Below are 56,919 nucleotides of genomic sequence, written 5' to 3'. Positions count from 1 at the left end.
AAAAAAAAAAAAAAAAAAAAAAGAATAAACAGAGACAAAAGGATAGGGACGGGACCTGCACCAGTGGGAGGGGCTGTGAAGGAGGAAAGGTTTCCACACACTAGGAAGCCCCTTCGTGGGTGGAGACTGCAGGTGGTGGAGGGGGGAGTCTTCGGCGCCATGGAGGAGAGCACAGCCACAGGGGTGCAGAGGGCAAAGTGGAGAGATTCCCACATGGAGGTTTGGTGCTGACCAGCTCTCACCAGCCCCAGAGGCTTGTCTGCTTACCCACCAGGGCAGGCGGGGGCTGGGAGCTGAGGCTCCGGCTTCGGAGGTCAGACCCCAGGGAGAGGACTGGTGGCATGAACACAGCCTGAAGGGGCTAGTGTGCCACAGCCAGCTGGGAGGGAGTCTGGGAAAAAGTCTGGAGCTGCCGAAGAAGCAAGAGATTTTTTCTTCCCTCTTTGTTTCCTGGTGCATGAGGAGAAGGGATTAAGAGCACTGCTTAAAGGAGCTCCAGAGACGGGCGTGAGCCGCGGCTAACAGCGCGGACCCCAGAGACAGGCATGAGACGCTAAGGCTGCTGCCGCTGCCACCAAGAAGCCTGTGAGCAAGCACAGGTCACTCTCCACACCTTGCTGACGGGAGCCTGTGCAGGCCGCCACTGCCAGGGTCCCGGGATCCAGGGACAACTTCCCCGGGAGAACTCACAATGTGCCTCAGGCTGTTGCAACGTCCCACCGGCCTCTTGTGCTGCAGGCTCGCACCGCATCCATACCCCTCCCTCCCATCGGCCTGAGCGAGCCAGAGCCCCCAAATCAGCTGCCGCATTAACCCCGTCCTGTCTGAGCAAATAACAGACGCCCTCAGGAGACCTACACGCAGAGGTGGGGCCAAATAGAAAGCTGAACCCCGGGAGCTGTATGAACAAAGAAGAGAAAGGGAAATTTCTCCCAGCAGCCTCAGGAGCAGCAGATTAAATCTCCACAATCAACTTGATGTACCCTGCATCTGTGGACAACCTGAATAGACAACGAATCATATCAAATTGAGGAGGTGGACATTGGGAGCAATGAGATATATATTTTTTTTTTCCCTTTTTCTCTTCTTGTGAGTGTGTATGTGTATTCTTCTATGTGTGATTGTGTCTGAATAACTTTGCTTTTACCACTTTTGCTAGGGTTCTGTCTGTCCTTTTTTTTGATTTTATTACTTAAAAAAATTTTTTTAATAATTGTTTTTTATTATAATACATGTATTTTATTTTATCTTCTTCTTCCTTTCTTTCTTTCTTTTCTTCCTTCCTTTTATTCTGAGCTGTGTGGAGGACAGGCTCTTGGTGCTCCAGTCAAGCATCAGTGCTGTGACCCTGAGATGGAGAGCCAACTTCAGGTCACTGGTCCACAAGAGACCTCCCAACTCCTCGTAACATCAAACAGTGAAATACTCCCAGAGATCTCCATCTTAACGCCAAGACCCAGCTCCACTCAACGACCAGCAAGCTACAGTGCAGGACACCCTATGCGAAACAACTAGCAAGACAGGAACACAACCCCATCCATTAGCACAGAGGTTGCCTAAAATTCTAATAAGGCCACAGACACCCCAAAACACACCACCAGACGTGGACCTACCCACCACAAAGACAAGATCCAGCCTCATCCACCAGAACACAGGCACTAGTCTCCTCCACCAGGAAGCCTACACAACCCACTGAACCAACCTTAGCCACTGGGGACAGACACCAAAAACAATGGGAACTACGAACCTGCAGCCTGCGAAAAGGGGACCTCAAACACAGTAAGTTAAGCAAAATGAGAAGACAGAGAAACACACAGCAGATGAAGAAGCAAGGCAAAAACCCACCAGACCTAACAAATGAAGAGGAAATAGACAGTCTACCCAAAAAAGAATTCAGAATAGTGATAGTAAAGATGATCCAAAATCTTGGAAATAGAATGGAGAAAATACAAGAAACGTTTAACAAGGACCGAATAGAACTAAAGAGCAAAGAAAACAGTGATGAACAACACAATAAATGAAATTTAAAATTCTCTGGAAAGAATCAGTAGCAGAATAACTGAGGAAGAAAAACGGATAAGTGACCTGGAAGATAAAATAGTGGAAATAACTACTGCAGAGCAGAATAAAGAAAAAAGAATTAATAGAATTGAGGACTGTCTCAGGGACCCGTGGAACAACATTAAACACACCAACATTCGAATTATAGGAGTCCCAGAAGAAGAAGAGAAAAAGAAATGGACTGAGAAAATATTTGAAGAGATTATAGTTGAAAACTTCCCTAATGTGGGAAAAGAAATAGTTAATCAAGTCCAGGAAGCTCAGAGAGTCCCATACAGGATAACTCCAAGGAGAAACATGCCAAGACACATATTAATCAAACTATCAAAAATTAAATACAAAGAACAAATATTAAAAGCAGCAAGGGAAAAACAACAAATAACACATAAGGGAGTCCCCATAAGGTTAACAGCTGATCTTTCAGGAGAAACTCTGCAAGCCACAAGGGAGTGGCAGGATATATTTAAAGTGATGAAGGAGAAAAACCTACAACCCAGATTACTCTACCCAGCAAGGATCTCATTTAGATTCGACATAGAAATTAAAACCTTTAAAGATGAGCAAAAGCTAAGAGAATTGAGCACCACCAAACCAGCTTTAAAACAAATGCTAAAAAAAAAAAAAAAAAAAAAACAAATGCTAAAGGAACTTCTCTAGGCAGGAAACACAGGAGAAGGAAAAGACCTACAATAAAAACCCAAAACAATTAAGAAAATGGTAATAGGAACATACATATCGATAATTACCTTAAATGTAAATGGATTAAATACTCCAACCAAAAGACATAGACTGGCTGAATGGATACAAAAACAAGACCCGTATATAGGCTGTCTACAAGAGACCCACTTCAAATCTAGGGACACATACAGACTGAAAGTGAGGGGATGGAAAAAGATATTCCATGCAAATGGAAATCAAAAGAAAGCTGCAGTAGCCATTCTCATATCAGACAAAATAGACTTTAAAACAAAGACTATTACAAGAGACAAAGAAGGACATTACATAACGATCAAGGGATCCATCCAAGAAGAAGATATAACAGTTGTAAATATTTATGCATCCAACATAGGAGCACCTCAACACATATGGCGAATACTAACAGCTATAAAAGGGGAAATCGACAGTAACACAATCATAGTAGGGGACTTTAACACCCCATTTTCATCAATGGACAGATCATCCAAAATGAAGAAAAATAAGGAAACACAAGCTTTAAATGATACATTAAACAAGATGCACTTAATTGATATTTATAGGACATTCCATCCAAAAACAACAGAATACACATTCTTCTGAAGTGCTCATGGAACATTCTCCAAGATAGATCATATCTTGGGTCACAAATCAAGCCTTGGTAAATTTAAGGAAATTGAAATCTTATCAAGTATCTTTTCCGACCACAATGCCATGAGACTAGATATCAATTACAGGAAAAATCTGTAAGAAATACAAACACATGGAGGCTAAGCAAGACACTACTTAATAACCAGGAGATCACTGAAGAAATCAAAGAGGAAATCAAACAATACCTAGAAACAAATAACAATGAAAACACAATGACCCAAAACCTATGGGATGCAGCAAAAGTAGTTCTAGAGGGAAATTGATAGCAATATACTCCAACCTTAAGAAACAATAAACACCTCAAATAAACAACCTAACCTTGCACCTAAAGCAATTGGAGAAAGAAGAACAAAAAACCTCAACATTAGCAGAAGGAAAAAATCATAAAGATCGGATCAGAAATAAATGAGAAAGAAATGAAGGAACCAATAGCAAAGATCAATAAAACTAAAAGCTGTTTCTTTGATAAGGTAAACAAAATTGATAAACCATTAGCCAGACTCATCAAGAAAAATGGGAGAAGACTCAAATCAGTAGAATTAGAAATGAAAAAGGAGAAGTAACAGCTGACACTGCAGAAATACAAATGATCATGAGAGAATACTACAGGGAACTCTATGCCAATAAAAGGGACAACCTGGGAGAAATGGACAAATTCTTAGAAATGCACAACATGCCGAGACAGAACCAGGAAGAAGTAGAAAATATGAACAGTCCAATCACAAGCACTGAAATTGAAACTGTGATTAAAAATCTTCCAACAAACAAAAGCTCAGGACCAGATGGCTTCACAGGCAAATTCTATCAAATATTTATAGAAGAGCTAACACCTACCCTTCTCAACCTCTTCAAAAATATAACAGAGGGAGGAACACTCCCAAACTCATTCAACGAGGCCACCATCACTCTGATACCAAAACCAGAAAAAGATGTCACAAAGAAAGAAAACGACAGGCCAATATCACTGATGAACATAGATGCCAAAATCCTCAACAAAATACTAGCAAACAGAATCTAACAGCACATTAAAAGGATCATACACTATGATCAAGTGGGGTTTATCCCAGGAATGCAAGGATTCTTCAATATATGCAAATCAATCAATGTGATACACCATATTAACAAATTGAAGGAGAAAAACCATATGGTCATCTCAACAGATGCAGAGAAATCTTTCGACAAAATTCAACACCATTTATGATAAAAACCTTCCAGAAAGTAGACATAGAAGGAACTTTCCTCAACATAATAAAGGCCATATATGACAAACCCACAGCTAACATTGTCCGCGATGGTGAAAAACTGAAACCATTTCCACTAAGATCAAGAACCAGACAAGGTTGCCCACTCTCACCATTATTATTCAACGTAGTTTTGGAAGTTTTAGCCACAGGAATCAGAGAAGAAAAAGTAAGAAAAGGAATCCAAATTGGAAAAGAAGAAGTTTAGCTGTCACTGTTTGCAGATGACATGATACTATACATAGAGAATCCTAAACATGCTACCAGAATACTACTAGAGCTAATCAATGAATTTGGTAAAGTAGCAGAATACAAAATGCACAGAAATCTCTTTCATTGCTACACACTAATGATGAAAAACCTGAAAGTGAAATTAAGAAAACACTCCCATTGACCATTGTAACAAAAAGAATGAAATACCTAGGAACAAACCTACCTAAGGAGACAAAAGACCTGTATGCTTACAATTATAAGACACTGATGAAAGAAATTAAAGATGATACAAATAGATGGAGAGATATACCATGTTCTTGGATTGGAAGAATCAACATTGTGAAAATGATTCTACTGCCCAAAGCAATGTACAGATTCAATGCAATCCCTATCAAACTACCACTGGCATTTTTCACAGAACTAGAACAAAAAAATTCACAATTTGTATGGAAACATAAAAGACCCCGAATAGCCAAAGCAATCTTGAGAGCGAAAAATGGAGCTGGAGGAATCTGGCTCACTGACATCAGGCTATACTACAAAGCTACAGTAATCAAGACAGTATGGTACTGGGACAAAAACAGAAAGATAGATCAATGGAACAGGATAGAAAGCCCAGAGATAAACTGACGCACATATGGTTACCTCATCTTTGATAAAGGAGGCAAGAATATACAATGGAGAAAAGACAGCCTCTTCAATAAATGATGCTGGGAAAACTGGACACGTACATGTAAAAGAATGAAAGTAGAACACTCCTTAACACCATACACAAAAGTAAACTCAAAATGGATTAAAGACCTAAATGTAAGGCCAGACACCATCAAACTCTTAGAGGAAAATTTAGGCAGAACACTCTGTGAAATAAATCACAGCAAGATCCTTTTTCACCCACCTCCTAGAGAAATGGAAATAAAAACAAAAATAAACAAATGGGACCTATTGAAACTTAAAGGCCTTTGCACAGCAAAGGAAAACATAAATAAGATGAAAAGACAACCCTCAGAATGGGAGAAAATATTTGCAAATGAAGCAACTGACAAAGGATTAATCTCCAAAACATATAAGCAACTCATGCAGCTCAATATTAAAAAAACAAACAACCCAATCCAAAAATGGGCAGAAGACCTAAATAGACATTTCTCCAAAGAAGATATACAGATTGCCAACAAACACATGAAAGGATGTTCAACATCACTAATCATTAGAGAATTGCAAATCAAAACTACAATGAGTTATCACCTCACACCGGTCAGAATGGCCATCATCAAAATATCTACAAACAATAAATGCTGGAGAGTGTGTGGAGAAAAGGGAACACTCTTGCACTGTTGGTGGGAATGTAATTTGATACAGCCGCTATGGAGAACAGTATGGAGGTTCCTTAAAAAACTACAAATAGAACTACCATACAACCCAGCAATCCCACTACTGGGCATATACTCTGGGAAAACCATAATTCAAAAAGAGTCATGTACCAAAATGTTCATTGCAGCTCTATTTACAATAGCCAAGACATGGAAGCAACCAAAGTGTACATCAACAGATGAATGGATAAAGAAGATGTGGCACATATATGCAATGGATTATTACTCAGCCATAAAAAGGAACGAAACTGAGTTATTTGCAGTGAGGTGGATGGACCTAGAGACTGTCATACAGAGTGAAGTAAGTCAGAAAGAGAAAAATACCGTATGCTAACACATATATATGGAATCTAAAAAAAAAGAAAAAATAATGGTCAGAAGAACCTAGGGGCAAGACAGGAATAAAGATGCAGTACTGCTAGAGAATGGACTTGAGGATATGGGGAGGGGGAAGGGTAAGCTGGGACAAAGTGAGAGAGTGCCGTGGACATATATACACTACCAAAATAAAGTAGATAGCTAGTGGGAAGCATCCGCATAGCACAGGGAGATCAGCTCGGTGCTTTGTGACCACCTAGAGGGGTGGGATAGGGAGGGTGGGATGGAGAGAGATGCAAGAGGGAAGAGATATTGGGACATATGTACATGTATAACTGATTTACTTTCTTATAAAACAGAGACTAACACACCATTGTAAATCAATTATACTCCAATAAGGATGTTAAAAAAAATTTAAAAAGAGCTGGTTATGTCCTTACTTATCTTGCCATATTCGGACAGTTATATTTCCTAAGTAACAGCTGGTGCTTGTAGGCAATTTAGACTTTTTACACAATCCAAGATCAGAATCCTGGGAGTATGATTAGTTACCATGAAATAGACTTGCCTTCCCTGAAGGAGCGTAGACTTCTTTTTTTTCCTCAGCTCCACAGTCAAAATTGAGCTAGATAACAAAAACTTCAGAAATCTTTTTTGTTAGAACTTCTCAAAATACAGAAAAAGAGAGAAGACAACCCTCAAACCTCCTTGGTAAAAGTAATAGTGGCAAAGTCATTATTTTAGCACCTTTGTCTTTCCAGTTTCGAAGGAGAGAGGGAAATATCTCATGTCACCCTGTTGGTCTCTCTACTTTTATTCTGAAACCATGAAAAGACCCACCAATTACAAGAATGGCAGCCAACTTGGAATTTTTCCCGTAACTGTTATCTTCTTCATCTCATAAATTTAAAGATCAATCTGAGAACAACTTGTGTTGCAGTGTGATCCAAGTAAGTGTGATTATTAGGATGAATCAGGAGAACCTGACAGTGTGATTTCTTGTCACATTAAAGGAAGTACTATCCTTATGGTTCATAGAATGAAGGGCACTTTCAGGCAATTTGGCTCAGGTTCGGAGAATATTTCACTATGAGAATGCATTTTAGTTTAACATGGACAGTAGGCAGACAGATGTGTATCAAATAGCATCTATAAGAGCATGTGAAAATTAATTTTTCACAGCCGGTAAGATATAAATATAGTAATGTTTCTCATTTTAAACTGTCATTTCCATCAAGCAGAAGTGTGATATATTAGGGAAAAATTCACAGTCTATAAATAGTATTGCCTTGGAGTCCTCATCTTTGGGTAAATGGACAAGGGTGGTGGGGATTCCTTTCCCTGAATATAAGCTTTAGTCGAACTTTCCCTGAAACATTTACATTTGGTTGTCTTGAAAGCACATTTTTTAATTGAAGTATAGTTGATTTACAGTGTGGTGTTAATTTCTGTTGTACAGCAAAGTGACTCAGTTATACACAATATATACATTCTTTTTTATATTCTTTTCCATTATGGTTTATCCCAGGATATTGGATATAGTTCCCTATGCTATAGAGTAGGACCTTGTTGTTTGTCCATTCTAAATGTAATAGTTTGCATCTACTAACCCCAACTCCCAGTCCTTCCCTCCCCCACTCCCCTTCCCCTTGGCAACCACAAGTCTGTTCTCTATGTCTGTGAGTCTGTTTCTGTTTTGTAGATAGGTTCATTTGTGTCATATTTTAGATTCCACATATAAGTGATAACATATGGTATTTATCATTCTCTTTCTGACTTACTTCACTTAGTATGATAATCTCTAGTTACATCCATGTTGCTGCAAATGGCATTATTTAGTTCTTTTTTATGGCTGAGTAGTATTCCATTGTATATATTTTATATACCACATCTTCTTTATCCATTCACCTGTTGATGGACATTTAGGTTGTTTTCATGTTTTGGCTATTGTGAATAGAGCTGCTATGAACATAGGGGTGCATGTATCTTTTTGAATTACAGTGTTGTCTGGATATATGCCCAGGTGTGGGATTGCTGGATCATATGGTAATCCTATTTTTAGTTTTTTGAGGAACCTCCATACTGTTTTCCACAGTGGCTGCATTAACTTACATTCCCACTAACAGCATAGGAGGGTTCCCTTTTCTCCACAGCCTCGCCAGCATTTGTTATTTATAGACTTGTTAATGATGGCCATTATGACTGGTGTGGGGTGGTACCTCACTGTAGTTTTGATTTGCATTTCTGTAATAATTAGTGAAGCTGAGAGTCTTTTCATGTGTTTTTTGGCCATCTGTATATCTTATTTTGAGAAATGTCTATTTAGGTCTTCTAAATAGTGCCCATTTTGAAAGCACATTTTACTCATCATCCTCTCTCCCAAACTTGGTCCTTTTCCTGCATTTCCTCTTTTGTACATGGCACCTTCATCTGTTTAATTGAACATAACATAAACCCAGAAATCATCTTAGATACCTCCCTCTTCCTCACCCCCTTATCCAATCCATCTTAACTTTTCTGTAACCGTCCACTTTTCTTTCTCTCCACTGTAATCATCTTAGTTCAAGCCTCCATCAGAAGTCACTTGTCTTGGACTTCCCTTGTGGTGCAGTGGTTAAAAATCTGCCTGCCAATGAGTTTGAGCCCTGGTCCGGGAAGATCCCACATGCCGGGGAGCGACTAAGCCCGTGCACCACAACTACTGAGCCTGCACTCTAGAGCCCACGAGCCACAACTACTGAGCCCACATGCCACAACTGAAGCCCGCAAACCTAGAGCCCATGCTCCACAACCAGAGAAGCCACCGCAATGAGAAGCCCACATACTGCAACAAAGAGTAAGCCCTGCTCACCACAACTAGAGAAAACCCACGCGCAGCAATGAAAACTCAGTGCAGCCAAAAAAATAAAAGAATAATAGGGGAATATATTTTTTTAAAAAAAGAAGTCACTTGTCTTACTGCCCTGGCATTGTGTTTTAAAATGTACCCAGGATTTGTTTTAATCAGGTATGGTAAGACCTACAGACACAGAGATGACTGACATGAAGGAAAAGTCACAGATCTCTAGAAACAGGAAGCATGGCACACCACTCAGTGGGCCCACATGGGGAAGCACCAGGACTGGTCAAGAGGCAGAGGGAGTGAGGGGAAATTGTGGACAAGAGCTTTTATTATGGTTTCCATGGGAAGAAATGGGTGAGGCAGGGTAAACAGGCATAGGATGTGCTACTTTGAATAATTCCAGTGGGGTCTGGGGCACAGGAGCTGTCCCTGGTTGTCTGTTACCTGTCCCTGGGTGATTAGGGCAGGAGGATATTTGCCAGGAGTATAAGAGCTAGTAAAGGTGGTTGGAGGGTTGGGCTTTGGATTGGTTGGTTTGCATATAAAAGGAGTACTTGCAGGGGAGTTCTTTACTATTAGCCCTGGGAGTAGCAGTCTCTTCAGGGTCAGCAAAGTCCAAATATCAAAACCTCAGAAACACCTGTTTAATACACCTTGTAACTAGTCTACTTATATCTCCTCTCCCCCACCAGAGTGAGAGATCCTTTAAAAATACATATATGAAAACATTTGCTCCTTAGTCCCAAATCCATCAGTAGCTCCCCATTGCTCTTCCTAGGAGTCGTGAATGATATGGTCCCTACCTACCTATCAGGCTTCATTTTGCACCTTCTTCCCTTTATGAACCACAGCCATGCTAGCTTGCTTTCAGCTCTTTAAATGTGCCTTATTCCCTCCCTGGACTGTGACATGTACAGTCCTTTCTGAGTGGAACATTCTAACTTACTTCCTCTTCCCTATGTTGCTACCTAAGCACTCTGGAGCTATCAGTTTGAGCATCGCTTCCTAAGTGAAGACTTCCCCTCCATCCCCCGACCAGGTCATGACACATTCCCTGTTTTAGACTCTCACTGCATTTCATGATCCTCCTTCAGCGTACTTGTACTTATCAAAGCTTGTGATTATACGCTGATTTGTTTGATTAATTTCTGATCCCTTGGATCCATGAAGGCAGAACTGTGTCCATTTAATTCACATTATGTTCCTGATTCCTAGCAGAGTGCCTCCATAAATATAGAAGCCTTCAATAAATATGTGTTGAATGACTGAATAAACACCACTTTTGGTTTAGGATATAGATAATATATTCAACTTAAAGACTGAGTTGGAAAAACAGAAATGGTCTTCCTGAGACTGCTTTTTAAAAAGCACTTGAAGCTGATGCATGATTGCTCTGAGTGATGTGTTATTAAAGTGATGGGAGCCATACCGACTGTCTCTACTGGGCATTGTGTGTCATGGCAATAAGATGTCTGACATGATTTGGAACATGAAGAAAATAGATTGTGAAAAGTCATAAATATATGGAAGGTTTTTCCCTTCTCATGAGGATCACCTGAAAATTGCTCTTAGTGGCCAGTGGCATGTTTTATGGCTGACTCTTAAGGGAAGATAAGAAAAGGTGGTCTGTGGGAAGATCTTTTTAGACCGTATATAGAAAGGGAAACTTCGACTTGCTTTTCTTTTACTCATGCTTTATAAAAATTTATAAAAACACTGCATAACTTTAACCACTTCCCAGATGTTTATTATGAGGAAAGAATCCTAAAAAAACAAGCATCTATACACTGGATTAGTTAAAATTAGACTTGAGCTCTGGGTACTCTGAAAAGAGTGATAGAATTTCAAATTTTAAAAAAGATAGAGGTTGTCAAACATGTAAGCTAGAATAACTAAAGTGCCACAGAACAGAGCAGACAATTCCCTGTCACGGTGGCTCTACTGTCCTAATGGGAGATGTCAAAGCTTTTTCTTTTATATCATTTCAGAAGGCACGATGGAGTTTTAAAATCTTTTTTTTTATATAGTACTACTCTCCAGTTCCCCACTTATCCACTTCTTCTTCTCCAGGGCTTATCTTCTCTTTGCATAGAGGAAGTAATATAAAAATTTGATCAGATGAAGCAGAGAATTGATGTAATATACCAGATTGGATGTTGCAACTGGATGGTTATGGTGGCTGTGGTGTATATTTGATCTGCATAATACTTTGGTGTGTCCTGCAAAGGGTGTGAAGTTTTGTGAATATTTTTCAACACTTGAAATTAAGAGACTACACGTTAACATTCATACTTTAACTGAAAAAATGGGACACCCTGGGAGTCCTGAGCCTACATTTCTGCACAACCCTGTTGCCCTTGCTGAGTGGAGTCCTTAACCAGGGCACATGCTCGCCAGTGTGCCAGTATCCCTACATGGCCCGTGTCACATTTTTGTATTAACTGTCTGGCCCCTGCAGGCATTTGACTTTGTGATTCTTAAAATATACGATCCAAGCAATTACATTATTTCTCCATTTGCTCTGATTGCAGAGAGGGTCTTTTCACAGACGAATTCATGTAAAGAGCTCCTTTCTGAAATCCAGAAGATGCACAATTTGCAGTGAGCAGAGTGCAGTGACTTAGCTTGTGGATCACTTCTCTGTGAAACTTTAAATACGTAATTCCCTTAGATCTTACTGTCGTAAAGATTTTAAAAACTTACTTCTTACAAAACTGTCAGATGTTTCTCTTCATATTTATGGCAAAAGAAGAAAAATTACTGGGCTATTTAATTCCTAAGATCTAAAAGATGGCATGCAATGGCTATTTATAATGTTAGTGGATCATTACCTTATTTTTTGAATACCCTAAGTAGCTTAGCTTGTGAATACCCTAAGACTCTTACAAGAAAATCGCAAATGGGCAAGTCACTTACCTAGAAGCTAGTTTGTGACTATTTGCTTTACTTTTCACTATTTGCTTTACTTTGCAAATAAGTGGCTTAAAATTAGATTAATTAGGCAACGTAGAACAACAGGGAAGTAAAGCCAAAATATGGATCAGGAGAAAATATATATAAATAAATCAAGAAACACACCATATTTGCAGCTTGTATTCCATGGGATGAAACCTTTCTAATGTTAGTGTGTCCCTACTCTTCTTACTTATTTACATAGTGATGAGAAGTTGAATTCATGAAATTGGAAATTAGATTATTTTCCATTGTATCTTTAGCACAGACAAACTAGCACATAATAAGCATTCAGTACAAACATATACACATGCAAGTGAGTTATAATCATTTTTGTGAAGGACAGATCAAGATTATTGAAGTAAGCTTAGAGGTACTTAGAGGTAAACTTAGAGGTAGCTTAGAATACTTTAAAACTTTGAATTTAATAATGGGATAAATTGGCTTAGTTTGTGTCCCAAAACTCTTAGGCTCCCAGAATATACATCTACCTACCCTCATCCATGGACCCATGGTTTTGTGGAAAAGCAACTCTTCTTCTTGTGCCATTCTTTACTTTCAACCTTAGAACATTACTCTGCATTCAATAGTATCTTTTATCTCAATATTTGTTTACTGGCAAACTATTCTCAGCCTACTCCAATAATAATGTCAACAAAAAACTCATGTGCAGGGCTGCTAATTTGGTTGGGTGGGTCTTGCACAACAAGACTGTGGCCAAGAGAGCTTGAAATCTAGTGCCTGGGTGGTTGCAGGGAACCTCACCATCTGATCCATCCTTCTCATTGATCACCTTCCTCTACTCCTATTGACCAGCACTTTGCTCAGGTGTCTACCACAGACTTGAACTTTCTTGTGAGTTTCTTTGTTCAAAAACATAACAAAGACTTCTAGTTTTGAATTCCACATGTAAGGAGATTGGAAATCACTGCTTCATTCTAACAACAAGTGAAAAGCTTAACAGATTGCAAAATCAACAACTCTTCTAGGATCCTTAAGAAAAGAGAGGACGTAGGGTAAACTGCTGCCTCCAAATTTAGAAAGAGAGACAGGCAAATATAGGGAGACATGGCTTAGTGGAGCAGAGACTCACAAGCAGAAACTGACACAGGAACCAGTGCTGGAGTAAGAAAACCTAAACTGTAATTGGTAGCTATTAAGCAAACTATATTAATAATCACTTTGAACAGCAATGTTCTAAATGCATCAATTAAAAGGCAGTGATTGTCAGAGTGTATCAAAAAAATAACATCTAGCTATATGTTGTCCACAAGAAACTACCTTTAAATATAAAGACTCATATAGATTAAAAGTAAATGGATGGAGAAAAATATGCCATGCTAACACTAATCAAAAGGAAGCAAGTATAGCCATATTAATTTCAAACAAAGCAGACTTCAAAGCAAGAAAATTTATCAGAGATAAAGGGGCTAATGCTCTAACAATTCTTAACATGTATGCACATAAAACAGAGTGTCAAACTATGTGAGGAAAAAACTGATAGAACTGCAAGAAGAAATAGATGAATCCACTATCATAGTTGAAGACTTCACTACTTCTCTATCAGAAATGGATGAATACAGCAGGCAGAAAATCAGTAAGGACATAGCTGAACTCAACAGTACCATTAATCAATACAATAAAATTGACAACTATAGACTACTTCTTCCAACAACAGCAGAATACACATTATTCTCAAGCTTACATGGAATATCACCAATATAGACCATATTCTGGGAGATAAAATACACCTTAATAAGTTTAAAAGAATAAAAATTATATAACATCTGCTCTCAGATCACAATGGAATTAACCCAGAAATCAATAATAGAAAGATAACTGGAAAATCCCCAAATAAGTAGAGATTAAACAAGATACTTTTAAGTAACAAAGGAGTCATCTAAGAGATTCCAAGAGAAATTTTGAAATATATTGGTAAATGAAAATGAAAACACAACTTATCAAAATTTGTAGGATGCAACAAAAGCAGTGGTTAGAGGGAACGTAATAGCAGTGAATGTATATATTAGAAAAGAAGAAAGACCTAAAATCAGTCATCTAAGCTTCCATTTTAGGACAGTAAAAAAAGAAAAGCAAATTAAATCCAAAGTAAGCAGAAGAAAGTGAATAATAAGAATCATAGGAGAACACAATAAAATTGAAAACAGGGAATCACTAGAGAAAATCAATTAAAGCAAAAGCTGGTTCTTAAAAAGATCAGTAAAACTGATAAGCCTCTATCCAGGATAGCTAAAGAGAGGGAGAGAGAAGATATAAATTACTAATATCAGAAATGAAAGAGGGGCCATCACTGCAGATCCCATGGACATTAAAAGAATAATAAAAAATAATAATATGAACTATGCCCACAAATAAGATAATCTAGATGAAATGGGCCAATTTTTAAAGGACAATCTGCTAAAACTTACAGAAGAAGAAATAGACATTTGAATAGGCCTATGTCTATTAAAGAAACTTAATGAACAAACAGAAAGCACAAAGCCCAGATATGTTCAGTTGTGAATTCTAACAAATATGTAAGGAAGAAATTATTCCAATTTGGGGCTTATATCTACTAAAGAAATTTAATTAACAAACAGAAATCACCAAGCTCAGATGTGTTCAGTGGTGAATTCTACCAAATATGTAAGGAAGAAATTATATTGGTTCTCTAAAATCTCTCTCAGAGGTTACAAACAGAGGGAATATTTCCTGACTCATCCTATGAGGCCAGCATTACACTAATACCATAAGGAAAGACATTAAAAGAAAAGAAAACTATAGACCAATATCTCTCATGAATAGAGATGCAAAATCCTCAACAAAATATTAGCAAATTGAATACAAAATGTATAAAAAGAATTATACACTATGACCAGTGGGTCTATCCCATGTATGCCATGCTGATTCAACATTTGAAAATCAATAAATATAATCCAGCACATTAACAGGATAAAAAGAAAAAAACACATGATCGTATCAGTAGATGCAGAAAAAGTATTTGACAAAATGCAACCCCCATCCATGATAAAAATTTTCAGTAATGTAAGAATAGAGGGGGACTTCCTCAAGTTGATAAAGACTATCTGCAGAAAACCTAGAGCTAACATTATACAATGGTGAAAACTGCAAAACTCTCCCACTCAGATCAGGTACAAGGCAAGGATGTCCACTCCTTTTCAACATCATACTGGAAGTCCTTGCTTATGCCATAAGACAAGAAAAAATAAAAGGTGATACAGATTGGGAAGGAGGAAATAAAACTGTCTTTGTTCACAGTTGACATAATCATTTTATAGAAAATCCATAAGAATCAACAGTATCCACAGAATGCACAACACTGTCAGTGAACCCTGAAGTAAACTATAGACTTCAGATGATTATGATATGTCAATGTAGGTTCATCAGTTGTAACAAATATACCACTCTGGTGGGGCACATTGAAAATGGAAGAGGCTATGCATGTCTGAGGACAGGGGATACATTGAAAATCTCTGTACCTTCCTCTCAGTTTCGCTGTGAACATAAAACTGTTCTTAAAAAATCTTTTAAAATGACAACAACAAAACAGAATGAAGGGATCTAATTGGCTCAGATTTCTTTGTGGATATCTCGTTTTTGGGGTTAGATATTCACTTCTTACCCAATCAACTGTAATGGGAAAATTTATGGAGGCCACTATCTAGCAGGAGTTATGGATAAAGCAGGATATAATGGTGTCATAGTCTGTCTGGGCTACTACAGCAAACTACCAGAGACTAGGTAGCTTCTAAACAATATAAATTTAATTCTCACAGTTCTGGAGGCTGGAGGTCAGAGATCATGGTGTCAGCACAGTTGGATGAGGGCAATCTTCTGGGTTGCAAACTTCTCATTGTATCCTTAAATGGCAGAAGGGGGTAGGGAACTCTGTGGTGTCTCTTTAAGAGCATTAATCTCATTCAAGAAGTCTCTGCCTCATGACCTAATCACCCCCAAAGGACCCACCTCCTGACGCCATCACTTTGGGAGTTAGGTTTCAACTTATGAATTTTGGGGAGACAGTAATATTCAGAACATAGCAAACTGTATAGGTGAAAGTTTGAGCAAGGGGACCACTCTGAATCTAGCTGTAGCTAAAGGACATAAGCCCCTCCAAGAATATAACTGATGGAGAACACCACTCATCTAGCCTGTATGGGGCTTGAGGAGCAATGCAATTCAAGAACACAACAATCTAAGTTTGGACAAAGCCTCCATTCACTAGTGGCAGACAGAGCTATAATCAAATTGAGGTGATGAATGATGGCAGCATCATGGCAAGTCAGACCATTAGCACCCAGAAGAAGTGAGAATCACTGTGGATGGAGGAAAGTCTCCTCCGCTGTAGCAAAATCAATAGTGACTGATGGGATGGAAATTTGAAACTGGGCAATTCAGATGCTCTTAATGTGACTTAAAGCAGTGCTACTCAAGTGTGATTTGTGAGCTGGATGGAAATGCACATTCTCAGTCATAAAGCTCAACCTAATGAATCAAAATCTCTGGTGGTGAGAGACTGATTCTCTAGGTGATTTGGGTGTGCACTTAAGTTTGAGAAGTGCTGGCTTAGAGGATAGAGTCTTCCCTACCTGATGGAAGACTTCATAAAAGATGGGGGAGAAAATAGCCTGGGAGGGATGTGAGTGCGTTAGTTCTGGGGCTTGAAGAGACAGAGATCTTTGGAGCAAATAACAATTTAAAAGTGGCATCCAGGATTTGTAAAGAAAAGCTTAGTTACTCTTAGGGGGACGTTAGTATAAATAAGGAGCAGAGCTTCTGGAAAAGGAGAAGCTTCTGGAAAAACACCTCTTTCTTTCTACCCCAGGAAAATCTGAACTGACTCACAATGTCAGAGATAAAGATGTCCTCCAGTCACGTCCACCTGTGTAGGATCAAGGACATGGCTCAGGGGTTCATAGACCTATAGACACAGATCTCATGGATACTGCACATACCAGATAATATTCTCTGGGGGCCCCCAGCAGGGTTTGCCAACTGTAGCAAATGCTCAAGAGTTTCTTCCCCAACACGAATTCTTATGAAAGGTGTAGAAAGTAAGGCTACATTTCTTTTTATAGTGGATGATTATTATAAAGATCTTTCTGATTTTCCCTGAGGGCCTTGGAATATGTAGATTAAATAATTTTTTCATGCCCAGGGTAGATATTTTTTTATCTGCACGAGTTTATTAAGTAGAATGTGATAATATCTATGAACCAGGCTGGGCACTCTCCTTTGAAGCCAGGCTACTTGACAGAATTTTTTAAAAGCTCTGGGTCACTGCTGTTCTCTACCTGTATTTCCTGATCTACCTTATTCCCAAAACAAATACAAAGGACACCGGATAATGTCCAGTCACCCTTAATACCATGGAAATAAACAAGATGACCCAAAGACTTCCTACTTTGTATGATTCCATGAAGATCAAAGTGAATCAGAGCTTTGCCATTTCTACCAGTTACAATTATTATAAACATCTTCATCAGTTCTTCAATAACATTCTATCCTGGCTTGGCTAATAAAATTGATGGACTTTGACATGTAATATTCACAGATGCTAATAAAACTGTTATGATAGGTATGGTCATGATAAGTTATTTTTGAAGATGCATATTTGGAGGGATGTTCTATTGTTAAATACTGTACTCTTTAAGTCCAGGTCTAGATCTAACTGCAGCTCAGCCTCAGAAAATATTGATTTTAAATTAAGTTTGACATTTAATCTTTCTATCAAATCAGAAGACTGTATGAAGACAAAAAGGGAGATAGAGGTTGGACTTTAGAAAACAAACGAAAAAATGTGATAGTAGCTCTTAGGTAAAACTGGGTGGTATTTAAAAAGTAACCCATTCAACAAATAGTGAATTTAGATGCCATATCTTTTAGAAAATTAGCTTATAAATCTAACTTTAAAATTTTGTGAACAATTTTAGTTGATGAGACAGGTTATGGAGAAAATCAAATTGCATTTATAATTTATCATATGAGTTTCATTATCTTTAGACAATGCTGTGTATGAGAGGACAAAGAATTCCACTATTTTCTCTCCAACATGAAACTGATAGGATCTCAGGGTAGCCACAGACATGGCTGATGGATAGATCCAGTAGGTCAGTTATCTCCCCAAATCTACCTGATAGAAACCTGAAGTAATAAGTTATTTTACATAAATAAAACCTTTAAGAACGATATGAAAATTTTTACTCTTTCAGTCAGACAGACCCACCCAAAAACTTGCCTTTGGACATAATGACTACCCTTTGAAGCCCTAATGCTGGAGTATGAGTGAGCATCATTAATAATCTGATAGTGTAATGAAGTTACCTCCCACATATTTGAGGTTGCAAGACCCTGATGTGTCATGTTTTAGGCCAGAATACTTTGTGTCAGACTGAGGACAGCTGCAGCTGGCCATTTTCTCTTCCTGATAAAGGACATCTGAATATAAGTCAGGGAACCATGGTACCAATCTCTAATGATCAGTCCATGAGTACTTGCCAAACAAATCTACCTGGTTTATGGCCATGTTTGTTGTACTTACTTAATTAAATTTGACAAAAAAATGTATGGAGTCTATACTAAGTGCAAGGTGCTGTGGAAGAATCAAATATAATAAAATATATAATAGTGTTTGATATAATCATGACAAGCTGCTGTTAGGTCTTCATTGTTTCCAAAGTGCTGGCACATTCATTATCCCATTTGACCTTCTCAACAACTCTTACCCCTCAGAGTTGAGGAGACTGAAGTTTGCACACTTTCTCACTGTCACACTTATCTCTGCCCAACTTGCATCACAGCAATTGATTTGTTGCCATCCACTCTTTATTGATGAACACCATGTGGTGGAAAACATCACTGACACAGGATATCCTGGTGGCTGAGCCACTCTTCACCCTGGACGTGAAAGATGCTGCCTGCCAAGTGGAACTGACGTGGAAGGTGAGAGGTTTGCAGCATTAACAGGTGCTTGTCACGTCGTCATCAATTACGGTCATGGCACCGCTCTGGTTCTTTTAAACTTCATCTGAAGCGTGATGCCTCTGTTAAGACTTGATTTTGGATGGAAGAAAAAGAATCTCTCTCCTGAAGACCAAGCTCACTTTATCAAATGCATTTTAGGACAGGACAAAACCTACTCCTCTCTTTACTTTGTGTGAAATCCTCTCCCTAGAGCAGACTGGAGAGTCTTAACCAAGCACATCAAATGTCAACATATTTTTTCCAACAAAAGGTTTCACATATTTATTACTAAGCCCCAAAGCACTAGTGCAGAAACACTGACAACAAAAGAAGAACCAACCATTCCATTTCTCCCATAAAACACATGTGGCTTTTCAGACAGTAGTGATGTTCCCACTACTGTGATATGGTAAGATGCAAGTGACCTTGACACAACATAAATGTGTGCCACTTCATATCTGAGCCTCCTTATAGACCCAGCTTCGTTCTTGTCCAATGTCTTCTCTTGGAGTTGTATCTGATTTTATTACCAGTTTTCATTCAAATACATTGGGGAATGGGATGATTCAGCATTTGTTTCTTGGCCAGGAATTGCTTGATCCTGAAAGTCTTGTGAGGAGACCTGGCAAGGAGCAAATTCAACTGCACATAGGATGGCAGAGAAGAGAAGAGAGCAAATGTCAACATCTGGCTTCTTATTAACATTTAGCTCCAAACCTAGGAGAACTCTATCATACTCTCCCTTTATTTTGTTTTCTGTTTGTTTGTTTTGTTTTTACTACCTGATCTAATCCATCAGTAAGTCCTCATGGCTTTTTCTCCAAAATCTATCCCTTCTGTCCAACCTTGTCCCCTCCTCTCCCTTGCAACCCCTTGAATTCAAGCTACCAAGGCCTCAGGCTGCCCTTCTCTGGCAGGCGCCATGGCTCTAATGATTCCTTCTCCTTTCACCCTTGGCCCTTTTAATGTCCAGCCTCCACAGAGGGACCAGATAAATGCTTTTAAAAATGTAAATCTTGTCACTCCCTGTCTCCTGTTTAAAATCTTTCACTGGCTGCCCATTGACATTGAACTAGAACCTGAATCCCTTACCTTGACTGCCAGGCCCTGCCTATGCGTCAGCCCTCACGGCCCCCACACCTCTCTCTGTGGTGCCTCCACACGCTGTTAGAACGTGCTGAGCTCCCCCCATCTGTGGTAGGCTGAAAAATGCTCCCCCAGAAAATGTAACCATGTCCTACTCCGTGAAATCTGTGAGTGTGACCTTACATGGAAAAAAGGGGATGTAATTTTTTTTGAAGTTGTGATTAAATTAGGTGTCTTGAGCTGGAGATACTGATTATTCTGAATTACCTGGTGGGTCCTAAATGCCATTATGATGTCCTTATAAGAGGGAGATTAGTCAGACACACACAGAGGAGAAAGTTTGAAGATGCTGGCCTCGAAGATTAGAGTCATTCGGACACAAGCCAAGAAATGCTGGTAGCCACCAGAAGCTGGGAAAGGCAAGGAACAGATCCTCCCCAGCACCTCCAGAGAAAGCATGGCCCTGCAAACACCTTGCTTTCAGACTTCTGGCCTCTAGAACTGTGAGAGAATAAATTTCTGTTGTTTCAAACCACCAAGTTTGTGTTAGGTTTTTACAACAGCTGTAGAAACTAATACACCATCTTAGGGCTTTTACGGTTCCTTCTGCCTGCAACTTATCCTATGAAACCTTCTGCCTCTCTCTTGCTCCTGAGGACGCAGTTGAAATACCAACTCTTCAGGATGGACTTACCTGACCGTTCAAGCTAAGGTAGCCCGCCCCACTGAGACATTCTTTATCACATCACCTGTTTTATTTTCTTCATCATTGTTTATAAATTATTTATATTTATTTTTTCTTTGGCTTATTATCTCATTCCAGTACATAAAACAGTATCTGGCATGTAATACCTGCTTATTAAATATTTGTTAAAGGAAGGAAGAAAAGAGGAAAGAATATTACTAATTGCTTGGTGATAAAGAAAATGTTATATAATAAACATCTGGGCTTTCAAAAAATTTTTTGGCTACTATGGTGAATGTCTTCTACTAGATAGGGTTGCCTATATACAATCCTATAAATAAAATACAGGGCACTCAGTTAAGTAGGAATTTCAGATAAACAAATAATTTCAGTATAAGTATGTCCTACCTGATACTGCATGGAACATACTTGTGCTAAAAATTATTCAAATTCAAATTTAGCTGGGCATCTTATTTTGTTTGTCTTATTTTTACTACCCCTGGCAAACCTAGCTGTAAACCACTATAGTCTGTCATAGACAGAGACCGTCAGAAGATGAAGGGATTAAAAGAAACAACAACAAACAAAAAAACCCTTCCCTTGAAAATCTTGTCTCATGCAATTATTCATCAAAATCTTGGAACTACACACATATCAATAAGTTTATCCTTTTCTCTTTGAAGGAAAACTAAAGAAGTTGTGCTTGTTTACTCACATCACTCAGGGAAAGGAAGGCACCCACTCTGCTAGAGGAAAGCCCTGATGGTTTCACATGTGAATCTGCATGGGTAGCTCCAGAACTGGGTATAGATTGATTCTACAGAGTAGATCTTGACACCAAAAGCATGATGCTTACTAGACTTCATCAAAATGAAAAAATTTTGCTATGTGAAAGAGCCTGTTAAGAGGATAAAAAGACAAGCTAGAGCATGGGAGAAAATATTTGCAAACCATACATCTGACAAAGAACTCATGTCTTAAGATATAAAGAACACTCAAAACTCCACAGTAAAACAAAGAAACAAACAAAAAGACAATTCAATTTGAAAATGGTCAAAAGACATTGAGACATTTCACCAAGGATATATGAATGGAAAATATGCACATGAAAAGATATTTGATATTACTTGTCATTGATGGAGGAAGTGAGCCTTAAGCCTGCAATCCATATTTTGTCTATCAGCCAGGATCCTGGGGAATAAAGTTACAGTTGATGGCAAGTAAAAGGATGCATGCACCCACTCAGTCCAGGATGAGAGGGAGAGTGGAGACCTGGCATCCTTGGCAGGGGCAGGCCCTGCTGGCTGTACTGACCCAGAGAGACCAGAGGAACAACCCTGTGCCATGAGAGCAGAGAACAGGCATCATGAGTGCAGTGGCTCTTAACATGCCAGGTCCACTCAATAGAGAGTGTGGCCTGATAACCATCAGGTCTGATAAGCCAACCTCTTCCCATGGGGGAGGCGGGAGTCAGGAGTAAGATGGAGTGGACACTCCCTCTCTAACACCTCCTTGTCACAGAGAAAGTATATGTGGACACTCCCTTCCCTTTGGGTCAAGGCAGGCATATGAAAAGAGGAACATAAATTTTCTCCCTAAAATGCTGCCTCAAGGGAAGAAGGTATTTACAAGACCAGGTTGTCAGTAATACTGATGGATGCGACCAGTCTTTAAGCCTGCTAAAATAAGAGACTCACTGAGAACCAAATGGTTTCCACTGGGCAACAGAAAGGTCAGAACGTCTCCCAAAGCATACTCCAATATTTGTGTTTACCTTGAAGTCCCTTGGAAATCTAAAAATAGAAAGTTCTGTGTTGAAAAGCTACCCAACAGTAAGGAAACAGAAGTGCCAGCCATCCAAATGCAGAGCCCCAAGCTGCATGCCTCATTACCTACTGTCATACAGCGTGGGGCTCAGTTCTGCTCCGCTCTTATCAATGAGTTCACTCACCACAATATAGGAAAACACTCTAGAAGAAGACATTCTAATAATGATTAAAAATATAAATCCATCACTAGGGGCAATGTTGTTTTCTTTTTAATTCATGAACAACATTCTTCTCAATCATCTCAGGAGGAAGGGAAATAAAAGAAGCATCTTAGTGAGGACCCACCCCCATCTTTCACAAATTTCCCTGGACTTTTGTTTTAAAGAAGACCAGAGACTATCACAGATACAGTTTTTCTCCTCAGCACCAACTTACAAAAAGTTTTGTGATCTTTTTGTTTTCTAAAATGCATTAATTTCACATTTTAAAGAAGACACTGAGCCCTAGTGGTTACGAATAGAATTAGGTGTATTTTCAAAGACTCAAACTTCAAGAACTGAGGCCGAGGTAAATTCATTCTTCCAGACCATTGTTTAATCTTTCTGATAGGTAATTCACCCAACTCTATTCTTGTGCCTTAAAGAAATAAATGTAAATCTAATGGATGAGCCAGTGTAATTGGATCATTTTATTTGCTTTAAAAAAGCCATAATATCTGGATCAAGTTGTGGACAAGAAGTTCTTCAAGTTTGGCTTCACAATACATTTTATATTCTTTTTCTTCTGTAAGTTTCTAGCAATATTTGAGACTCCTTAAAGTTTTATACATTTGAAAACTTTCTGGAATGTATAATCAACTAATTAAAAGGATTAATTATAAAAAGCAATCTTATAAATTTCAAATTTTCATTGTTTCTAATTAAAAAATAATATGTATGTTCATTGTAAAATCTCAATGTTTATAAAGTAAAAAATAGAAATTTCCCTTCCTTCTACTCCAATTCTACACTCCAGACATATCCATGGTTAATAGTTTGGCATGTATCTTTTCAGATTTTGTTTTTCTATTCACATAGAAACATATACGTAAATACATTTTAATTGTCTTTAATTTTTATTATGAAAAATTTCAAAGTTGAAGAAATTAGAATATTATAATGAGCCAATATATACCTATCACCCAACCTCAACTGTTTTCAATTTTCTGTCAATCTTGCTTTATCCATTTCCCACCTACTTTCGTCCATCTCTCACTGGGTTATTTGTAAGCAAATCTATGTCCTAATATTTTATTAGTAAATACTAAGGACTTTTAAAAATAATTACCACACTTAAAATTTTCTAAATGAATAACTCTTAAATAATATGAAATGGTGTTCAAATATTCCTAAATATTTGAAAATATATATAACTATATATATGTACATAAATATGTAACAGAACTATTACTAGACATAGTGCTATGTTTCTGCAGAAAAAATTTAAACTTTAAAAGTAAATTATAGATGAAAGAACGTTGTTGGGATCCATTGGGACTTTTCAGCTTATGTTTTACACCCCTTCTATTAATTTATAAAGTTCTATCTGAGATCAGGCTTAAGGCTCACTTCCTCCATAAATGACAAGTAATATCTTTTCATGTGCATATTTTCCATTCATATGTCCTTAGTGAAATGTCTCAATGTCTTTTGCCCATTTTCAAATTGAATTGTCTTTTTGTTTGTTTTACTGTGGAGTTTTGAGTGTTCTTTATATCTTAAGATATGAGTCCTTTGTAAGATGTATGGTTTGCAAATATTTTCTCCCATCCTCTAGCTTGTCTTTTTATCCTCTTAACAGGCTCTTTCACATAGCAAAAGTTTTTCATTTTGATGAAGTCTAATATGCATCATGCTTTTGGTGTCAAGTCTAAGAAGTCATCACTAAGCCTTAGATTGCCAGGGTTTCTCCTATGTTATCATCTAAAAGTTCTATAGTTTTATGTTTTGCATTAAAGTCTATGACTCTTTTTGAGTTAATTTTTGCATAAGGTATGAGACTTAACTCAAAGTTCACTTTTTCTATGCATATTCAATTGCCCCAGTACCATTGGTTGAAAAGACTACCTTTTCAGAAATTGCTTTTTGCATCTTTGTCAAAAATCAGTTGGCTGTTCTTGTGTGGGGTTACTTCTGGCTTTTCTGTTTTGTTCCATTGATCTATGTGTCAATTGATTAATATAAATTTTATGTAATGTTTCTAAATATTTCCTACTATACACCCTAGGCACCTGCCCACTACAGTTCATTGCTGCTCTCAATCAGGGACTCTTAATTTTGTTTCTGGAATAAGTTTTTTGGTCTGTGGAGAAGATACAGAGAATCTTGAATATTATTCTGTTCTAATGGTACTGTGTGAATTTCCTTGTGAAAACATCTAATCTCTTTATTAAAAAATTTTTTAAATTATCAAGAACAGGAAAATTTTGAGTCTATCTTCATGTCATTTCTTATTTGATGTTTATGTAATCCAAATGGCCCACATTTCATTTCTCTTTAATGCCCAACTTTCAACAACATGAATCCCCTTTCCATTTGCCTGTAGAAATTCGATTCTTTCTCTCAGGTCTCTGAGAATACTCTCTCATGCTACATGTCTCACCAGTGTATCCCAGATGGCTGTCACTTTAGCTGGCCATCTGGTCTTGACCTCTGCTTAGCTTTTCTGGAGGCCCCTTTCGCTGCCTTGAGATGGGTCTTCTGCCAGCTGCTGCTGTATTTCTCTCTATACTGCTTTGCTTCAGATATGGACACAGATGTCCAGGCCAGTCCCTAAATTTGCCAACATAATAGCTGGGACCAGGCTGCCTATTTAACAAGATTTTACTAAAAACTTGAGTGTAATGCAGAGGATTGTGGCATAGACCATTTGAAACACACATGAAAATGATTTCAGGGTCAGGCTCGAGGCCCTCCACAGGTCCCCTACCAGACGCTCTCTCACCAGTCCCTGGCCTGCCCTGAAGTTGTGAAGGCTCGCTGCTCTTACCCCAAGAGGGGTGCCCTTGGGCATCTCCCCTTCTATATCTCAAGCTGCCAAACTCCTTGAGGCTCCAGAAAAGAAACTCTTTATTGTATAGCACAGTTTAAGGCCCACCTCCAAGAATTCCTTTTTACTGGACCAGGTTAACATCTTGAAACAACCTTTTTTTTTTTTTTTAAGATTTAATTTTATTTATTATTGGCTGCGTTGGGTCTTCGTTGCTGTGTGTGCGCTTTCTCTAGTTGTGGTGAGCGGGGCTACTCTTCATTAGGGTGTGCAGGCTTCTCCTTGCGGTGGCTTCTCTTGTTGTGGAGCACGGGCTCTAGGCACGTGGGCTCAGTAGTTGTGGCACATGGGATCCAGAGCGCAGGCTCAGCAGCTATGGCACACAGGCTTAGTTGCCCCACAGCATGTGGAATCTTCCCGGACCAGGGATTGAACCTGTGTCCCCTGCACTGGCAGGCGGATTCCTATCCACTGCATCGCCAGGGAAGTCCAAAACAACTTATTTTTATAAGGAGAACTTACTTCTTATTCAAAGGAGTTGGCCCTAGAGGTCCCACAAGAACTATAGTTTAGCATGTATAATAAGGAGTCTGACTCCACTGGTTAATGTTTGGCTGTATGTCCCCTTTAGCCTCATTCTTCCCTCTTCTTCTCATGTCCCACATCTGGGAAAATGATGGAGCAAGTCCAGATGCTCCCTCCTTCAGGATGGTAGGTGGTTCAAGCCATGCAAGCCTTTGCCTGTGCAGGGAAAGCCTCACCCCCGGCTCCATCCCCTAACCACAGTAAATACTCAAAGCCAGTCTCATTTCTTGCTCTCTTGAGCCATTTTGGGCCTGCTTGGGAGGCCTGCCCTTCTCGTCTCAGAAAGCCTCCATTATGTAATAATAAATCTCTTCATACCCTCTTGGTATTCATGTGACACCATCAATCTTGACACTCAAACCAAATTTTGGATGCGGGTCCATCCTGCTGAGACTGATTTGGATATCGTGATAACATCAGAATATATCTCAAAAACACATTAGAGAATAGCTTGAGTTAAGTTTTGGCACTTCTTGCTCTTTTGGCAGTCCAGCGCTCTTTAGGGTTCCTTCATAAACAAGAGGTAAAGATGAGACTTCATGTCTTGTTTTGTTTATGCAAGACACACAAACATTCCCAAGAAAATTTCAGAGCTCACAGTCTAAATTTGTATTTAGAAGGCACCAATCTTCCTAAAGGAAGCAGCTGATGGGAATCAACTCTACCCACAAAGAAAATTTTTAATTTTTATATGGATCAGAAACCCTTTCTACTCTGGAATATCAACTTTACCTTTTTATAATCAAAAGTCCTATTAAAAGGTCCCTCCCCTCTCCAAACAAAAGAAAAGAAGTACAAAGTTAAATCAAATCTTGGCCAGCAAGGAAACAGAAAAATACCTTGAAGCTTTAAAACAGCAGGTCTTACTCTGCCTCTGGATCTCCTCACCATCAGAGTAACATGTGGGAAAAAAACCACCTCCACCAAAACCTAACCCAAACACCTTCATCCCTCGACCTTTCATGAGTAGCTACAGAACTACCAAATTTAACCAAAAATGTTATTCTCTTCCATGAATTCACTCCTAATTTCCCACCCTGTGAGTTTCCTTAAAGGATTAATCCAGGCTTATTTAAAAAATAAATCTAGATAAGATTGAATTTTTTCAAAGGTAATAGACATATAATTTAGGTATTTGTTATATATAAGAATACAGAAATTCCAGAAACATAAATACTCTCCAACAAAGTTGTCCTGTATTAGGTACTGTACCTTGAGGTCTGTCTGCAGAACTTTACTTATTTAAGCTATTGCAGTGTCATTTCACTAGGAAAATTAATGCCCAAACTACTTAAGACATGAGGACATGGAGTTTGAGAGCTTTGCCCATGTTTGCCATTACCAAGATGCAGTAAATAGAAGTAGTAGCCACAGAGAATAGAGAAGGGAGTCTCAACCACAAAGATGAACACTCAACTAAGAATCATTAACCATGTAAGGAAAGCAGCACCATGAAAGATATACAGCAAATAAACTTAAAAGTCAATACCTGAGCAAACAGACTTAATAGGATACATAAATACATTTTAAAATGTCATGATCATGATTAATATCTTCAGAGGGGTAAGAGAAGATATTATATCCACAAAATGAGAAGGCCCTACTATTAAAAAGAACCAATTGGGGATTCTATAAATAAAAATACAAAAATTAAGTCACCAAGATAAATAAGTAAATAATATATAAATTGTCAGTAGAAGATTGAGATGACGAAAGAACCAATTAGAAAGTGAGACTATTGAAAATTATTAAGGGATTCTCCCAGATTATAAAACAAAAGAGTAAAGATAAAACATGAGAGAAAAATAGAGACATGGAAAATAGCTCCAGAAACTCCAATATCAACATGGTACATGTTGCAGAATAGCAGGTGTTACAGAAGAGGAGAACACAAAGAATCAAGGGGAGGAACTAATCAAAAGAATTATAGCAGAAAATTCTCCACCAAGACAGAAATCTTCAGATTGATAGTGTTCACCAGAGGCTGGGCAAATGACATATCATAGTAAAATTTTACATATCAAAGATAAAGAGAAAATCGTAAAAGTTTTCAATGAATAGTGAAAACAAAACCAAATGAACAAAATATCGGGTTATCTATAAAGGAATGAGAATCAGGATGTTATGCCAAAGAAAACTATACCTCTTCCAGAGAACTATTTTTTTTCCCCTTCAGTAAAAGAGTTATGAAATCTATCATATTATTTGCCTTTTTGCCCTGGATGACAGAAAACTGTAATGATTACGCACTGGAGCCATGTTGCCCTAATATGCTAGAATATCTTAACTTTCTCTTTTATTTGTTTCTGGTTGTCAATTACTTTGTCTATTTTACTAAGCTTTTTTTATGTCTTAAAATTGTTTCTAATTGTGAAATACATAAAATTTACCATCTTAGCAATTTAAGTGTACAGTTCAGTTGTGTTAAGTACATTCACATTGTTGTGCAACCAATCTAAAGAATTCATTTCATCTTAAAAAACTGAAACTGTGTACCCATAAAAAACGAACTCCCTCCATTCCTTCTCCCCTCAGTCTCTAGTAACCACTGTTCTACTTTCTGTCCCTATGATTTTGACTACTCTAGGTACCTGACATACATAAATTCACACAGTATTTGTACTTTCCATGACTGACTTATTTTGCTTATCATAATGTCTTCAAGGTTCATGCATATTTTACTGTGTCAGAATTTCCTTGCTTTTTAAGGTTGAATAATATTCTATTATATGCATATACCACATTTTGTTTAACCATTCATCTCTCAAAAACTTTCATTGCTCCAGCATTTTGGCTACTGTGAATAATTCTGCTATGAACCTGACTATACAACTCTCTCTCTCCAAGACCTTGCTTTCAGTTCTTTGGGGTATACACCCAGAATTTGGATGGCTGGATCATATGGAAATTCTGTTTAAAATTTTTGAGGAACTCTTATACTGTTTCCCATAGTGCTAAGCCATTTTAGATTCCTACCAACAGTGTACAACAGTTTCAAATTCACCACATCCTCACCAAAATTTTATGTTTCTTTGCTAGTAACCATCCAATTGGTTATGAAATTGTATCTCTTTGTGGTTTTGAGTTATATTTCTAACAATTAGGGATGTTGAACACGTTTTCAGGTTCTTCTTGGCCATTTATATGTCTTCCTTGGAGAAATGTTAAATTGAATCTTGTGCCATTCTTTTATTTTTAACATCTTTATTGGAGTATAATTGCTTTACAATGTGTGTGTTAGTTTCTGCTTTATAACAAAGTGAATCAGTTATACATATACACATGTTCCCATATCTCTTCTCGACTGCGTCTCCCTTCCTCCCACCCTCCCTATCCCAGCCCTCCAAGCGGTCAAAAACCACCTAGCTGATCTCCCTGTGCTACGCGGCTGCTTCCCACAAGCTATCCACTTTATGATTGGTAGTGTATATATGTCCATGCCACTCTCTCACCTCGTCACAACCTACCCCTTTCTCTCCCGATACACTCAAGTCCATGCTCTAGGAGGTCTGTGTCTTTATTTCTGTCTTACCCCTAGGTTCTTCATGACTTTTTTTTTTCTTAAATTCCATATATATGTGTTAGCATACGGTATTTGTTTTTCTCTTTCTGACTTACTTCGCTCTGTATGACAGACTCTGGTTCCATCCACCTCACCACAAATAACTCAATTTCGTTTCTTTTCATGGCTGAGTAATATTCCATTGTATATATTTGCCACATCTTCTTTATCCATTCATCTGTTGATGGACATTTAGGTTCCTTCCATGTCATGGCTATTGTAAATAGAGCTGCAATGAACATTTTGGTGCATGACTCTTTTTGAATTATGGTTTTCTCAGGGTATATGCCCAATAGTGGGATTGCTGGGTCGTATGGTAGTTCTATTTGAGGTTTTTTAAGAAACCTCCATACTGTTCTCCATAGTAGCTGTATCAATTTACATTCCCACCAACAGTGCAAGAGTGTTCCCTTTTCTCCACACCCTCACCAGAATTGTTCTTAGATTTTTTGATGATTGCCATTCTGACCGGTGTGAGATGATATCTCATTGTAGTTTGGATTTGCATTTCTCTGATGATTAATGATGTTGAGCATTCCTTCATGTGTTTGTTGGCAATCTGTATATCTTCTTTGGAGAAATGTCTATGTAGGTCTTCTGCCCATTTTTGGATAGGGTTGTTTTTTTTGTTATTGAGCTGCATAAGCTGCTTATAAATTTTGGAGATTAATCCTTTGTCAGTTGCTTCATTTGAAAATATTTTCTTCCATTCTGAGGGTTGTCTTTTGGTCTTGTTTATGGTTTCCTTCGCTGTGCAAAAGCAGTTTCATTAGGTCTCATTTGTTTATTTTTGTTTTTATTTCCATTTCTCTAGGAGGTGGGTCAAAAAGGATCTTGCTGTGATTTATGTCATAGAGTGTTCTGCCTATGTTTTCCTATAAGAGTTTGATAGTCTCTGGCCTTACATTTAGGTCTTTAATCCATTTTGAGCTTATTTTTGTGTATGGTGTTAGGGAGTGATCTAATCTCATACTTTTACATGTACCTGTCCAGTTTTCCCAGCACCACTTATTGAAGAGCCTGTCTTTTCTCCACGGTATATTCTTGCCTACTTTATCAAAGATAAGGTGACCATATGTGCATGGGTTTATCTCTGGGCTTTCTATCCTGTTCCATTGATCTATATTTCTGTTTTTGTGCCAGTACCATACTGTCTTGATTACTGTAGCTTTGTAGTATAGTCTGAAATCAGGGAACCTGATTCGTCCAGCTCCATTTTTCGCTCTCAAGATTGCTTTGGCTATTCGGGGTCTATTATGTTTCCATACAAATTGTGAAATCTTTTGTTCTAGTTCTGTGAAAAATGCCAGTGGTAGGGTAATAGGGATTGCATTGAATCTGTAGATTGCTTTGGGCAGTAGAGTCATTTTCACAATGTTGATTCTTCCAATCCAAGAACATGGTATATCTCTCCATCTATTTGTATCATCTTTAATTTCTTTCATCAGTGTCTTATAATTTTCTGCATACAGGTCTTTTTCCTCCTTAGATAGGTTTATTCCTAAATATTTTATTCTTTTTGTTGCAATGGTAAATGGGAGTGTTTTCTTAATTTCACTTGCAGATTTTTCATCATTAGTGTATAAGAATGCAAGAGATTTCTGTGCATTAATTTTGTATCCTGCTACTTTACCAAATTCATTGATTAGCGCTAGTAGTTTTCTGGTAGCATCTTTACGATTCTCTATGTATAGTATCATGTCATCTGCAAACACTGACAGCTTTATTTCTTCTTTTCTGATTTGGATTCCTTTTATTTCCTTTTCTTCTCTGATTGCTGCGGCTAGAACTTCCAAAACTATATTGAATAAGTGTGGTGAGGGTGGGCAACCTTGTCTTGTTCCTGATCTTAGTGGAAATGGTTTCAGTTTTGCACCATTGAGGACGATGTTGGCTGTGGGTTTGTCATATATGGTCTTTATGATGTTGAGGAAAGTTCCATCTATGCCTACTTTCTGTGGGGTTTTTATCGTAAATGGGTATTGAATTTTGTCGAAAGCTTTCTCTGCATCTATTGAGATAATAATATGGTTTTTCTCCTTCAATCTGTTAATATGGTGTATCACATTGATTGATTTGCTTATATTGAAGAATCCTTGCATTCCTGGAATAAACCCCACTTGATCATGGTGTATGATCCTTTTAATGTGATTTTGGATTCTGTTTGCTAGTATTTTGTTGAGGATTTTTGCATCTATGTTGATCAGTGATATTGGCCTGTAGTTTTCTTTCTTTGTGACATCTTTGTCTGGTTTTGGTATCAGAGTGATGGTGGCCTCGTAGAATGAGTTTGGGAGTGTTCCTCCCTCTGCTATATTTTGGAAGAGTTTGAGAAGGATAGGTGTTAGTTATCTCTTCTCTAAATGTTTGATAGAATTCGTCTGTGAAGCCATTTGGTCCTGGGCTTTTGTTTGTTGGAAGATTTTTAATCACAATTTCAATTTCAGTGCTTGTGATTGGTCTGTTCATATTTTCTATTTCTTCCTGATTCAGTATTGGCAGGTTGTGCATTTCTAACAATTTCTCCATTTCTTGCAGGTTGTCAATTTTATTGGCATAGAGTTGCTTGTAGTATTCTCTCATGATCTTTTGTATTTCTGCAGTGTCAGTTGTTACTTCTCCTTTTTCATTTCTAATTCTATTGATTTGAGTCTTCTCCCTTTTTTTCTTGATGAGTCTGGTTAATGGCTTAACAATTTTGTTTATCTTCTCAAAGAACCAGCTTTTAGTTTTATTGATCTTTGCTATTGTTTCCTTCATTTCTTTTTAATGTATTTCTGATCTGATCTTTATGATTTCTTTCCTTCTGCTAACTTTGGGGTTTTTTTTTTTGTTCTTCTTTCTCTAATTGCTTTAGGTATATAGTTAGGTTGTTTATTTGAGATGTTTCCTGTTTCTTAAGGTCGGATTGTATTGCTATAAACTACCCTCTTAGAACTGCTTTTGCTGCATCCCATAGGTTTTGGGTCATTGTGTCTCGACTGTCATTTGTTTCTAGGTATTTTTTGATTTGCTCTTTGATTCCTTCAGTGATCACTTCGTTATTAAGTAGTGTATTGTTTAGCCTCCATGTGTTTGTATTTTTTACAGATCTTTTCCTGTAATTGATATCTAGTCTCATAGCATTGTGGTCAGTAAAGATACTTGATACAATTTCAAATTCCTTAAATTTACTAAGGCTTGATTTGTGACCCAAGATATGGTCTATCCTGGAGAATGTTCCATGAGCACTTGAGAAAAATGTGTATTCTGTTGTTTTTGGATGGAATGTCCTATTAAATATCAATTAAGTCCATCTTGTTTAATGTATCATTTAAAGCTTGTGTTTCCTTATTTATTTTCATTTTGGATGATCTGTCCATTGGTGAAAGTGGGGAGTTAAAGTCCCCTACTATGATTGTGTTACTTTCAATTTCCCCTTTTATGGCTGTTAGTATTTGCCTTATGTATTGAGGTGCTCCTACGTTGGATGCATAAATATTTAAAATTGTTATATCTTCTTCTTGGATCGATCCCTTGATCATTATGTAGTGTCCTTCTTTGTCTCTTGTAATAGTCTTTATTTTAAAGTCTATTTTGTCTGATATGAGAATTGCTACTCCAGCTTTCTTTTGATTTCCATTTGCATGGAATATCTTTTTCTATCTCCTCACTTTCAGTCTGTATGTGTCCCTAGGTCTGAAGTGGGTCTCTTGTAGACAGCATATATATGGGTCTTGCTCTTGTATCCATTCAGCCAGTGTTTGTCTTTTGGTGGGAGTATTTAGACCATTCACTTTTAAGGTAATTATCGATATGTATGTTCTTTCACCCATTTTCTTAATTGTTTTGGGATTGTTATTGTAGGTCTTTTCCTCCTCTTGTGTTTCCTGCCTAGAGAAGTTCCTTTAGCATTTGTTGTAAAGCTGGTTTGGTGGTGCTGAACTCTCTCAGCTTTTGCTTGTCTCTGAAGGTTTTAATTTCTCCATCAAATCTGAATGAGATCCTTGCTGGGTAGAGTAATCTTGCTTGTAGGTTTTTCTCCTTCATCACTTTAGATATGTTCTGCCACTCCCTTCTGGCTTGAAGAGTTTCTCCTGAAAGATCAGCTGTTAACCTTATGGGGTTTCCTTTATGTGTTTTTTGTTGTTTTTCCCTTGCTGCTTTTAATATATTTTCTTTGTATTTAATTTTTGACAGTTTGATTAATATGTGTCTTGGCGTGTTTCTCCTTGGAGTTATCTTGTATGGGACTGTCTGTGATTCCTGGACTTGATTAACTATTTCCTTTCCATATTAGGGTAGTTTTCAACTATAATCTCTTCAAATATTTTCTCAGCCCCTTTCTTTTTCTCTTCTTCTTCTGGGACCCCTATAATTCGAATGTTGGTGCGTTTAATGTTGTCCCAGAGGTCTCTGAGACTGTCCTCAGTTCTTTTCATTCCTTTTTCTTTATTCTGCTCTGCAGTAGTTATTTCCACTATTTTATCTTCCAGGACACTTATCCTTTTTTTTGTCTCAGTTATTCTACTATTGATCCCTTCTAGAGTATTTTTAATTTCATTTATTGTGTTGTTCATCATTGCTTGTTTCCTCTTTAGTGGTTCTAGGTCCTTGTTAAATGTTTCTTGCATTTTGTCTATTCTATTTCCAAGATTTTGGATCATCTTTACTATCATTATTCTGAATTCTTTTTCAGGTAGACTGCCTATTTCCTCTTCATTTGTTAGGTCTGGTGGGTTTTTATCTTGCTCCTTCATCTGGTGTGTGTTTCTCTGTCTTCTCATTTTGCTTAACTTACTGTGTTTGGGGTCCTCTTTTCACAGGCAGCAGGTTCGTAGTTCCCGTTGTATTTGATGTCTGTTCCCAGTGGCTAAGGTTGGTTCAGTGGGTTGTGTAGGCTTCCTGGTGGAGGAGACTAGTGCCTGTGTTCTGGTGGATGAGGCTGGATCTTGTCTCTCTGGTGGGCAGGCCCACGTCTGGTGGTCTGTTTAGGGGTGTCTCTGGACTTATTATGATTTTAGACAGCCTCTCTGCTAACGGGTGGGGTTGTGTTCCTCTCTTGCTAGTTGTTTAGCATATGGTGTGTAGCACTGTAATTGCTGGTCATTGAGTGGAGCTGGGTCTTGGCGTTAAGATGGAGATCTCTGGGAGTATTTCTCCGTTTGAGGTTATGTGGAGCTGGGAGGTCTCTTGTGGACCAGTGTCCTGAAGTTGCTCTCTCACCTCAGAGACACAGCCCTGATGCATGGCTGGAGCACAAAGAGCCTGTCCTCCACATGGCTCAGAATAAAGGGGAGAAAAAATAGAAGGAAAGAAAGAGGATAAAATAAAATAAAGTAAGATAAAATAAAATAAAGTTATTAAAATAAAAAATAATTATTAAGAAAAAATAATTTTTTTAAGTAAAGAAAAAAAAGGAAAAAAACCCAGACGCTCAGAACCCTAGGACAAATGGTGAAAGCAAAGCTATACAGACAAAATGTCACACAGAAGCATACACATACACACTCACAAAAAGAGAAAAAGGGGAAAAACTAATATATCTTGCTCCCAGTGTCCACCTTCTCAATTTGGGATGATTCGTTGTCTATTCAGTTATTCCACAGATGCAGGGTACATCAAGTTGATTCTGGAGTTTTAATCCACTGCTTCTGAGGCTGCTGGGAGAAATTTCCCTTTGTCTTCTTTGTTCACACAGCTCCCGGGTTTCAGCTTTGGATTTGGCCCCACCTCTGCATGTAGGTCGCCTGTGGGCGTCTGTTCTTTGCTCAGACACAACGGGGTTAAAGGAGCAGCTGCTTCGGGGGCTCTGGCTCACTCAGGTCGGGGGGAGAGAGGGGTATGGAGGCAGGGCGGGTCTGCGGCGCCAGAGGCCGGCGTGACGTTACACCAGCCTGAGGCGCGCCATGCGGTCTCCTGCGGAAATTGTCCCTGGATACTGGGACCGGCAGTGGCGGGCTGCACAGGCTCCCTGGAAGGGGGTGTGGATAGTGACCTGTGCTTGCACACAGGCTTCTTGGTGGCCACGGCAGCAGCCTTAGCGTCTCATGCCCGTCTCTGTAGTCCGCGCTGTTAGCCACGGCTCACGCCAGTCTCTGGAGCTCCTTTAAGCAGTGCTCTTAATCCTCTCTCCTCGCGCACCAGGAAACAAAGAGGCAAGAAAAAGTCTCTTGCCTCTTCTCCAGGTCCAGACTTTTTCACGGACTCTCTCCCGGCTAGCCGTGGTGCACTAACCCCTGCGGGCTGTGTTGGAGCCGCCAACCCCAGTCCTCTCCCTGCACTCCGACCGAAGCCCGAGCCTCAGCTCCCAGCCCCGCCCGCCCCGGCAAGTGAGCAGACAAGCCTCTCGGACTGGTGAGTGCCGGTCGGCACCGATCCTCTGTGTGGGAATCTCTCCACTTTGCCTTCCGCACCCCTGTTGCTGCGCTCTCCTCCGTGGCTCTGCCCCTCCACCACCCGCTGTCTCCGCCCGCGAAGGGCCTTCGTAGTGTGTGGAAACCTTTCCTCCTTCACAGCTCCCTCCCACTGGTGCAGGTCCCACCCCTATTCTTTGTCTCTGTTTTTTCTTTTTTCTTTTGCCCTACCCAGGTACATGGGCTGTTTCTCGCCTTTGGGGTTGTCAGAGGTCTTCTGCCGGCGTTCAGTGGGTGTTCTATAGGAGCAGTTCCACGTATAGATATATTTCTGATGTATCTGTGGGGAGGAAGGCGATCTCAGCATCTTATTCTTCCGCCATCTTCTCCGTATCCTTATGCCATTTTTTAATCAAGCCGTTTGGGTTTTTTTGTTGAATTGTAGTTTTTTAAAATATATTCTTGGTATTAACTTCTTATCAGAGATATAATTTGCAAATATTTTCTCCCATTCTTTTTGTTGACTCTTTACTCTGTGATTGGGTCTTGATGTACAAAAGTTTAATTTTTGTGTAGTCCAATTTATATTTTCTTTTGTTTCCTATTCTTTAGTACTATATTCAAGAAATCATTGTCAAATCCAATGTTCCAAAGATTTTCCTCTGTTCTTTTTCAGAGTTTTATAGTTTTAGCTCTTATTTTGTTCTTTGGGCCATTTTGAGTTAATTTTTGTACATGGTAAAAGGTAAGAGGCCAACTTCACTCTTTTGAACATATTAATAGATACTCAGTTTTCCTAACTCTATTTGTTGAAAAGACTGTCATTACCCCAGTGAATGGTCTTGACATCCATGTTGAAAAATCATTTAACTATATATTAGAGGGCTTATTTCTGGGCTCTCTATTCTAGTGCATTGTCCTATAGGACAGGTTTTTATGCCATACCACAGTACTGTAATTGCTGTACTTTTGTAGTAAGTTTTGATATCAAGAAGTATGAAACATCCAACTTTACTATTTTTTCTCAAGTCTGTTTTGACTATTTGGAGCCCCTTGAGATTCTATTTGAATTTTTTTAAACATCTTTATTGGAGTATAAATGCTTTACAGTGGTGTGTTAGTTTCTGCCTTATACCAAAGTGAATCAGCTAAACATACACATACATCCCCGTATCTCCTCCCTCTTGCATCCCCCTCCCACCCTCCCTATCCCACCTCTCTAGGTGGACACAAAGCACGGAGCTGATCTCCCTGTGCTATGCGGCTGCTTCCCACTAGCTATCTATTTTACATTTGGTAGTGTAAATATGTCCACACCACTCTCTCATTTTGTCACAGCTTATCCTTCCCCCTCCCCGTGTCTTCATGTCCATTCTCTATGTCAGCGTCTTTATTCCTGTCCTGCCCCTAGGTTCTTCAGAAATTTTTTTTTTTTGGATTCCATATATATGTCTTAACATACGGTGTTTGTTCTTCTCTTTCTGACTTACTTCACTCTGTATGACAGACTCTAGCTCCATCCACCTCACTACAAACTCAATTTCATTTCTTTTTAAGGCTGAGTAATATTCCATTGTATATATGTGCCACATCTTCCATATCCAATCATCTGTTGATGGACACTTAGGTTGCTTCCATGTCCTGGCTATTGTAAATAGTGCTGCAGTGAATATTGTGGTACATGACTGTTTTTGAATTATGGTTTTCTCAGGGTATATGCCCAGTAGTGGGATTGCTGGGTCGTATGGTAGTTCCTTTTTTGTTTTTTAAGGAACCTCCATACTGTTTTCCGTAGTGGCTCTATCAATTTACATTCCCACAAACAGTGCAAGGGGGTTCCCTTTTCTCCACACGCTCTCCAGCATTTATTGTTCGTAGATTTTTTGATGATGGCCATTCTGACTGATGTGAGGTGATAACTCATTGTAGTTTTGATTTGCATTTCTCTAATGATTAGTGGTGTTGAGCATCCTTTCATGTGTCTGTTGGCAATCTGTATATCTTCTTTGAAGAAATGTCTATTTAGGTCTTCTGCCCATTTTTGGATTGGGTTATTTGTTTTTTTGATATTGAGCTGCATGAGCTGCTTGTAAATTTTGGAGATTAATCCTTTGTCAGTTGCTTCATTTACAAATATTTTCTCCCATTCTGAGGGTTGTCTTTTCCTCTTGTTTATGTTTTCCTTTGCTGTGCAAAAGCTTTGAAGTTTCATGAGGTCCCATTTGTTTATTTTTGTTTTTATTTCCATTTCTCTAGGAGGTGGGTGAAAAAGGATCTTGCTGTGATTTATGTCACAGAGTGTTCTGCCTATGTTTTCCTCTAGAAGTTTTATAGTCTCTGGCCTAACACTTAGGTCTTCAATCCATTTTGATTTTATTTTTGTGTATGGTGTTAGAGAGTGTTCTAATTTCATTCTTTTACATGTACCTGTCCAGTTTTCCCAACACCACTTATTGAAGAGCCTGTCTTTTCTCCATTGTATATTCTTGCCTCCTTTATCAAAGATAAGGTGACCATATGTGCATGGGCTTATCTGGGCTTTCTATCCTGTTCCATTGATCTATCTTTCTGTTTTTGTGCCAGTACCATACTGTGTTGATTACTGTAGCTTTGTAATATAGTCTGAAGTCCGGGAGCCTGATTCCTCCAGCTCCATTTTTCTTTCTCATGATTGCTTTAGGGCTTCCCTGGTGGCACAGTGGTTGGGAGTCTGCCTGCTAATGCAGGGGACACGGGTTCGAGCCCTGGTGTGGGAAGATCCCACATGCCGCAGAGCAACTAGGCCCATGAGCCACAACTACTGAGCCTGTGCGTCTGGAGCCTGTGCTCCGCAACAAGAGAGGCCACGATAGTGAGAGGCCCACGCGACGCGATGAAGAGTGGCCCCCACTTGCCACAACTAGAGAAAGCCCTTGTACAGAAACCAAAATGCAACACAGCAAAAATAAATTAATTAATTAATAAACTCCTACCCCCAACATATAAAAAAAATAAATCTGAAGTCCCTGTCAAAATGAGCAACACTCTAAAAAAAAAAAATTGCTTTGGCTATTAGGGGTCTTTTGTGTTTCCATACAAATTGTGAAATTTTTTGTTCTAGTTCTGTGAAAAATGCAAGTGTTAGTTTGATAGGGATTGCATTCAATCTGTAGATTGCTTTGGGTAGTATAGTCATTTTCACAATGTTGATTCTTCCAATCCAAGAACAGGGTATATCTCTCCACCTGTTTGTATCATCTTTAATTTCTTCATCATTGTCTTATAGTTTTCTGCCTATTGGTCTTTTGTCTCCTTAGGTAGGTTTGTTCCTAGGTATTTTATTCTTTATGTTGCAATGGTAAATGGGAGTGTTTCCTTAATTTCTCTTTCAGATTTTTCATCATTAGTGTGTAAGAATACAAGAGATTTCTGTGCATTAATTTTGTATCCTGCTACTTTACCAAATTCAGTGATTAGCTCTAGTAGTTTTCTGGTAGCATCTTTAGGATTCTCTATGTATACTATCATGTTATCTGTAAACAGTGTCAGTTTTACTTCTTCTTTTCTGATTTAGATTTCTTTTATTTCTTTTTCTTCTCTAATTGCTGTGGCTAGAATTTCCAAAACTATGTTGAATAATAGTGGTGAGAGTGGGCAATCTTGTGTTGTTCCTGATCCTAGTAGAAATGGTTTCAGGTTATCACCACTGAGAACTATGTTTGCTGTGGGTTTGTCATATATGACTTTTATTATGTTGAGGTAAGTTCCCTCTATGTCCACTTTCTGGAGGATTTTTTATCATAAATGGTATTGAATTTTGTCAAAAGCTTTTTCTGAATTTATTGAGATGATCATATGGTTTTTCTCCTTCAATTTGTTAATGTGGTGTATCAAATTGATTGAATTGTGTATATTGAAGAATCCTTGCATTCCAGGGATAAAGCCCACTTGATCATAGTGTATGATCCTTTCAATGTGCTGTTAGATTCTGTTTGGTAGTATTTTGTTGAGGATTTTTGCATCTATATTCATCAGTGATATTGGCCTGTAGTTTTCTTTTTTTGTGACATCTTTGCATGGTTTTGGTGTGAGGGTGATAGTGACCTTGTAGAATGAGTTTGAAAGTGTTCCTCCCTCTGCTATATTTTGGAAGAGTTTGAGAAGGATAGCTGTTAGCTCTTCTCTAAAAGTTTGATAGAATTTGCCTGTGAAGCCATCTGGTCCTGGGCTTTTGTTTGTTGGAAGATTTTTAATCACAGTTTCAATTTCAGTGCTTGTGATTGGTTTGTTCATATTTTCTGTTTCTTCCTGATTCAGTCTTTGAAAACTCTGCTTTTCTAAGAATTTGTCCATTTCTTCCAGGTTGTCCATTTCATTGGCATAGAGTTGCTTGTAGTAATCTCTCATGATCCTTTATATTTCTGCAGTGTCAGTTGTTACTTCTCCTTTTTGATTTCTAATTCTTTTGATTTGAGTCTTCTCCCTTTTTTTCTTGATGAGTCTGGCTCATGGTTTATCAATTTAGTTTATCTTCTCAAGGAACCAGCTTTTAGTTTTATTGATCTTTGCTATCATTTCCTTCATTTCTTTTTCATTTATTTCTGATCTGATCTTTATGATTTCTTTCCTTCTGCTAACTTTGGGTTTTTCTTGTTCTTCTTTGTCTAATTGCTTTTGGTGTAAGATTAGGTTGTTTATTTGAGATGTTTCATGTTTCTTGAGGTAGGAATGTATTGCTATCAGCTTCCCTCTTAAATCTGCTTTTGCTGCATCCCATAGGTTTTCGGTCATCGTATTTTCATTGTCATTTGTTTCCAGGTATTTTTTGATTTCCTCTGCTTCCTTCAGTGATGTCTTGGTTATTTAGTAGTGTATTGTTAGGCCTCCATGTGTTTGTATTTTTTACCAGCTTTTTCCTGTAATTGATATCTAGTCTCATAGTGCTGTGTTCAGTAAAGATACTGGATACAATTTCAAATTCCTTAAATTTACTAAGGCTTGATTTGTGACCCAAGATATGGTCTATCCTGGAGAATGTTCCATTAGCACTTGAGAAGGAAGTGTATTCTGTTGTTTTTGGATGGAATGTCCTATAAATATCTATTAAGTCCATCTTGTTAAATATATCATTTAAAGCTTGTGTTTCCTTATTTATTTTCATTTTGGATGAACTGGCCATTGGTGAAAATGGGGTGTTAAAGTCCCCTACTAGTATTGCATTACTGTTGATTTCCCATTTTCTAGCTGTTAGCATTTGCCTTAGGTATTGAGGAGCTCCTATGTTGGGTGCATAAATATTTAAAATTGTTATATCTTCTTCTTGGATTGATCCCTTGATCATTATGTGGTGTCCTTGTTTGTTTCTTGTAATAGTCTTTATTTTAAAGTCTATTTTGTCTGATATGAGAATTGCTACTCCAGCTTTCTTTTGATTTCCATTTGCATGGAATATCTTTTTCCATCTCCTCACTTTCAGTCCGTATGTGTCCCTAGGTCTGAAGTAGGTCTCTTGTAGACAGCATATATACAGGTCTTGTTTTTGTATCCATTCAGCCAATCTATGTCTTTTGGTGGGAGCATTTAATCCATTTACCTTTAAGGTAGTTATCGTTATGTATGTTCCTATTACCATCTTCTTAATCGTTTTGGGTTTGTTTTTGTAGGTCTTTTCCTTCTCTTGTGTTTCCTGCCTAGAGAAGTTCCTTTAGCATTTGTTGTAAAGCTGGTTTAGTGGTGCTGAGTTCTCTTAGCTTTTCCTTGTCTGTAAAGGTTTTAATTTCTATGTCGAATCTGAATGAGATCCTTGCTGGGTAAAGTAATCTTGGTTGTAGGTTTTTCCCTTTCATCACTTTAAATATATCCTGCCACTCCCTTGTGGCTTGCAGAGTTTCTCCTGAAAGATCAGCTGTTAACCTTATGGGGATTCCCTTGTATGTTATTTGTTGCTTTTCCCTTGCTGTTTTTAATATTTTTTCTCTGTATTAATTTTAGATTGTTTGATTAATGTGTGTCTTGGCGTGTTTCTCCTTGGATTTATCCTGTATGGGACTCTGTGCTTCCTGGACCTGACTGATTATTTCCTTTCCCACATTAGGGAAGTTTTCAACTATAATCTCTTCAAATATTTTCTCAGTCCCTTTCTTTTTCTCTTCTTCTTCTGGGACCCCTATAATTCGAATGGTGGTGGTTTGATTTTCCAAGGGCCTCTGAGACAGTCCTGAATTCTATTCATTCTTTTTTCTTTATTCTGCTCTTCAGTAGTTATTTCCACTATTTTATCTTCCAGGTCACTTATCCGTTCTTCTGCCTCAGTTATTCTGCTATTAATTCCTTCTAGCAGATTTTAAATTTCATTTATTGTGTTGTTCATCATTGTTTGTTTGCTCTTTAGTTCTTCTATGTCCTTGTTAAATGTTTCCTGTATTTTCTCCATTCTATTTCCAAGATTTTGGATCATCTTCACTACCATTATTCTCAATTCCTTTTCAGGTAGACTGCGTATTTCCTCTTCATTTGTTTGGTCTGGTGGGTTTTTACCTTTCTCCTTTATCTGCTGTGTATTTCTCTGTTTTCTCATTTTGCTTACCTTACTGTGTTTAGGGTCTCCTTTTTGCAGGCTGCAGGTTCGTAATTCATGTTGTTTTTCGTGTCTGCCCCCAGTGGGTAAGGTTGGTTCGGTGGGTTATATACGCTTCCTGGTTAAGGGCACTGGTGTTGTGTTCTGGTGGATGAGGCTGGATCTTGTCTTTCTGGTGGGCTGGACCGAGTCCGGGTGTGCATTTTGGGGTGGCTGTGAACTTATTATGATTTTAGGCAGGCTCTCTGATAATGGATGGGGTTGTGTTCTTGTTTTGCTAGTTGTTTGGCATAGGGTGTCCCGCACTGTAGCTTGCTGGTCGTTGAGTGGGGCTTGCTCTTACCGTTGAGATGGAGATCTCTTCATGAGCTTTTGCCATTTGACATTACATGGGCCTGGGAGGTCTCTGGTGCACCAATGTCCTGAACTCAGCTGTCCCATCTCAGAGGCTCAGTTCTGATACCCGGCCATGCACCAAGACCCTGTCAGCCACACAGCTCAGAAGAAAAGTGGGGGGGGGGGGGGAAAGATAAATAAAACAAAGTTATTAAAATAAAAAATATTATTAAAATTTAAAAAGGTAAAACAAGAAAGAAGACAGCAACCAAACCAAGAAACCAATCCACCAATGATAACAAGCACTGAAATCTATACTAAAAACAAACAAACAAAAAAAACCTGACAAACAGAACCCTAGGACAAGTAGTAAAAGCAAAGCTGTACAGACAAAATCACACAACGAAGCATACACAAACACACTCAGAAAAAGAGAAAAAGGGAAAAAAATATATATATTAAAATGGAAGAGAGCAACGAAATCAATAAACAAATCTAGCAGTGTTAATTAGCTCTAAATACTAAACTAAGATAAACATAAAACCAGAACAAAATTAGATGCAGAAAGCAAACCCCAAGTTTACAGTTGCTCCCAAAGTCCACTGCCTCAATTTTGGGATGATTCATTGTCTATTCAGGTTTTCCAGCAATGCAGCGTACATCAAGTTGACTGTGGAGATTTAATCGCTGCTCTTGAGGCTGTTGGGAGAAATTTCCCTTTCTCTTCTTTGTTTGTACAGCTCCTGGTGTTCAGCTTTGGATTTGGCCCCAAATTTAAATTTTGGCCTCTGTGTGTATGTCGCCTGAGGGCGTCTGTTCCCCGCCCAGACAGGAGATGGTTAAAGGAATGCCTGATTTGGGGGCTCTGGCTTACTCAGGCCAGGGGGCGTAGGGAGTGGTATGGAATGACGGAGTGAGCCTGCAGTGGCAGAGGCCGGCATGATGTTGCAACAGCCTGAGGCGCGCCATGTGTTCTCCCTTGGAAGTTGTCCCCGGATCACAGGACCCTGGCAGTGACGGGCTGCACAGCCTTCTAGGGAGGGGAGGTGTGGATAGTGACCTGTGCTCGCACACAGGCTTCTTGGTGGCTGCAGCAGCAGACTTAGCGTCTCATGCCTGTCTCTGGTGTCCGTGCTGATAGCCGTGGCTCGCACCCATCTCTGGAGCTCATTTAGGCGGTGCTCTTAATCCCCTCTCCTCGCGCACCCCAATGGTCTCTTGCCCCTTAGGCAAGTCCAAACTTTTTCTCGGACTCCCTCCCTGCTAGCTGTGGCACACTAGCCCCCTTCAGGCTGTGTTCACGCAGCCAACCCCAGTCCTCTCCCTGGGATCCAACCTCCGAAGCCTGAGCCTCTGCTCCCAGCCCCCACCCACCCCGCAGGTTAGCAGAGAAGCCTCTCAGGCTGGTGAGTGCTGGTCAGCAGTGATTCTCTGTGCAGGAATCTCTCTGCTTTGCCCTCTGTACCCCTGTTGCTGCACTCTCCTCCGTGGCTCTGAAGCTTCCCACCTGCACCCCCTGTCTCTACCAGTGAAGGGTCTTCCTAGTGTGTGGAAACTTTTCCTCCTTCACAGCTGCCTCCCAGAGGTGCAGGTCCGTCCCTATTCTTTTGTCTCTGTTTTTTTCTTTTTTCTTTTGCTCTACCCAAGTAAGTGGGGATTTTCTTGCCTTTTGGGAAGTCTGAGGTCTTCTGCCAGCGTTCAGTAGGTGTTCTGTAGGAGTTGTTCCACTTGTAGATGTTTTTATTTATTTATTTGTGGTACACGGGCCTCTCATCGTTGCGGCCTCTCCCGTTGTGGAGCACAGGCTCCGGACGCACAGGCTCAGCGGCTACGGCTCATGGACCCAGCTGCTCCACGGCATGTGGGATCTTCCTGGACTAGGGCAGGAACCCGTGTCCCCTGCATCGGCAGGTGGACTCTCAGACACTGCGCCACCAGGGAAGCCCTGTAGATGTATTTTTGATGTATTTGTGGGGAAGAAGGTGATCACCATGTCTTACTCCTCTGCCATCTTGAAGGTCCCCCTTCTATTTGAATTTTAGGATTGAATTTTCTATTTGTGCACAAATGTTATTGGGATTTTAATAGTGATTTTATTGAATTTATAGATCCCTTTGGATAGTATGACATATTTACAATATGTATTCCAAGTCATGAGTATGTCTTCCATTTATCAGTGTCTCCTGTAATTTCTTTCAGCAACATTTTATAGTTTTTATTGTACAAGTCTTTTGCCTGCTTGGTTAAATTTATTCCTAAGGATTTTATTCTTTTTAATACCATCATAAATAGAATTATTTTCTTAATTCCCTCTTTAAATTGTTCATTTTTGGTGCATAGACACACAACTGATTTTTGCATGTTGATTTTATATCCTGTGACTTTGCTAAATTCATTATTAGTTTTAACAAGTTTGTGTGTGTGTATGTGTGTGTGTGCATGTGTGCATAATCTGTATGGTTTTCTACATATAAAATTATATTATTTGTGAACAGAGATAATTTCACTTCTATCTTTTCAATTTGGATGCTTTTAATTTCTCTTTCTTGCCTAATTGCTCTGGCTAAGAACTTCCAGTACTATGTTGAATGAAAATGATAAAAGTAAACACTCTTTTCTTGTTTCAGATCTTAGAGGGGAAGCTCTCAGTCTTTCACCAATAAGTATGTTAGATGTGGGCTTTTCATATATGGCATTTATTATGTTACCTTTTATTCCTAGTTTGTTACATCTTTATATCCCAAAAAGGTGTTAAATTTTGTCAAATGCTTTTTCTACATTAATTGAGATGATCATGTGTTCATCCCCCCTTTATTCTGTTAATGTGGTATATTAAGTTGATCAATATTTGTATGTTGAGCCATTCTTGCATTCCAGGTATAAATCCCACTTGGTCATAGTGTATAAGGCTTAAAATTTTGCTGTTAAATTCTGTCTGCTGATATTTTCTTGAGGATTTTAGCAACACTATTCATAAGAGATATTGGTCTGCAACTTACTTTTCTCATAGTGTCTTTGTTAGGATTTGCTATCAATGTAATGCTGGCATCATAAAATAAGTGTGGAAGTGTTCACTCCTCTTCAAGTTTTAGGAAGAGTTTGGGGAGAATTTGTGTAAATTCTTCTTTAAATGCTTGGTAGATGTCACAAGTGAATTCTTCTGGGCCTGGGCTTTTCTTTTTTGGAAGTGTTTTGATTACTGATTCAATCTCCTAACTAGTTTTGAGTGTTCAGATTTTCCATTTCTTCATGATTCAGTCTTGGTAGGTTTTGTGTGTCTAAGAATTTGTCAGTTTCACCTGGGATATCCAATTTGTTGGTGTACGTAAAACTCTTATAATACTTTTTATTTCTGTAAAATTTATTGTAATATCCCTTCTTTCATTTACGATATTAGTTGAGTCCACAGTTCTGCAGTCTTCCTGCAGCTTTTATGTCCCAGTGTCCCCCACTGCTTCCAGAGGCCTCCAACCTGACGTCCAAATTAAGCCACCATTCCCGCCTGTGCCCCAAGTAATATGAGGCAGAAAACAGAGCTCCAGGCATCCCCCAGACAAGCCAGAACATTGCAAGCAAGTTCCACTCTTTCCTTGCTGCCCCAAGGGAGGAACCAGGAATTGGTTACCTTCGTTCCAACCACACCTCAGTGCACTGGGGAGGAGGTGGGGCAAGAGTGAGCAGAAATGCCATGAAATTTCCTGCCCTTTGGAGTGTGACTTTTTCTTGGTTAGGCATTTGCTTGTTGCAACTTTTTAACTGATTTCTAGAATTCTTGCAAAGCTGCTTTGGTTTGTAAGTTGTTGTTTATTTGGTGTTTTTGTGGGAGATTGAGAGTATAGAGCTTACTATCCGGCCATCTTACTGATGTCACCCTCCTGTATAAATATTGAATATTTTGAAAAAATAAGTACTCATATCTTTTGTGGAAACATGTCATAAATAAATTGAATAAATAAGGTTAAATTCACATCATTTAAGAGGGAAACAAATTATAGAATATTAATGTATTTGTGTTTCAGGTTGTTGAGTAGGAAAAACTAAGATTTTCTTGAGAGTCTAGTGTTCAGAGTAAGTGCAAAGGGGTGCCAAAAACAAACAAAATAACAGTAAATGGCAGGGTTTAAATAGCTATAGACCTGGGGGGCCAGACGTTTAAAAAGGACCTCCAAATAATCTTCAGTTAAATAGAAAGTAATAAAACTATTTAGTGACGGTGTTGTAACATCTGGAGATTACTTAATTGGTGCTTAAGAGGATTTTTTTTGCAAAATAGGCTTTGCATCAGTTAGGAGTATGTTCATTTGCAAGAAAAAAATATTAACCATCAGTGGTTTAATAAATTTGGTTACTTTTTCTAACATAGGAAGCCTGGAGGTAGAAAGATTCAGGCTTTGGTTCAGCAGCTCAGTGATATCAGAATATGTGTTGACAATCTTCTAACCTTAAACTCATGGCTGCAAATAAGTTCCCACTGCCCCACATTCAAAGCAGGAAGAAGAGGAAAAGTTAGTGCCAGTTATCAGACTCTATCAGGAATGCACATATTTCTCAGGAACACCTGGGAGACTTCAGGTTACAGCTCATTGGCCACAACATGGTCATATGGCCTTCTTTGCTACAGATGATACTGAGAAAGTGAGTTTTTACATTTTTCAGGCTGTGCTGTGAAAGATGGCAAGAGAGAAGGGGTGGGGGTGGGAATGACTGTTCGGTAAGCAGAACCAGCAGTGTTTCCCCAGGGGCACTTAATGAGTAAAATCCCACTTGGTCCTCTGGTAAAGAAGCAAGACGTTCTATGTCTTTATTTTATCACAGACTTCCTTAATCTCCAGAGTACTCTTATAGAGAGATGCATTCACAAAGTATTCCTCAGTGTCTATTTTAAGATAAGATTTTGTAATTTGGAACAAAAGCATATATTACTTTTTTCCTCTACTAACAATTTTAATAATATTATGACCTTTTTATGGTCATAATATTATTCAACCAACATTTATTAGGCATCATCTATGTGATAGTAATTATGGTAGATACTGATAATTCAGAGATGAATAAGATCCATAGCCTCAAGTAGTTCATAGTCCAGAAGTTAAAACACTTTGGTGTAGACAATTATATACATACAATTATAATTTATATATAAAAAGAGCATTGATGATCATATATGATAATATGTATATCCAGCTCTGGTGATTACATATTCTTAGTCTGTGGACAATCTTTTTTTTTTTTTTTTTTTTTTTGCGGTACGCGGGCCTCACTGTTGTGGCCTCTCCCGTTGCGGAGCACAGGCTCGGGACGCGCAGGCTCAGCGGCCATGGCTCACGGGCCCAGCCGCTCTGCGGCACGTGGGATCCTCCCGGACCGGGGCATGAACCTGCGCCCCCTGCATCGGCAGGCAGACTCTCAACCACTGCTCCACCAGGGAAGCCCTGTGGACAATCTTTTGAGTTTGACAGTTCTGCTAAGAGATTCAGGGAGCTCAGTTTAGAGATAACTCAAATTTCTTTAAGCAAATGTAATTTTGTAATGACATTACTTTTCTTTAATCTTTGTATCGTCCCTGAAGTCACTGAAGTCTGTAGGTCTTTAATAAGCTTACCCAACTTGATGATAATACAAAGGTTTGAATTTAGGTACCAATGCTATACTTGAAAACTAAGAATGTGATTGGTATTTAGCCTTCTATCTTAAAAGAATTGGTGAGTTACTATGCCTGGTTCACTTGATGTACCTGGGTTCTGAGTGAGAAAAAGAATACAAGTCAGAACTGCACCTGGCAGCCTGAGGCACTCCCTTTTAGGGCCACTGAGATCTGCTGCTCCCAAACAGACGGTATAGAATGGTTACCCCTTCCCTTCTCTGCTTTCAGCAACTCACAACTGCCTGGAATCATGAGAAACTTTAAATCCTCTTCTTGGCGAGGAATCTTTTCCCCTTTGCCCCATTGGATTACATGAGATCAGGACATGGCATTAAAGCTTGCTGTCCTTTACCTATACTTTGTGACTCTGTGTCTCTGTAGAAAAGTCCTTCATTTAGAATAGAAGTCCATGAACCTCAGCTCATGGGACAAATACTGTAGTTGTATACCCTGTGAGCTAAGAATAGTTTTGTATTTTTAAATAGTTGAAAAACTCAAAAGGAGGATTTTTTTGTGATATATGAAAATTATGTAAAATTCAAAATTCTGCATCCACAAATAAACTCATATTGAAACACAGCCACGTTCATTTTTTTATACATTGTCTATGGCTGCTTTTGAGGTACAATGGCAGAGCTGAAGAGCTGCAACAGAGACTGTATCATTTGCAAAGTATAAAATGTGTCAGATTTGGCCCTTGATAGGAAAATTTTGCCAACCTCTGAGTTAGAAGAAATATTTCCACCTCTGCATATAGAGAAGAAATCCATAATCACACTAGTATACTTCACTAAGCAAATTGGGATTGTATATCACCTGTCAGTCTACCAGGTGTAGGGCACTGGCACCATGACACAGCACAGTGGTGATCAAACATTTTTAGCAGCAGAACTGTTTTTTTCTGGAATGGTCTCTAAGGTCCCTCAGGTGACCTCTAAGTTCTGTAACTCTATGTTTGCCTGAATCTCAGCCTCTTATCATCTATGTGTCTATGCTCCTAGTTAGGGCTCTGTGTCATTGCTAAGAGGAGCTCTCCATCACCCAGAAGGTTCATTGTTCCCATCTTAGTAAATCATCCTACAAACCAAAAACCTCCATATCAACTGTGATCACCTTTTTTCTCCTTTATCCACACATTCAATCCACCACCAGGTTCTATCAGCACCATCTCCTAAATGTCTTGCTCAAGTGTCCTTATCTTTCCCTTCACACTGCTACCTCCTTACCCAAGGTTACTAGCACCTGGACTCCTGGAAAATCCTCCCAATGATATCATTATTCACTCCCTCCCACCAGACCTGGAGAAAATCTGGTGCAAGATTACCTGGTTTTATATCCTTCAGTGTTTTCCCATTGACTGCCCCTTCAGCCCCATCTCTTACCTCTCTCTGCCTAGAACCCAACCCCACTGTTCTCCTTTATTGCAGCTCCTTTATTGAGTAGTGTCTGTTCTTCTTCAGGGCCTCCATACCTGCTCTTCCTTGCCTTCTCATTCCCTTTGCCTAGCTATTCCATTTTATCTTTTAGTTCTTGGTTTTCATTTATAAAGTGAAATACTGAGTACTTATTATGTTCCAGAAACTGTGTTAAGAACTCAGAGAATAGGTATGGAGAAGACACAAGTGTCCCACAGACCTTATAATCTAATAGGGGATACAGACATGAAGCAAATTATTCTCAAATAATGAATTAATTACTAGTGTGATAATGTTAGGGAGCTGAAATATAGGAAGATTCCAGAGAATAAAATGGGTATTGATCTAATCTTGAGGGCACAGAGAAACCTTTGTGGAAGTGATATTTAAGCTGAACCTCATAGGATGAGTAACAATTCCTGAGGTAAGAGAGATGATAAAATTCCAAGCCAAGAGAAAAGCATGTACAACGGTCCTGAAGCTGAAAAGAATTGATAGAGGTCCAGTTCCAGAGCACAAAGAGTAAGAGAAACAATGACTTATAATAAGTTGAAAATAAAGGGAGGGCCCAGATCATTCAGGGTCTTTTAGGCCCTGATAGGCATTTTGGCCATTGAGGAATTTAGGCTTAAATATTCTTTCTCCAGAAACCTTCCTTCACTCTCCAATCTGGGTGAGGAACCCAACCCCATCCCCAGCTCTGACATCACACACATTGTTCCATAGTTTCTCTTCTTCTTTGCTGGTGCTATTGCCTTGTCTTGTTTTCCCTGCTAGTCCAAGAGCTCCATGAGGGTAAGAACATTGTCTGTCTCCTTCATCACTGTTTCCTCTGTCCCTAGTACAGTGCTTGGAATATAATAGGAGCTCAATATATACATGTTGAATGAATGACCCTCCTTCTTTTCTGTCACTGTGCCATATGGGCTCTCCTAGTGCTTCCCAGAAGTATGGAGGTTACCGGCTGTTCTGGTAGCAGCCCTATTTGTGGATCATTCTCCTTCATCATTGGGATTAGCCTCTCTCCTGCTCTCCTGATTTCCATACTCTTGTCTCTCCAGTCCACCCTCTTCACTACTACCCAAACTACTATCCTAGAGAAAAATTTGGACCACGTCTTTTTTAAATGCAAAATTTTTTATCCTCAAACACCTTCCATCACTCCTCAGTGTCCACAGAATAAACTTTAAACTCCTTTGCTGCTGTCTTAGACCCTCCACGAATGGGCCCTACCCATCTTTCCAGTCTTACCTCTTCCTCATTTCACGTATACTGAGCTCCAATCATAGCAGACTTCCCACAGATCCTCAGATATGCTCCACTCTGATTATTGTCCCAACCAGGAATGCCCTTCTTTCCCTTCTCTGTCAATATTTAGCTCATCCTTTGCCACCTATCTGAAGCCTAGCATTCTGTTCTTTTGGCTCTGTTTCTATAACCCAGTGGTTCTCAAAGTGTGGTCCTTGACCAGCAGAAAACTTGTTAGATATGGAAATTCTCAGGTCACACCACAGACTTACTGGAAAACTCTGAGGTTGGGGCAATCTGTGGTTAAACAAGCCTTCCAAGTGATTCTAATGTCCATTAACATTTGAGAGTCACTGTCCTAAACATATTGCTCTATTTCTAGTTTAGAATTTTATTTTTTTTATTTCATAGATAAGAAAATTGAGACTCAGAAAAGTTTGGTACCTTTGCCTAAAATTGCTCAGCTAGGAACAGAATTTTAACCCAGGGGATCAGACTCCATTTAGTTTAGAATTTTAGACCACATTAAGTTCTGGTTAGTTGTTTACTTGTCAGCATCCCTTACTAGAATAAGCAGCCAGAAGACAAGGACCAGATCTTATCTATTTTATCTCCACCACAATGAAATAAAATGGCAATAAAATACTACTGTGCTGGGTAGTTGTAGAGTCCTTCTATTCCTAACACAATTTAGGGTTTCCTCCTCTGCAAATAAATTTATTTGGAAAGGAAGAGAAATTATATTACATTTTATTATATTATATTAATTATCACACATTACATTACAGTATGCTATATTACATACATATCTCACTAGAGCAATTCATTCACCTGTAACATTCTTGATGATGAATCCTGGACTTGAATTTCAAGAACCTGATAAGAAGAAATTGTTCTAAGGGGAGACTGTCTTGCCTAATTAGGATTTAAGATTTTCAGCAGTGCTTCTCAGACTTTAATGTGAATATGAATCACCTGGGGATCTTTTAAACTATAATTTCCTGATTTAGTAGGCCTGTGGAGAGGCCTGAGAGTCTGCATGTCTCACAAGTTCCCAGGTGATGCTGCCGCTGATGGTCTGAGTTGACCCCAGAGGAAATTTTACAAATTATCTTCTTCCAGACTGGCTTTGTAGCTTCTTCTGGCAAAGGGAGATTTAGTGTGTGGTACAACTTCTTTGTCGTATTTTTAATCAATCATGGGTCAAAGGCCCCAGCCAATGGTTCTCAACCATAGCTGCACTTTTGACTCACCTGGAGGTGCTTTTAAAAAAACACCAGTGCATAGGCTCTACTCTCTGAGAGCCAGATGTAATGAACCACTGCCCTAGGCAATGAAGTAAAACAGATGCATAAATTGCTGCTTTGTTCTACACAGCAGATCTATGACAAGTCTGCCCTTGAGAAGTTTTTCTAACGGATAAGATGGTACAATGCATATTAAGAAGGACTTAACATTAAAATTATTCAAAGGAAAAGTAAAAGCCAAACCTTGCTTTTGCTGTAAAATGTGATCCACCACCTACTTCTTAAGGTGAAAACCCAACTGTAGGCCTGTTAATATGTGCCCGTTTCTCTGCAAGCACCCCTAAGGAAATTGTTATTTGGAAGAATAGAATTATTGCTTACTTGCCTGGATGACAAGGCAGGCCATCATTATTTGTGTAGCGTGGCACGTTTTCAGATATTCAGCTTTAGTGATTGGATTATTCTCCAATTCTTCATTCCCTCCCTTGTTACAGAATTACAAGACATCCATGCCCTTGCTTTGTGACTGTGCAGTGCCTCCCACAGGGGCAGGGAGAGCCTATTTCTTGTCTCATTGATGCCGGGCTGGACCAGTGGAATGTCACAACACAGAGACTTTAAATGCTCTTGAGTGGTTTTGTTTGGCTTCTTGTACTGCTGTCATTCCACAAGAAGATCACACCTAGGATAGCAGAGGTTCTGATTGACCCCCAAAAGATCTGGGGTACAGCTCAGACATCTTCATTTATTAAATAGTACACACAGGGACAGGCAAGACCTAGCCACCTCTGTGTCCTTGGACATGTCATTGAAGCTCTCTGGGCCTCATTTTATTTATCTACGAAAGGAAGGGTTTAGATTAGGTGGTTTTTAAGAACTTTACCAGATATTAAATTCTGTGATACTGTTTTACATCCGTATAATAACATCTCCGAATGAAGAGAAAAAATGAGGTAAGTTTGGCCAAGTTATTCCTCACCACTTTCTTGGTAAGGCAATGTTTTTGCAAATGAAGAAACAGAGCCACAAAAGGGTTAATCAACGTGCCCAAAATCACACAAAAAACTTTATACTTGGTCTTTTGAATCTACAACTTTGAAATATATATAGATCTATTTTTCCAGAAGAGCAGCTCCAAAAAATGCCCATTATCTAGATTTTACTTTGGGCAGATATCAAAATTATTTTTACATTTTTCAGTGGATTATTAGATCTGGGGAAAATTTTCTGATTTACAATTAAACTATTTCTAAATACTAAGCGTCCTGACTTTAAAAAGTCTTTACATCTTTCCCTTAAAAGATAATCAAAAACCAATTCAATAAGCTGAGAAACTACTCCTTGGTTTTTTTCCAGTTGTTATTACATCTGTGTGTATGCATATGTCACAGAGAGGAAGAGGTTAACATAATCTCCCATCACTTTTTACTCAGAGTCATTATAACATAGGAATTATCTGAGACCTATAAATCTTTGCCTAGGTGAAACCTGCTATCCTCAGTTTTTGGATAAAGAGATTGAAGCACAGAGGTGTTAACTGACTTTCCCAAGGTCACAGGGAAAATTACAATCAAGGCCGGGATTAGGATCTAAGTTTTCTGACCCAGATGCTTTATTCCATTGGGCTGTTCTTTCCCAGAGTCAGTTTAGATTCCCAACTCCTTTGCAGGACTTAGAGACTCTTAGGAAATGCATCCTTAATAATCACAGGGGCACAAGTGGCATTTCCAGGAACAGATGGTGGCTTTTGAACAGGAAGTTAGGAAGTTTAGAGCATTAAATTCACAGGAAAATAAACTAAGGTGTAAGGACAGCCTGGACTTTCACTAACAATCAAGCCAGGACTTTCAAACCAGTTCAATTTTTTCCCCTGGGCTGACCACTCCACTTCCACCAAGCATTTGTTTCTAACCTCGTGCTGTCCCTGGGACTAATATTCAATGGCATAAAGACTTTGTCTCTACTAGATGTTTTTTTTTTACTTAGTAAGAGCACATTTCTGCGTATTTTATAAAAACTCCATTGACAATCCTACACAAATCATATTCAGATGTTTCCCCAACCCTAATTAGAATATTGTTTTATTACACTGCACATTTCCTAAATCTCACACTAATTAAATGTATATTTACTTCCTTATTACCAAAAAACAACTATCTGTACTCAAAATTTGTGGTCATATACTGCAGTGGTTGACGACTGTATCAGCATTTCAATTTCAAATGCGTTTCAGAGGTTTAGGGCTTATCTGGAAAATTAATTGCAGCTGAAAACCTGGCACAGCCTATTCTTCCACAGACCAGCCTGGGAGCCCCCTCCAGCTCCAGGCTTCTTTTCTTGGAACAGCTGCCAGGGGTTGTGGAGTGAGGAGTGGAGGAGAAGGGAGTGAAAGGGGGATGGATGGGGGAGCGTGGAATGCCATCCTTTTCTCAGAGCTTTCCCTCCAATCGCTGGAACCTGTCTGCAGGGGAAATGAACATTCTTCTCTGCCTAATGAACACAGTGAGTAGACGGAGACCCGGCTTCCTAACACTCTGTTAGCAAGAAGGCCAGGTTTTGGCCTCTGCCCTTTTCCCCTTTGTTTATGATTATTATTATTTTTTAAAATAAATTTTTTTTTCTTTTTTTTGGCTGTGTTGTGTCTACATTGCTGCACATGGGCTTTCTCTAGTTGTGGCGAGTGGGGGCTACTCTTCGTTGTGGTGCGCAGGCTTCTCATTGTGGTGGCTCCTCTTGTTGCAGAGCATGGTCTCTAGGCGTGCGGGCTTCAGTAGCTGTAACATACGGGCTCAGTCATTGTGGCTCACGGGCTCTAGAGAGCAGGCTCAGTAGTTGTGGTGCACAGGCTTAGTTGCTCCATGGCATGTGGGATATTCCCGGACCAGGGCTCAAACCTGTGTCCCCTGCATTGGCAGGTGGATTCTTAACCACTGAGCCACCAGGGAAGTGCCTATTTATTATTTTTTAAGCAAAGATTTCAGGGTTTTTTTGGTTTGCTTTTTTTGTTGTTGTTTTTGGTTTGTTTCTCATTAAGCTCAGCTGTGGGTATTCAGAATATGGCTGTATTTGTTGGCTTAGAAGCACACAGGTGACCCTTGAAGGCAATTAGACTTTTTCCTGCCAGCTTGTCCTTCAAAGGGAATGCAGGGAACACTAACACAGTTACTCTGGCTAGTGACCTTGCAACCCAAATATTCGACATTTCTGCTTTATGAGTTTTTGTTTGTTTGTTTGGTTTTTGGTTTTTGGCTGTGTCACGTGGCTTGCAGGATCTTAGTTCCCTGACCAGGGATCGAATCTGGGCCCCCAGCAGTAGAAGCGCGGAGTCCTAACCACTGGACCGCCAGGGAATTCCCTGCTTCGTGAGTTTAATTGTACTCTGTCTATGAGTATAAAAGAGCAGTTAAAAAAAAAAAAACCCAGGACAGTTTACCTATTTCCTGGTAGTAGACTAGGAACACTCTTAGCTTATCATGAACATTGAAAAGCAAAGAATCCCTGTTTAATCCAGGGGCCATTTGGTTGCAAGAAGCAGAAACCGATGAATACCAGTAAGCAAACAGAATCTGAGACCTGGAAGGACAGCTGAGCCTAATGAGAGTTTGGAATTGGAAGGCTAGAAGGCCTTCAGGAAACAAGATTCCTGTTCTTTTCATCTCTCTCTCATGCCCATGCTTTGCTTCTCTTTCTTTCCAAGGTGTATTTCATTCCCCTCTTCTAGGATATCTGTTTGCCCTCTGCTTCTTCCTGTGTCTGGTTCTCTTGGTTTGCTCATCCATCCACACCGTCCCCAAACTCCCAGCCTTGAGGGTCTCCACTTCCACTGGAGTGACTCTCCACTTGCAGTGACTACCACTAATTACTACAGTTTTGCTATCTCAGTTTAAATTATTAAGAGAGAGGCCCTAATTTGTTCAGTCCATGCCAAATCAGTTTTGATGGGTGTGGTGGCACCATGACCACTAAATACATTGCTGACTTTTGCAGAATAGCATTGCTAAACAAGAGCGCATTGGCTGGGCATCTAGGCATCCATCCCAATTGTGATATAGTAGGATCCACTGTTTCTCTCTCTCTCTCTCTCTCTCTCTCTCTCTCTCTC

General features: G+C 39.0%; 1 pseudogene; it reads right to left on the bottom strand.

The window, feature by feature from the left end:
- Window positions 1-19,790: 19,790 nt before the first annotated feature.
- Window positions 19,791-20,009, bottom strand: LOC114886141 (annotated as a pseudogene).
- Between the last annotated feature and the right edge of the window lie 36,910 nt (window positions 20,010-56,919).

Source organism: Monodon monoceros, unplaced genomic scaffold (genome assembly GCF_005190385.1).
Source record: "Monodon monoceros isolate NGI ecotype Baffin Bay Population unplaced genomic scaffold, NGI_Narwhal_1 Super_Scaffold_6, whole genome shotgun sequence".
In the NCBI taxonomy this organism is placed as follows: Eukaryota; Metazoa; Chordata; class Mammalia; order Artiodactyla; family Monodontidae; genus Monodon; species Monodon monoceros.
Note: the sequence above shows the minus strand (reverse complement) of the source record. Positions and strands in the feature narration are given on the sequence as shown.